Raw genomic sequence first — 72,089 nt, 5'->3', positions numbered from 1 at the left:
TCCGAAAGCACACTCCACCACCATTCTGCACTTGCTCAGCTGGTAGTTCAAGAGCTCCTTGTCACTGACCAGGGCGCCTGTATAGGCTTCATGAGGCAGGGCATTAGCGGGTAGGCTGGGTCCCCGAGGATCACTGTAGGCATCTGCACATCCCCAACAGTTATTTTGTGGTCTGGGAAGAAACTACCTTCCTGCAGGCGTCTAAACAGACCAGAGTTCCTGAAAACACGTGCGTCATGAACCTTGCCTGGCCACCCGACGTAGATGTTGGTAAAACGTCCCCTATGGTCCACCAGTGCTTGCAGCACCATTGAAAAGTAGCCCTTTTGGTTAATATACTGGCTGGCCTGGTGGGCCGGTCCCAGGATAGGGATGTGAGTGCCATCTATAGCCCCACCGCAGTTTGGGAATCCCATCGCGGCGAAGCCATCTATTAGGACCTGGACGTTTCCCAGGGTCACTACCTTTGAGAGCAGTAGGTCAACAATTGCGTGGGCTACTTGCATCACAGCAACCCCCACGGTAGATTTGCCCACGCCAAAGTGGTTCGCTGCTGACCAGTAGCTGTCTGGCGTGGCAAGTTTCCAGAGGGCTATGGCCACTCGCTTCTGCACAGTCAGGGCTGCTCGCATCCGGGTGTCCTGGTGCTTCAGGGCAGGGGCCAGCAAGTCACACAGTTCAAGGAAAGTGCCCTTACGCATCCTGAAGTTTCGCAGCCACTGTGATTCATCCCAGACCTGCAGCACTATGTGGTCCCACCAGTCCGTGCTTGTTTCCCAGGCCCAGAATCGCCGTCCCATAGCATGAACGTGACCCATTGCCACCATGATCTCCGAGGCGCGGTATCCCGTGCTTTGTGAGAGGTCTGTGCCACTCTGACACTTCATGTCCTCACCGTGCTGCCGGAGCCTCCTCGCCCGATTTCTCAGCAGTTGACTGTGGAAGAGGTGGACGATAAGGTGCGAGGAGTTGACAATGGCCATAAGTGCAGCGATGATCGCAGCGAGCTCCATGCTCGCAGTGCTGTGGCATCCGCGCTGTCACTGACCAGAAAAGTGCGGTAACAGATTTCCCGCCGGCGCTTTCAGGGAGTGAGGGCGGGAGTGACGGTTGAATGACGACAGTTACCCAAAACCACCCTCGACACATTTTTCCCCCAGCATTCCAATGGGAAGCGGGGACTGCGGGAACTGTGGGATAGCTGCCCAGAATGCACCGCTTCCAATGTCGACGCTTGCCCCATTAGTGTGGACTCACAAAGTCGAATTAGTGTCCTTAGTGTGGATACACAAATTCGAATTCATAAGGTCGAATCCACAAATTCGACCTAAGTTAAATCGAACTACTCTTGTAGTGTAGACATACCCATAGAGTCATAGAATATCAGGGTTGGAAGGGACCTCAGGAGGTCATCTAGTCCAACCCCCTGCTCAAAGCAGGACCAATACCCAACTAAATCATCCCAGCCAGGGCTTTGTCAAGCTGGGCCTTAAAAACCTCTAAGGAAGGAGATTCCACCACCTCCCTAGGTAACCCATTCCAGTGCTTCACCACCCTCCTAGTGGAATAGTGTTTCCTAATAGCCAACCTAAACCTCCCCCCCCCTGCAACTTGAGACCATTACTCCTTTTTCTGTTACCAGGTACCACTGAGAACAGTCCAGATCCATCACCTTTGGAACCCCCTTTCAGGTAGTTGAAAGCAGCCATCAAATCCCCCCTCATTCTTCTCTTCTGTAGACTAAACAACCCCAGTTCCCTCAGCCTCTCCTCATAAGTCATGTGCTACAGCCCCCTAATCATTTGTGTTGCCCTCTGCTGGACTCTTTCCAATATTTCCACAACCTTCTTGTAGTGTGGGGCCCAAAACTGGACAAAGTACTCCAGCTGAGGCCTCATCAATGCTGAATAGTGGGGAATGATCACGTCCCTTGATCTCCTGACAATGCCCCTACTTATACAGCCCAAAATGCTGTTAGCCTTCTTGGCAATGAGGGCACACTGTTGACTTATATCCAGCATCTCATCCACTGTAACCCCTAGGTCATTTTCTGCAGAAGTGCTGCCTAGCCATTTGGTCCCTAGTCTGTAGCAGTACATGGGATTCTTCCATCCTAAGTGCAGGATTCTGCACTTGTCCTTGTTGAACCTCATCAGATTTCTTTTGGCCCAATCCTCTAATTTGTCTACATTCTTCTGTATCCTATCCCTACCCTCCAGTGTATCTACCACTCCTCCCAGTTTAGTGTAATCTGCAAACTTGCTGAGAGTGCAGTCCACACCATCCTCTAGATCGTTAATGAAGATATTGAACAAAACCGGCCCCAGGACCGATCCTTGGGGCACTCCACTTGATACCGGCTGCAAACTAGACATCGAGCCATTGTTCACTATCTGTTGAGCCCGACGATCTAGCCAGCTTTCCAGCCACCTTATAGTCCATTCATCCAGACCATACTTCTTTAACTTGCTGGCAAGAATACTGTGGGAGACCATATCAAAAGTTTTGCTAAAGTCAAGGAATAACATGTCCACTGCTTTCCCCTCATCCACAGAACCAGTTATCTCATCACAGAAGGCAATTAGATTAGTCGGGCATGACTTGCCCTTGGTGAATCCATGCTGAATGTTCCTGATCACTTTCCTCTCCTCTAAGTGCTTCAGAAGGCAGTTGAGGCCTTCAGGCATTCCAAAACATCTCTGTTGGTCACATTGCCCATGACGGAAGATGGTACATTCAGTTCCACCATGACATTCATAAACACATCCCATCCTTTAGGTACATGTCTGCTAGGAATAGAGCACATCTGGGTGAAGGCCCTGACTAAGTCGAGCATGTTAGAACCATTAACCACAGAGCCTTTGTTCACAAAAGCCCCTTTATCATTCCACAAAGAGAGATTTTTATCCTGGCCCAGCTTATTTAGCAATACCAATGCATTTTTCTTATAACGCTTATTCATGTTATCCAGCATCTCCTAAGCAACAGAGTCTGAGGGCTTTGGTGTTTCTGGGGGTTTGGCAGTCATACTCTGTTCCGGTAGAAACAGACATTTCCCCTTTATCCGCATCGCACTGCTTCACACACATTCAGTACCTTTGAAGCTCAGTGCTATAAGGTTTAGCCTTTTCGTATTCGGCTAAGTCAGTTCTTTGAAGAACAGACTCATTTCAGCATCCAATAAGAGAGTTGCAGTCATTCTGATATTTTCTCCACTGGAGGGAAAGTCCTTAATTGCTCCAACTGGCATCTGGGAACCAGGTACTTTTTCTCTGCGTACTCCATTATCGATTAGTCAAAAGCCCCATTATCAGAGAGATAGCAAAACTTAACAGAGGTCCAATAAACCCCTCAGACTGCTTCACCAGATGCTTCTTTCTTTTAAGTGAAACCCTTTTATTACACTAAGTTTTTATAAGTGTGTGTCTCTTTTTCAGCATGCACACTTGATTTTGTGTCAAAGATACGTTTCCTTTTAAGGTATTGAGCACTATTTCTGAGATGGACACTACTATCAGAGGCCGAACACAGTATAGCCTTCCTTTGCTGTGGGGATGATTTGGTAAGAAATTTTCAAAGGCCCAGGTTTCTCTTCACGCAGCTAGACATGTTTTCGGTTAGCAACCCCGGCTGTTAAAAAAGAGGCCTGCCAATAATTCATCTCTTTTTATACCCGGCTGTTGTTCTTTTCAAAGTATAAACCGCCAGCCAGATTGGAGGGGAAAGACCAGTTCTAAGTCTAAAAGCTTCTGGTAGCACCAGGTAGCCATAAGGTCTTTTGGTAACATCCTGTAAACGGGCTACTCACCACCGCGGCGTCTCCTGCTGGTTTTCCCGGGGAATTGGCTCTTTTTCAGCCCGGAGCGCCCTCTGCAGGCCGGTGATCCCCCCTTTTACTATCGGCCCCATGTCCCTCCGAGAACCCGGTGCCCCTTTTACTATAATTGGGTCTCCCCCTCCCAGGGGAACCCCCACCCTACTATCCCCACTTTGCCTCAGTAGTGGCCACTGACAGTCATGGTCTAGCCCCACACCCTGGGGCAGACTGCAGTATCAGCCCACTCATCACAGGCAATAGGGGTTTGGACCTGCTGCTTTGTCCTACCCCTGGGCTGCCCTCTGCAACTCCCAGTACCTTTGGCCCTTTGCTAGGCCGCAGCCTGGGGCTTTCCAGGCTAGAGCTTCCCTAGCTCCTCAGCCTGTTCCCAGCCCTGCTTCACCCAGGTACTTTACCTCTGCTCATAAGCAGCCAGGCCCATTCCTCTCTGAAGCCAGAGAGAGACTGTCTGTGCTCTGGCTTCCCTGCCTCTTATAAGCCCCAAAGCTTCAGTCTGGGGCGTGGCCCCAGCTGCAGCCACTTCTTTAATCAGCCCAGCTTCCAGAGCCACCCCTCTCAAGCCCTGTCAGGCAGCATTTCAAGCCCCTCCGGGCAGGAGCAGGGTCCACCCTGCTACACATCCTCAAATGCTTCTAGAAAGAATGGAGCTTTACAGGGGTTCATTTGCTTAGCTAGCATAGCAATCTTTAATTTATCCCTGGGTTTTTTTTAACAGAACCATGTACTTTGTGCAACTCATTTTTTCCCCTCACAAAATACATTCTTAACTATATACATAATGTTCAGGTTCCTGTGATTAATGTACTTAGTAAAGGCTTTCTCGATTTCATCACTTTCACAAGCAGAGTCCATCAGATCATCTACTATAATCATATTTACTTTATTGGTAGGAAACAAACAATCATCGTCAAAAGCATCAGACAGCCCCTCCACAAAATGTATACAGGGATATTTACAGAGCAGTTCTTTATAGAGAGCTTGCCAACAACTGTAACACAACACAATATTCTCAGGCATAACAGAAAATGTTTGTTCAATATTATCCAACACATTTTTTATAAAGTAACTTTTTCCGCATTTGGTAGGCCCTACGAGAATTGCAGAAAATGGAAGTTTCCACCTTGTATCCATTTTCAAAAGCCATAGGGCAGGGTTTTCAACCGTTCTCCTAGGACACTCTTGTGGTAAACGACTTTCTATGTTTTCTTAAGGGTTTTTGTCTTTATTTGCCACTGATTTTTGTTCCTTACGATAGAGGGCTGCTGCACCTCTATTTTTTGGAGGTGTTTTCTCTCAGGACCGTGCAATAGTCCAGGACTAGATCTTTCAAACTGCCAAAGTTGATCTTTTCACAGTTTGCTATGTTCAGGGTAATCCTTTTGACTTTCATGCAAGCCTTTCCTCCCAACAGTTTATATCCATATGTTTTCGGGCCTGCCAACACAAACTCGGTGATGTGTTGATCTGGCAGGATCTCGCTCATGAGGTCCCCTAAATAATCCCCCAGAGGGGGATTCCAGTCACCCTCCATTTTCACAAATATCACCAAGTCAGTGTTGTGGTACAAACACTGCTCTTGCAGCCTGATTAGAAGGTTGTATAATTCTAAGCGGTGGTGAAATAGGTTGTCTGGGGATTGGTCCTACTTTGAGCAGGGGGTTGGACTAGATGACCTTCTGAGGTCCCTTCCAACCCTGATATTCTATGAAGACATTGTTATTGCCAGGACCGAGTATCGGTCTTTTGCATGCTTCCAAGACATGTACGCTGTTTCATCATTGATAAATTTACAGGATGAAACCTTGTAATTGGGGGAAAACAGCTACTGAAAGAGTTCGTCAGGGTCTCTCACGATGCTAATATTGGGTAGGTCTGTTCTTTGACTGAATTTGCCCCACAGAGAATTTAAAAACAGTTTAGCAATTTGGCGTTTAGCGGGGTTCAACCTGCTCTCGTGTTGGCGTAAACTCATGCCTTCTTTTGGTAGAAATCATTAACGTACTTATTTTGTTTTTCTTCAACTGTGCACCAGTTGGGATACCCTGAAGTCTCTTGTTTCTTGTGGAGGTGTAATTTTATGTACTCTGAAAAGAGTGTGTCAGATTTTTCATTAAAATACCAGATTTCATAGATTTTAGCCACCTCGTACCCCTTTGCTATGGCCGCGTTCAATTCCACCGTGCACCAAGTCTCCAGGATGGCCCTCTCCTCATCAGTATGGGTGCATGTCTCCCACTGCTCTGTTTCCGCAGAAGTTCAGCATAGCGGGAACATAAGCCTACTACCCATTCTGACAGGTAATAATGAGAAAAAGAGGCCTTGCAGGGGGATACACTTTAACTTTTGCAATTCCAAAATAATTTGTGAGGGGTCCAAATTTGCCATAAACTATATTGGGTTTTGTTTACAAAAGGGTACAGGTTGGTAAAATCATAATAGTGGATTTTTTCCCGGGGTTAGGTTTGTAATACAGGAGGATAGCATTTGTCCTCTCCTCAAAGAGAGCATCCCTAGGCACAAGAAGCTTGGACAAGTGGGCTTGGTTTAAAAACCAGCAAGCTCCCTGTCTGTTTCTTTCATCACCTCCTACTCGTGCTCCCAGAGAGTCCTCACTACAAAACCAAGTCTTTTCAGACAGTCAGTCTTGAGCTGCATCTTGTAATAAGGAAACCTCAAAGTTGTCTCTGTCATAGGGATCTGTGCTTTTTCACAACAATAGGTGACACAGCCATGGACAAAACACCCGTTCAACACAAAGGCCGTGTGTACCCCATCAACATTGGCGTAATTGTCTAAAAAGCAGGTGTGATGGGTTGGATCACAAAAACCCCTTGGGAGCTGCCAACTGATGTGCCAAGACTACTTTTGCCCCTGCTTTCCCTGCCAGCCTGGGAATCCAGCACCTTGTCTTGCTGAGCCAGACACTCCTGTCTGCTCCAACACAGACCCACGGTCTGAACCACATGCCCCAAAGTTGCAGACTTAACTGAAAGCAGCTAACAGAACTGTTCCTGTTTTCAACACTCTGATGTTCAACTCCCAATGGGTTTCAAACCCTAAATAAATCCATTTTACCCTGTATAAAGCTTATACAGGGTAAACTCAAATTGTTCACCTTCTATAACACTGATAGAGAGATCTGCACAGCTGCTCCCCCCCCACCCCGGTATTAATACATACTCTGGGTTAATTAATAAGTAAAAAGTGATTTTATTAATTACAGAAAGTAGGATTTGAATGGTTCCAAAGTCCCTGCCTTCCCTGCTAGCTTGGGACTCCAGCACCTATTCCTGATGACCATGAGCCCTGCTCTTCCTTTGGCTAAACTTCAAGGCAAACTTGCCTAAATCATTCACAGCCCACCTGCTAAGTGCTGGTGCAGACACCATTCACTGGCTTCCAGGCATTTAAGCCTGGATAAAGCGACTACAAACCTCAGCAGCCATTCCACCACCTCACACAGAGACTATTTTCCCAATCAGTAACCTGCAGGAATTCCCTTGCTCACTCATTTACAAGGTCTGTTAGCAAGCTCTTCTGTCAAACTCAAATTGTTACAATCCTTATAGCACCTTCCACTTATAGATTCAAAAGAATAAGTGTCTTCTAACAAAGGCTGTTCCCTTTAACATTGGGACACACTCTGATCACTGGGTGATACTTTCTTATTGAGAAACATCCATCATTTCATGCACACTCTGTATTATTTCTAGTGTACAACAGGGAGTGTTATTCAGTGTGTTTCCCATCGCTCCTGAGCCCAGGTTGTTCTGAGTCTCTCAGACTGCTGCATGGAGAGAGCCGGTGCGATGGGAGAGTTGAGATTTCCCTCCATCGTGTGTGGGGCAGAGTGCTGGATGACCAGTGGGACCTGAACGATGCCAGTGTGGTGTGCAGGCAGCTCCAGTGTGGAGTCGCTGAGAAAGCTTATAACCCCCCTGCATCTGAGTGAGGAACGGGCCCCACATCTGAGACAGCCCAGGCAGGAATTGCTGAGGACGTCGGTGTCGTTTGCTCAGGTGATTCATTTCTAAATCTCACAAACATTTTCTGTTTAGTTGGAAAATACATAGTAACAGCTGGGATCTATCCCTGCAGGAAGCAGGCGGATCAGACTGGTGAATGGGGCAGGTCGCTGTGCCGGGAGAGTGGAGATTTATTACAATGGCAGCTGGAGGACAGTCTGTGATGATTCCTGGGATCTGTCAGACTCCAATGTAATCTGCAAACAACTGGGATGTGGACACGCCATCAATGCAACTGTCGCTGCTCATTATGGGGAAGGATCCGGGCAGATCTGGCTGGATGATGTGAACTGCTCTGGGAATGAATCTGATCTCTGGGCGTGTCCTTCCAGGGGCTGGGGCCAGCACAACTGCTTTCAGGTAAACCTGCAGCTTTGGGGCAAGTGATTCAGACCCTGGGTCTTTGTTGGAGCAGACAGGAGTGTCTGTCTCAGCAAGACAGGGTGCTGGAGTCCTGAGCTGGCACGGAAAGCAGGGGTAGAAGTAGTCTGGGCACATCGGGTGGCAGCTTCCAGCGTTTTTTTTATCCAACCTGTCACACTCATAAATTGTTTGCCCTCTATAATACTGATAGAGAGATATGCACAGCTGTTTCTCCCCCCCCCTGAGGTATTAATACATACTCTGGGTTAATTAATAAGTAAAAAGTGATTTTATTAAATACAGAAAGTAGGATTTGAATGGTTCCTAGTAGTAACAGACAGAACAAAGTGAATTACCAAGTAAAATAAAATAAAACATGCAAATCTAAGCGTAATACAGTAATACAACTGAGTACAGATAAAATCTCACCCGAGAGATGTTTCAATAAGTTTCTTTCACAAACTGGACACCTTCCTAGTCTGGGCACCGTCCTTTCCCCTGGTACAGCCCTTGTTCCAGCTCAGGTGGTAGCTAGGGGATTATTCATGATGGCTCATCACTCTGTTCTCTACTACCCATTTATGTATCTTTTGCACAAGGCAGGAATCCTTTGTTCCTCTGGGTTCCCACCCCTCCTTCTCAATGGAAAAGCACCAGGTTAAAAATGGATTCCAGTTTAGGTGACATGATCACATGTCACTGTAAGATTTCATTACCCACTTGCCAGCACACACATATACAGGAAGACTCACAAGTAAAACAGAGCCATCTGCAGTCAATTGTCCTGGTTAATAGGAGTCATCAAGATTCCAAATCACCATTAATGGCCCACATGTTGCATAATTACAATAGGCCCTCAGAGTTATATTTCATATTTGTAGTTTCAGATACAAGAATGATACATACATACAAACAGGATGACCACACTGAGTACATTATAAGCTTTATATTGATACCTTACAAGAGACCTTTTCCATGAAGCATATTTCAGTTACATTATATTCAAACTGATTAGCATATTTTCATAAAATCATATAGAGTGCAGTGTCACAGTAGAGGCCTACCTGTAGTTCCTCACCTTGTAAATCATGCTGTCTCGTATACCTCTCACAAAGAAAATATACAAACAGTCACTGAATAGATGGGGTCGAATATCTTTTTCTGCCTGTGATAGTTGTCTGGAGGGAGAAGAGCTATCGTGTTAAGCTCCAAAAAGGTAAATCTGTACATAGCCATGCAGACAGATGCCAGTGTTAAGTACCGGAATGGATCTATACACAGTTTTATCTCGGTGAATTTACCAGGGCCTATAATATATTTCCCATCTCCATCATTCTCATAATCTCTTTTCTGTATAGGATACAAGTCTGTCTCAAAATTTTGACATCCTGCTGACAGTAATACGCCAGCTCTTTCTGCAAGTCAAACTTCTCATACCAGTGGTCAAGAAAACCAGTTGAGAAACTCTGCTTTCTCCCTAGGCATCATGCTTTCCACACCATAGTGCTCCACACTGGGCATAGGACCCACATAGTTTTGTTTTTCTAAAGAATTAAAAAAATGTGGAAAATGCCCTTTGCTCCCTTCAAACCCTGTGGGAAGTTGCTAAGCTTCATGGACAAGAAGTTTAAAGAGTCTATAAAACGAATGCCCAGGGCCTTAACTTCCACAAACATTAGTTTACTACCCTGAGTGATCAGTTCTATGCACATCTTTTCCTACAGTAACTGTCTAACGACGCAGTACACATCATAACCTTTGGAACTGTGTACTAGGAACATGTAGTCCCAGAACTCTTTGCCAATAAAGGTCTTAACAAAGGTAGAAAGACACTCACAGCCCTTAAATTCCCTGGATTTTTCCGGCTTTAGGGACATAGCAAAAATGTAATTGGACACATGCAATCCCGTCTCCTGCATGCATTCAAAATCATAAAAAATATATTTTTTCAATGATTCAGCTTTCCAATGCTGTCCATAAAACACAGGTGGCTGTCTACATCACTAGTGATCAAACCCTGACACTGCTTACAATGCCCCCCTTTACAACTGTGCCGCTTGTCCATGTAAGAGTGACACTTATCACACAAAGTTTTAGACCGGCATTCAACAGGTTTTTTCGATGCACAGTCAACGAGTCTGTCTAAACACTCTTTGGACCAACAATAAAGTCTATAGCTAGAACACCTCAGCTGCACGCCCATGCTGCCCGAGCACGTTATGCTCAAGCAGAAGCGGCAATGACACCTGTAAGAGTGGTCGTAGCTGTACACTGTGTGACAAAACTCACAATACTTTTTTGCACCAAACAACTTTTTCACATCCTGAACCCCATAGTAATGCTCATCATGCAACAGGATGAAAAAAGTCTTGGGGTATACTGGGACCCTCGTTTTAAGAAAGCCTCATCGGCCTTTCGCTACATAAAGCACCACCAGTATGTTGACTCCTAAATGCTGTTCAAACATCGCTACATCACTGAGCAGAACTTTTTTTTTTTAATCTGACCACCCCACCGCCAGTTTCTCATGCAACTTTCTCGCCCCCACTTACAATTATGTGTCTGTAGGTTTACGGTCAGACATGATGGCCCAGAGCCCACCTGCAAAACACAGGTTGGTACCAGTGTAAGTCAGGTCTACTAAACATTGTCTCTTTTTATGGATGATTTGACTACTGAGGATAGGATTTAAAACTTTATGAGTACTCCCATCCCTGTTTTTACCACTGTCACAATGAGGCGCAACGTCCCATTGACATGCAATTCTCTCATTCAGCTCATCCCTAGTTCTTCTGAACAAAAACAAGGGATTAGTTAAATTACGGCTCTCTAAACTTAACTGAACATAATCATCAGGACCTACCCTATCACTAATGTAATCGAGAACTAACTGTATCCCTCTGTGTATGGCTTCAACAACCTGCTGAGCTGAATTTATTCGCTCAAGATTGACAGAACGAAATTCCTCACAATACACCGACCTCCCAAATCTAGGAAATTCATATTGCCAGCTTCTCACTCTCTCCATATACACCTCTGCATTTTCAGGGTTACTTGGGGATTCCTCTACGGGATCATCATCAGCATCTTCTGTGTCAGATGCTATTTGAGAGTCAGACTTTGAGGGGCCTCCGTGAGGGTCATCAGGAGTAAACGGGGACCCATCTAGAGAGTCTTCTGGGGAATTTTCTAAAGCAGACTCTGCGTGAAAGTCACCACCACCCCACAGTCAGATTCCACCTCCCCATTTTCAGACAAGCCAGTCTGAGAGCCTCCAGTAGGGAGCATCTCTTTGGGGTGTTTTCACCTCATTACCGCTTTAGACTTTTTAAAAATTTGTACAGCGACCCTGGCCTGGAACTTTTTGGTAGCCATCTGTTTATTCCCCAAGCACTGTCCCCCATTTTGTTTACACCTTAGCTGATGTGTACCCTTGAGGGTGCCCCTTTTACCCAGGCCCCTTTCCACGAATAGTCAGGCCTGCTCAGAGCCACTCTTTGGAAAAATTGCAGTAGTTTTCAAAAAGTCACCCACAAGAGCTTATGTTTCCAGCCCTCCTTTCTTTTAGACCCCCTGAGGATACAGTGTCCATCAGTTTTCTGAATGAAGCACCCTACTTTTCCCAAATACTAGAATATGGGGCAGCTGTGATAAGCTTATGGTGTTGGGAGAATGGTTTATCAGTCCTTGTTTTTTTATTCACACCCTAGAGCGTGTGCTCCGGGTTTGTGACTGTGGGCATTTTTGCTCACAGTTTTTTCAGGGCTTGGTGTGGTGGTGGCTGCTGAGAAACTGGAGTTGTGTTTGCGTGGTTGCGTTTTACCAGTGTCTTTTGTTTTGTCCTTGGGTTTGACATATATGAGGTTTGGACTGCCCTGATGCTTCATCTGCACTCTTGTGCTGGTTTGTGTTGACATTGTTAAAGGTCTCAACAGGGCTGGTGCAAGGATGTTTCGCGCCCTAGGCGAAACTTCCATCTTGCGCCCTCCCCCATCCCCTAGCCCCCACCCTGAGTTGCCCCCCTCCCCCCCACGGCAGATCCCTTCCTCCGTCCTGAGGCATACCCCCCACGGCACCTCCCCTGCCCTGAGGCACCCTCCCGCGCCCCAGCTCACCCCTGCTCCACCTCCACCCCGAGCACGCCGTTGCTGCTTCACTTCTCCCACCTCCCAGGCTTGCGGTGCCTAAGCTGATTGGCAGGAGAAGTGAAGCAGCCATGGTGTGCTCGGGGAGGAGGTGGAGCGGGGGGAGCTGGGGCAGGGAGTTCCCCTGCGTGCCACCCCCCCGCCCATTCTTGCTGCAGGCAGCCCTCTCCTTGCCCCCCTGCCCCAGCTCCCTCCGCCTAAATGCTGGCGGCGACCAGGTCGGCCAAAGATCCGGCTGCTGCAGTCGCTGCCGAAGAAAACGCCACCCCCCAAATCCTAACACCCATGGCGACTGTCTAGGTCACCTAATAGGTTGCACCGGCCCTGGGTCTCAAAGTAGATTCCTGGTTCTTTGGCAGTTCTAGTGGAGGTGTACCTGTAGCTCCAACTGCAGCATTTTCAGGAGAGCTTCACGTGCCTAAAGAGGGGGGAAAACATTTTACAAAACTTAAGGTTACCATTTTTCTCATCCACACTTTGGTATTTACTTAAAATGCACAACCTCATAAAACAACCAAACCAATAAGCAAAATATATTTACTGGGCTTCATCCATCCATCAGTCACTGATGCTGGTGAATTTTCCTTTTCAGTTGTCTCTTTCCTTTTTCTTTTGAGCTTGTTTTCCCTCTGGTCTAAGTATCAGAGGGGTAGCCGTGTTAGTCTGGTTCTGTAGAAGCAGCAAAGAATCCTGTGGCACCTTATAGACTAACAGATGTTTTGCAGCATGAGCTTTCGTGGGTGAATACCCACTTCTTCGGATGCAAGCCAAGGAACTGGTCTAAGGAACTCTCATATTTTGACCATACTGTGAAGCAGCCCACATTATCATCATAAAACATCTGAAACTGTCTTGTAAACTTAAAAAAATAAAATACTCATTAGGGTGTTTTTCTATTTAAAAAGTCATAGATTTAAAACAAAATAATCAATTTCTGGCTGTACAACAAACACAGGTTTTGAATTTATTTCTACCATATTAAAAAAAAAAACACAATTTTTTTTTAAAAATACACCTCATTTTGCAGAATTTAAAACCAAACTGCTTTAAAAATCAACTTTTAAAATCTATTTTAAAAACACATTTTGCACAGAAACCCGTTAGTTTGAAACACACCAAACCAATAGTTTTCAGCCATATACTTTTTTAAAAAAAAAACAACCTATGTTTTGCACAAACTCAGACACACATACACACACACCAGCAGTTTAAAACACCAAACAATTTACAACAAAATGCTTTTTTTTTTAAAAACCTACACTTATCTCTAGCTTAGGCCCGTGAATCACTAACAATTTAAACATTAAAGCCAACTCTTTTAAGAAGACAAACAAACAACTTTTAAAAACCATTTTGAACAGAAAAACACTCTGTTAGTTTGAAACACACCATACCATCAGTTTGTAGCCAGAAAACCCCAGCAGTTTAAAACCAACACTTTGCAACAAAATACTTTTCAATAAACCCACATGCATTTAAAAGCCAATTGTAGAAAGTTACCTTCTACCACAGGATAAAGGGTTGCTGGCACATGGCTGTTCTGTTTCCCCCTGTGCGTTTGGGCCTTTGGGTTAAAGAAAAAGCAAAAATTTTAGATTTATTATTCCCTAAATGCATCAAACCCCTATACAATCTGTGTAATACCTGAAGTTTTTAAATTTAACAGTATTAAGCACAATTATAGTTAAAAACCAAAAACCTTTTTTACCACCTTGATCCAGAGTTGTGGTGATTGAATCAACCTGCTAACTACAGACTTTTGAAGTCTTTTTGAAACAAAGAATTAGGCCTTGGCTACACTTGCAAATTTGCAGCGCTGCAAATTTGCAAGTGTAGCCAAGGCCTAATTCTTTGTTTCAAAAAGACTTCAAAAGTCTGTAGTTAGCAGGTTGATTCAATCACCACAACTCTGGTGAAATGCAGCTTAAATTTATTGGTTCCATGCTAAACAGATCACCCTGCAATGAAGAGAGGTACCATTATTTAGTAAGGACAGCATAGCCAAAGAGTGACATTATATAATATATATTTTCAGACTTACAAATAGGGAGCCTATCTCCTCTTGCAGTCCAGCAGCAATTCAATTCAAGATTGTTTCTGTTGAAAGGGGACAGTCTTCAAAAAGCTGAGGTTTTAATATCTTCCTAAGGCTATGGCTACACTTGCACTTCAAAGCGCTGTGGGGAATAACATACAGCGCATGCTCCCAGCGCTGGGGCTTTGACCACACTAGCGCTTTGCAGCTCCACAATTTTCAGCTCTGGAGAGGGGGTGTTTTCACACCCTGCTGCAGCGCTGCAAATTTGCAAGTGTAGCCAAGGCCTAATTCTTTGTTTCAAAAAGACTTCAAAAGTCTGTAGTTAGCAGGTTGATTCAATCACCACAACTCTGAATTAATAGATACTTAAGGACTTTAGGCACCTCTCCCCTAACATTGCCTTTTGTGACCTGGGATGGGGGAATTAAGTTGTCTGCACAACTGGGGTGCTTTTGGCTATTTTTTTTTTTTTAGTTAAAATACATTTTCCTGTTTCAATGAAAAACCATTAAATCACCATATACAACCATCCTTAATGTTCCTGTACCGCATTCCCAAGTGAAGGCCCCTTGCAGATATAAATGAATGTCTTGGGGCATGTTTGTTTGTTTTTTAAACATGTTTCTTTCATGCTTAAAGTTTGGAGGTTATTTTTGAAATAAAATGGGTATGTCACAACCATAGTAAGCACCCTACAAAGACCCAGAGCTTTTAAATTTTTGATTGTCTTTAGAGAAATGCTTGTTCTAAAGTATGGTGGAGGTTTGTGAACCCTTGAAACATTTCAGTTTTGGGTTAGACATTTGTTTATTTTTGTAAATATATTATTTTAATGACTGAGTTGCTAGAAAAAATGACCCATAGTGTTCAACCAACTCCTGGGGTTCTATTTAAACTGTTATATATAATTGGAGATATACCTATCTCCTAGAACTGGAAGAAACCTTCGAAAGTCATTGAAGTCCAGCTCCCTGCCTTCACTAGCAGAACCAAGTACTAATTTTTGCCCCAGATCACTAAGTAATCCCCTTAAGGATTGAACTTACAACCTGGGCTTTAACAGACTAATGCACAAACCACTGAGCTATCCCTCCCCCTGTTCAATAGCACCTGAGAGCTCCTGAGGTTTTATTTCATTTCATATTAATGAGCCCTCACCATCCTCACCCACCTCCCTTACTGTGGGTGTACACCTGTCACATTTAATTACTAATCACAGATACAATTAACCCTGATGGCAACAAGGGTGGGTAATCTCAGTCGCCCTGGCTATTTAGTGGGGGTGTGGTAAAAACTATTCAGTTCAACACTGTGCATCAGCTCTATTGTACTCAAACACGTCTGAACCATCCCTGTTTATTTTTTTTTCAAGTGTAAACACATTTTTACGTTATTTTCCCCTCACAAGATTATACAAGATACATTTCATCTTTTTGCTGTAAATGGGTCTCTTTTACACAAAGACACAAGAGCTAGGTTCTTACAAACTATTTTTTAAAATTTAAAATACGTACAGCTCCTTGAAAACAAACCAAGATGCTCCATTAAAACTTTTAGCTCACTTTAGGGCCACAGAGACCTTCTAACAGAAACACAGATAGTCACAAAGCCCTTTTAATACATTTTTTTTATTTACAGCTACCAAGTTTCATATTACATATTTGTCCCTTCATCATCCTCTAACTTAATCCTTTTAGACTTCTTACAAATAGTCTTTTTCTTAAGCAGGGGTCGATAACTTTTTGTGTGGACCAGATGGTCAATATAACGCTGTAAGTAGCATTTTCTGGTTTGGTCATTTTCTTTAAAACATGGTCAGGGTCTCCACTGAATTGCACAGCATTTATCAAGGTCACTCCTTGCACTAAATGTTCTTGAGTTAAGCACAGAAATTGCATAGCATCACCTATTGCAAAAGCAGTGTTAAATAAGCTTTCCAAACACAGCTAAGCACACAGGCCCTGGAGCTTGCAGTTTATACCCGTTGAAGTCCAAGTTAAACAGTCATCATGTTACACGGTTACATGGTGCATCTATGACACAGCCCTCACAATCTTCGAAAAGCTTTCCCTAGGACAGTGATTAAGGACAGCATAAACAGCAATAAGCAATAGTCCACATGATTTTTTTACACTCACAACGTGGCACTGGCTCAGTTAGTTCCATGCCAAGCCTCCTCCTAAACGCCTCATAGCCGTCATCCTCAGAGTCCTCTTCAACAATTTGTATTGGCATTGAGCAAAAACAAGGTGGGCACAGTTCATCTTCACTGTTTGATGCAACATTGTCCAGGGCCTCCGGGTCCTCTAGAAAGGCATCGTCGAGCTGTCGAGAGATTTTCAGAAAAGAAACAAATGTAAATTCCAACTGCTTGTTTTTAGATTTACACAACCCCAGTTCCTCACCTCATTACACACACACACACACACACACACACCCTCTAACATTACTTCTAAATTGTTCATTTACCTGAGCAACGTCTTTTCTGCTCACCTTGTCCACCGGTGACTCCTCCGAGCTGCGTTTGCCTTCCTCCTCCACAGGGGTGGACAACGAGAGGCCATCACACTCATTGGGGTGTCTCACAGGCAGTTGGGTTTTGGAGTTGGGCATACCCATCAACGGCTGGGCCAAAGGACTCCCCTCGGCCACTCCATCCTCCTCCTCAGAACTGTTGATGATGTAGCACTTTCTCCGGGGATGGTCAAAGGCCCTCGGGGCTAAAACAAAGTTTGAAGTTTTCACAGGGGTGGTGAAGGAGTCCATGTTTCCTCTCAGAATCTCCACAAGTTCTAAAACATGCATTCTTGGGAAGAGATGGCCTCTTTTGCCTGGAGCTGGGACTAATGGGGTAGATGTGCTGTACTCTGATTAGCAGAGGGTGGTGGGAGGAGTTCTTAGAGGAGTCACATGACCCTCTTCTGGGTGGTTCATCCAGCCCCAGAACCTGCCCTATTTTAGTCAAATCTGTTCTAGGGGCAGTCCTCTGTGGCCAAAACCCATCCCAATTGGTAGAGGGCATTGGGGGAAGTTCTTAGAGGGGTCACATGGATCACTTGCGGACAGCTCATCCCGCCCCAGAACTCCCCCAGTTGGTCAAATATCCTCTTCGGAATGGGTCCCAGCAGCTGAAACCACTCCTGATTGGTAGACGACAGTGGGAGAAGTTCTAAGAGGGATCACATGACCCACTTCTGGACAGGTCACCCCACCCCAGAATTCCCCATTTGGTCAAATTGCCTCTCAGGGTGGTCCTAAGGGGGCAAAACCTATCCTGATTGGTACAGGAAGGTGGGCGGAGTTCTTAGAGGGGTCACATGACACACCTTGCTTCCAGTTATGTGTCGGGCTTGACCCCGGAAGTAATACACCCAGGGGCAGGACTTCCTGTGACAGGTGGACAGGGGTCAAGGGGCGGGGCTATCTTTTGATTGACGGTAGGGCCCTTACTCTATTTTGGTGCAATTTCCTGTTTTGTCATTACGATTTTTTTAAGTAGTGGGAGTGCAGAATGAGGGGGAATGGCAGGATTGAGGTGGGGAGTTTGGCAAAAATAAGGAGAGGGAAGGAAGGAGAAGAGGCACAGCCACACCTCCTCCCCTGCCAAGCAGTCACTCACTGTCAAGTGTTTTTCCAAAATCACAACAGAGCAGAGTCTCAAGGAGGGATTCGAAGGAGGATCAGGTGTTGGTTGCACAGATTTTCTCAGGGATTTTTCTCCATACAGAAAAGGCAGCATGGGAGAAAATGGAGAGGTAAAGAGTTAAAGACGTTCCCCTTAATCCAAGTATTTGTAACAGTTCTCTTGAGGAAGAGCAGAAGGTAGGTATGGTGCCAGCCAGACATTGTTCTGTGCTATATGCGCCTTGCCTTGTGCCTGTTCCTTGAATTGTCTGTGTCCCATGAATCAAGTAAACTTGTTTCCAAGGAGCCCTCCTCCTGCTGACAGCACTGATGGGCATGGTGTGTGCAGGACATCCTGCTACTGCAAGAGAGGGTCATGACCTACTCAGGAAGCCCTAAGCTCTGCCTCTACCACTAAGAATCATGGTCTAGACAGGAAACCGGAAGGCCAGGATGAAATTAACATTAAGCACTTAATTGTACAGAGTCTGGATCCGGGGCCCCAGAAGGGGCGGGGCCTTGGGTGGCAGGGGTGGGGCTGGAGGTCAGCCTCCCCCAGACATCCCATCTGCACTGCCTGGCCTGCGCCGCCCGGAGCTCCTGTGGTGATTTAAATTTTAAATCGCCAGCCCCAGGGCAGATGCCCCTTCCCCCCCTCCCCATGTTGGCGGCCTAGGGGCATAGGGGGAAAGGGGCAATGATGTTAAAGCGCTGCCGTGGCTGCATACGGGCTGGTACCAGTAGCCGCTTTTTAAGAGTACGTCGTACTGGCCCACTTTCACCCATGATCCAAGTTCTATTGGTAGAAGAACTGTCAATATTTCAGATGCTGCTGAGTAATTCTTCTATAAAGCTGATCTGAGTGACACAACCTGGTTCTAGTGAGTTGTCCTTGTCTACAATTGGGCACGTCCAATACTGGGAGTTTGTCTTGTAACGATCACCTTTGGCACAAGGGATTTCTTTCCTAGTTTATAAAATAACCTACCTCTAATGTCTCCCAATTCATGTTCAATATGATATAGAATCTACTGGGGCGAGAAACAGCACGAATACAGTTTGTACAGAACTTTTCCTTCCAGCTCCAGAGATTGGGGGTTACCCAATGATCTGAGGCTGTGGTAAACCTGACGTCAGGAAGGGGCTCATCACTCATATATGGTGATGTTTGTTGCTTTTGAGTTTTATTGGATGTTTTAGCTGCATAAAGTCACAGATAAAACCACAGATAATAACTAAAAAGGCAGGTGGGTTTGCTATTGGTTCCTTCGTGCAGCTGATGCCAGCCTCTGAATCTATATATTTCCCTTCCACTGCTTTGTTATCACTTGTCAGACACAGAGGAGCCCTGGCAGGTGCAAGGTGCAGCCAGTGCAGTGAGAGAGAGGGGACATTGCAAGTCAGGCTGGCAATGAAGGGACATCTCTCCACTTTGGTGCTGTGGCTCCTTCTCCTCACAGTTCAGGACGTAGCAGGTAAGTCTCCTCTGTGTTTCACCAGGGGAGCTGGGTTAACTGGAACTAGGGTGATAACTTTTAAAGTCAGCTTTTTAACACCAGAGGTTGTGACTTTTCCTTTCGGGACTGGACCTTACCACTGTTATTGAGGCTTTTGTTACCTGGAGATTGGACTATTCCAATGACCCTAATGTGGGGCTGCACCTTAGAACCATTCAGAGTACGAAGCTGGTGCAACTGGCAGTGACTCACTGATCAGCACATCTCACTGGGAGCATGTTACAGCCGTGCTCCAGGATCTGCACTGGCTGCCCAGCTCTGGGTGGAGGTTAAGGTGTCGGTTAGGATTTATAAAGTCCTTAATGGCCTGGGACTGGCCTCCCTGAGGGATCACCTTTCTCCCTGTGTCGTACTGCCACCGCTATGGTTAGCAGGGGCACCTGAGCTGGTTCCCCTTCTTATAAAGGAGAGGGGTGGCTGACAGGATGTTCTCTGTGAGGCCTCCAGGACTCTGAAACTTGCTCAAATTTGGTGACCTTTTGGGCACACTGCAAAAGACACTTGTTTGGGGGTAGGAAGGACCCAGGTCATACGTCACATAATGATAAATGGGTAGGAAGGAGTTTATGTAGGTGCCTGGCTGGCTGAGTTCCTGTTGAAATAGTCACTTCATGCTGCAGGGATTTGAGTGTGTTATCAATGCTATCCGGGTGCCAACAGTCTTGGCTGGGCATCGCTTTAGTATTTTAAATCCCAATAAATACATCAATAATTTGGGATCCAACAGAAATGTCTGTTTGGTCCTGAATCCAACAGCTCCAAGGGCCAAGTCCTGGCTCCTTACTCCCCTATTCACTCACTGAAGCCAGTAAAAGTTTTGTCATTTTGAAGTGAGCAGGATTTATCCAAATAAACCCAGAGCTGATTCCTCCCAGAGAAGGGGTGTGTGCATGTGTTGGGATGCAGTTTGCAATGCCTTGTGCCCATAGGGGTACTGGAAGCTCTGCCAGCAGGAAGATTTATCCTGCAGGAGCCCTGCCTCCCTCCCCCAGAGTTTCTGCTGAAGCAGAGAAGCTTTAATCCTAGTTGGAGCCTAGAGAAGCCCGACCAGCACAAGCTGCATGGCAGACGTTCTGTATCAGGGCCTCACTGGTTTCATTCCCTCAAGGCCACCCCTGCCCAGTTTCAGGGCTGCTCTCATTCCTCCAGCACAGAGGGGCTGCAGGCCCCTTGCCATGCAGTGTCCAAGCTCAAGGCAGACTCAACAGCAATGGGGGGTAGCGGGGAGTCAGACCATTGGGTACATCAGAATGAGCTGGTGCATTTTAGGACATGAATCTGGCCCAGAGACTCCAAAACTGATTAGCGCTAGGATTAAAATCGTATGTGGGACCCAGATATAATTAAAATAATACAGTGACTGGAACCTGTTGGGCTGGTGTTAACAGCATGAGAGTGATCCATGTGACTGGCAGGGCAAAGAACTGCTGAGCTGTAGCTGGTTCATGGGACCCCGATGTGCTGCTGCGCTAGCCTGAAGTTGATAATTAGAAATGTCAGTCTAAATTATTGTGTTAGAGGAAAACCTGCCCTAATGTTTATTTCACAGACAGCTCAGTAACTGTGTGGTAATTAGGGGCCTGATTCCCAGAAAATCCTGAGCAAACCAAACCGTCTAGCAGGTTACTTGGAGTTTATATTTCAGATTCCCAAGAAGGTCAGATATAATGTGCTGGGATTAGAGCCATAGGTGGCAGGTTATATATGTTTGCGGTGCTCAAGCACCAGGGATATTCAGGGCTGGGTGCCCTGCTCCAGCAATATTTGGACCTGGGTCTCTCCCCCGGCCCTGCCTGGATCGAGCCCCGGCCCTCGCGGGTCTCCCCGCGCCCCGCCGCGTCCCTGCCTGACAGAAAGCAGCACAGCGCCTCTCCCCTGCCTGCTTCTGCTGCCAGAGTAGAATGGCTCCTGGCAGAACTGCTGTCTGCTGCCCCAGGGTCCTAGTGCCTGCCACCCTCACTGGCAGGGCAGCCTGCCCTTACCCTGCCCTTCGGCCCTAGCCCTGAGCCTCTCCAACACCCCAAACCCCTCATTCCCCCACACCCTAATCCTCTGCCTCAGTTCTGAGCCTCCCCACATCATGAATCCCTCATCCTCAGCCCCAACCCTCATCCCCCTGAACCCTAATTCTCTTCCCTATCCCTGAGCCCCCCCTCATCATGAACCCCTCCACCACCGCCCCACAGCCCGCACTCCTGCACTCCCTCCTATCCCCAAACTCCCTCCCAGAGCATGCACCCCTCCTTTCCCACACCCCTTCCCACCCCAAACTCCCTCCCATAGCCTGCACCCCTCACCCCGTCCTACACCCCCACCCCCAGCCCAGAGCCTGCACCCAAACTCCATTTCAAAGCCTGCACCCCTCACACCCTCCTGCACACCCACCCCCTGCCCCAGCCCGGAGCCTGCACCCAGCACCCAAACTCCATCCCAAAGCCTGCACCCTGCACCCCTCCTGCACCCTTATCCCCAGCCCAGGACCTGCACCCCAGACCTCCCCCCCCAAACCGCTCCCAGAGCCTTAGGCAGGTGGGGGCGGAGTTTGGTAGGGTGGAGTTGGGGGCGGGTTCTGGGAACCACCAAAATTTCTACAAACTTGCCACCCATGATTAGAGCCCATGACACAGCTGTGCATGACCTAAAAGCAGAGAATTCTATGGTGACTTCTGGTGATCAGGCTGACATTGCAGGGGATGGACAAGTATTACCATGTGAGGGATAAATTACTGCACGATTGTGGGATGGGGTCATATAGTGATGCCAAGCACATGTTTAGCTCAGTGCATTTTTGTTGGATTTATGAGCAAATGTTTATATCCCCTGAATATTTCTTATTTTCTATGAGAAATTTGACTGCTTCACATGATGCAGACACAGTGACGTGGGGGAGCATAAAATACTCTCCAGTTACTTGTGGGATAGCGTCATATAGTGATGCCAAGCACATGCTCAGCTCAATGTATTTTTGTTGGATTGATGTGGAAATGTGCATCATCCCTTTGATAGTTTTTATTTTCTATGGGAAATCTGAGTTTGCTTCACATGTCACAGACACAGTGACACGGGGGAGTTTACAATATAGGGAATATCACCATGTAGCTACTTTTCCCAGTATATGATAGGTGCAGTATGTAAATGTGATTGATAGCTGAAAGGTGCTGATGGCTGCCATTGGGGAGTCTTCGATCCTAAGACAATCACAGACCTCATGAAGCCAATGGCAGGGTGAGCACTCTCTTTTAGGCTCAACAGATGGAGCAATCAAAATCCTTTATGGAGTAAAAACAGCTGCAGACAGTGGGGGCTACTGCCAAAGGCACTGGGCTCATGGGCAGTGCAGAACTAAGCCAGGGGTTTCCTCTGTTGCCAATGCAGAGTCCAGGATACTGGCATCAGACTATGTCTGTTGGAGGGAGAAGCTAGTAGAAGGAGTTGTAACCGGGATCCTGGAAGCAGAAAAGAAACAAAGCCAGTTGGAGCTCGCTGGAGGGGCAGGCTGGGGATTTCTGAGCAAGGAAACTGCCGACTGTTCTTAGTTTCTACTGTGTGTAGGGAAATAGAACTGTGTGTGCACTTAGCTAGAGCAAAAAGAACAGGAGTACTAGTGGCACCTTAGAGACTTAAATTTATCTGAGCATAAGCTTTCATGGGCTACAGCCCACTTCATTGGATGCATAGAATGGAACACACAGAAAGAAGATATTTATACATACAGAGAACATGAAAAGGTGGAAGTAGCCATACCAACTCTAAGAGGCCAATCAATTGAGATGAGCTATCATCAGCAGGAGAAAAAAAAACCTTTGAAGTGATAATCGAGATGACCCATAGAAAGTGTGAGGATACTTAACATGGGGAAATAGATTCAATTAGTGAAATGACCCAACCATTCCCAGTCTCTGTTTAGACCTAAGTTAATTGTATCTGATTTGCATATTAATTCGAGTTCAGCAGTCTCTCTTTGGAGTCTGTTTTTGAATTTTTTTTGTTGCAAAATTGCCACCTTCAAGTCTGTCACAGAGTGGTTAGAGAGGTTGAAGTGTTCTCCCACTCGTTTTTGAATGTTATGATTCCTGATATCAGATTTGTGTCCATTTATTCTTTTGCGTAGAGACTGTCTGGTTTGGCCAATGTATATGGCAGAGGGGCATTGCTGGCACATGATGGCATATATCACGTTGGTAGATGTACAGGTGAACGAGCCTCTGATATTGTGGCTAATGTGATTAGGTCCTATGATGGTGTCACTTGAATAGATATGTGGACAGAGCTGGCATCGGGCTTTGTTACAAGGATAAGTTCCTGGGCTAGTGTTTGTGTTGTATGGTGTGCGGTTGCTGGTGAGTATTTGCATCAGGTTGGGGGGCTGTCTGTAAGCGAAGACTGGTCTGTCTCACAAGATCTGTGAGAGTGATGGATTGTCCTTCAGGATAGGTTGTAGATGATGTGCTGGAGAGGCCTGTCCTGTAGTAGGTGACTTCTGGGTACTCTTCTGGGTACTCTTCTTAGCTAGAGCAGCATTACAGCCTTGGGTCCTGCCGTGAGTGAACATCACTGAGTTAACTCCATTGAAAAAAAGTCCCTTTTTTCTTAGTGCAGATTGGGCCCCATGGGTTGCCTGTGGGACAGCACTGAAGGGAGCCGTACCTGAATAAATGCCCCTGGGGATTGCAGCAAAGTGGCGTTTTATATTTGCTTGGCATTAAAGGTGCAGGATGGTCTGGGCACATACTGGTGTGAACTGCACTGTTCTCTGAGCTCCATGGAGGCTTCAGAAACATACTGTCCCCAGCTCAGTCATCCACTGCTGCAGCCAGCCTGTTCCAGGGGTCACAGTGGAATACAGTGAACAGATGTCCTGATTTTATAGGGACAGTCCCGATATTTGGGGCTTTTTTTTTTATATGGGATCCTATTACCCCCAACCCCTTGTCCCAATTTTTCACACTTGCTGTCTGATCACCCTACAGTGGAACTGTCTATGGAGCTGTAACTCATGGGCATTGTAATGATGCCCGTACTTGCTCCCAGTCACAGGGACAGTCCTGGCTCTTCACACACTACCCTGGGGGCCAGTTCTACCAGCCAATATCCCAGGACTGTGTGTCAGGCAGTGGCCCCTCCTCACATTCCCTGTGAACTACCTCTCTCCCAGAATCCAGATTTGCCTCTCCACATCCCCCAGAGATACAAAAAGCACTAGAGACAACTGTGGGCAGAGGGTGGAACTCAGAGCTACTGGGAGAAAAGCCAATGGCAGGGAGTGGGGGCAGAGTCTGCTGCTCATCTGGGGAAGGAGCAGCCTGTACATGCAGGGCAGAGAGGCCAGGTAGAAAGGGGAGAAGAGGAGGGTGAAGAGCCCAGGGGAGGCAGGTGGGAAGAGACCAGTGGAAGAGAGAAATTTGTGGGGCAGGTGGGGAGAGGAAGCTCCAGTAGGGAGCACAAGGCTGTAATGCCAAGCACCACAGAACAAAAATTGCAAAGTTATAAAAAACATCCAGTGATGTTATTCAGTCTGTCTATGGACTTTAGAACCCCCCTCTACTCCTCTGCCAGAGTGGGGGTGAGAATCGCAGGCTGAAAAGTCACCGTTTAATGCACCCAAACTGCACAACTCCCCTGAAGGATCAGTGGGAGACTGCGCTTACCCTCCCCTCACCCCTGAGACAGGAACTGCCGCCCATTGCCCAGCACTGCCTTCGCTCCCCAGTTCCTCTGAGAGATGAAGGGGTGACTGGGAAATAGCTTGACAGGCACTGAGCTAATTCATGCAGCATGGTTCACACTCACACACAGAACGTCTGTTATTGTTCAGGGGTGAGTTACAGATAGAGACACTGGAGACTTTCATTCTGACCTGACAGTAACCATTCACAGAAATTATGTCACCGTAACACGACAGGATTGGTTTAGCCTTTTGAAAACAGTGACATTTTCCTGGCTTCCTCCACTCCACCCCACCCCTGCAACTTCTCTGTGTGAGACGGAAAAGAACTGCCCCCGTTCTAAAATCCCCCTTTGTCTTCCTCCCCATCTCTCCTTCCCTCCTGCCCCTTCTTACTGCTTTCCCCCTCCTCCTCCCCAATAGTTCCTCCTGTCTCCCTGCTCCAGAATCCCTTCCCTACCTCCTGTCCACCAGCACCAGACCCCCCCGCACTCCATCCCAATCCCTCCATCCTCCTCAATCCTCTCTCATCTCCCCCTGCTCCAGGCTACCTCCCCTCCCTCCCATACTCTGCTCCACACTCCTCCTCACCCTCTTGCTGCCCTGCTTCAGACCCCCTCCCTCCTGCCCCTACACAAGATCACCATTCCCCACCCTCCCTCCTCCTGCACCCCTTTTTAGAGGCCTGTCTTTTCCTCATGTCTCCTTCTGCCCCCTCTCTGCTCTCTCCCTTCCCCTCTCTCTCTCCTGTCCAATTCCTCACCCCCTCCTCACTTCTCACTGTCCCCCACTCCAGACCCCCTCCTCTCTTCACCTCTCCATGCAGACCCCCTTCTCTAAACCCCCTTCTTCTCCCTCCTGCCCCCTGCTCAATAACCCCCTCCAGCCCCATGCTCCCTGCTCTTCCTCCAGACCACCCTGTGCTCCATCTCCACTGCTCCCTCCCGCCGCAATTTCAGATCCCTGTCCCCACCCCTCCCTTCTGACTCTCTCTCCTGTCTCCCTGTTACCCCACTGCAGATCCTCTCCCTGCCATCTCACTGGCTTCAGCCCCAGTGACAGTGACAGGAGACGGCACCATTTGGAATAAGGGAAAATCCATGAGTTGGTGCCTTTCATCGTGTTCTCTTGGGACAGGTAAAAACAACCCAAACCACCAGAGTGGGAATAAAATGGCGAGAGCTGCAGCACTGACAGCCCCAAGTGTGAGGCCCTGAGACGTGAGAAGATGGCGCCATGAGGCAGCTCTGGGCGTGTCCCTTCCTTCTGGCTCTGGGCTCAGATCCCCTGCTGCTGGGCGCGGACTCAGTTGTGATAACACTGGGGAGGGGGCTCCCTGCTCGCTCTGACCCTGCTCTGTGTCTCTCTTTGCAGGTGCTGAGGAGCTGAGGCTGGCAGATGGAGGCAGCCCCTGTGCCGGGAGAGTGGAGGTTAAACACCAGGATCGGTGGGGGACGGTGTGTAGTGATCGCTGGGACATGGCAGATGCTGGGGTTGTCTGTAAGCAGTTGGGATGTGGAGCTGCTGCCAGTGCCCCTCAGCGGGCTCATTTTGGAGCAGGATCTGGACCAATTTGGCTGGATGATGTTGCTTGTGATGGTACCGAGTCTGCTCTCTGGCACTGCAGGAACAGGGGATGGGAAGTGCATGACTGCGGTCATGGAGAGGATGCTGGAGTGATCTGTTCAGGTAAGAATCAGCCAGCTCAGTCCTGAAAGGCAAAGCCCCTGAGACAAAAGGGCTTGAACCCAGAGGGCATCGTGTGCCTGTGACCTTAATGAGAAACGATCAAAACCAGAGCAAGTTCTGTAATATTTGTTATTACTGAGCTGTAGTTATTACTGTTCATGTCTCTGGTCACTAAGGAGGCCCCTGTGTGACTGTGAAGTGTTTTCATTATCTCATTTCCAGTTGTTTCAGTGCCACGTCTTTCCTTTCCCTTTTCCTCTGAATGGGTCTAAAAATAAAGACAGGAGAGAAAATGAAAAAGGAAAATTTCACTTAGGCTCCTAAGTCACTGAGGCACTTTTGAAAATGTTACACTCATGCCAAAATCCAGACCCAGACACCCAACTGCAGAGGTCCAGAGGGTGGGGTATTTATGTAACCCCTTTGCCACCCTCATAAGGTGACCAAGGAATGGGGAGATTCTCCCAGCTTGGCCAGAATTAGATTTAGCCAAGAGCACTCCCCATCTGCTCTGTTACTTCTCACAATTTGGACCAACTAGTAATAGAAAATTTCAAAACCTCTGATACACAGTGGATCCAGCATAGCATAGAGAGCTCAGCCAAAAATATACCTCAACCCTGCACAGCACAGGAATATCATATTATGGAGACGTTTATTGTGACTCAGTAGTTAACATTACAGCTACAGACCCATTATACATTTTAGTTTTAACTTCTCTTTTCTTAACATTTAGTAGGAATAATATCTTCCTCTGAGTATAGCACAAGGAAGAGAGAATATTTTCCCATAGTTCCAAAAGTTTTAGCAGCTCCCCAGGCAATGGGAGCTCAGGGCAGTGTTTAATCTCAACCCTTTCCTGGATTTTGAGTGTTTCAATGACAAACATCAATACACTCTTCACATGGGGGGAGGGGTTGTATGCAATTTCTTAGTATTTTTAAAAAATAAAATATCTGGGGTGGGCGGGAACTTTACAAAGATTCATTGTCAGGACTTTGAAACACTCAAGAAAACAGATTGACCTTCACCAATGTAAATTCCCTAACCTGGTAATAACAACTGCAATGCCTTGTGCTGCACACCTAGCAAGTGCACAGCAGGGAGTCCCTCTCCTCTGAGCCTCACCAGGAAGAGGGAGCTGCTCACAAACAAAGGGGTATCAGAGCAAAAGTCCTTTATGTGCATCTTTCTGTAAAACTGCTGCTGCATCTCAGCTGGAGCTGCATGTTTGCAGTGGGAAAAAGGTTCAGGTTTGTAACAGGGCGCTTGAAGGGCCGGGCTGCCTAGTGGTTGGTGCCCCTGACCTCCAGCCCCTTGTTTTCCAGGTTAAGTTGCCTCAGTATTTTAGGCAGTGGGGAAGGGAAACCCAGGCCCTCCCTCTCCACCGGGTCCCAGGCCAGGGTCCTGCCTGCATCTACCCCTGAATAGAAGTGATGTGGTGTATCCTATTTGCCTTCATAAACTTTTGAAACTCCTGAGAGACGAACTGTGGTCCGTTGTCACTCACAAGTTGTTCTGGCAGACCGAAACGACTAAAGAGTCCTCGTAGTTTTTGGATAGTACTCTCTGCAGTAGTGGACTGCATTATAGAGACTTCTGGCCATTTAGAATGGGCATCTATTGCCACCAAGAACATGCTTCCTTCAAGGGGGCCAGCAAAGTCAATGTGAATACGTTGCCACGGCTTTTCAGGCCAGTCCCATGGATGTAGGGGTGCCCACTGGGGTGCATTCCTCACACCCTGACATGACATACAAGCTTTTGCCTTCTCTTCAATAGCACTGTCCAATCCAGGCCACCAAAAATAGCTTCGTGCAATTTCCTTCATGCGCACTATTCCACAGTGACCGGAATGTAGCTGTTCTAACATCTGTGATCTCAGTGGTGGTGGAATAATGACACGTCTTCCCCACAACAAACAACCAGATTGGATCGATAACTCCGTCCTCCTGGACATGTAGGTAACAAGGTCGGGTGAGACCGGAGAGGTTTGTCAAGATTTTCCATGCATCACCAGGTCCATAACTTGGGACAATACTGGCACACCGTGAGTTGCCTTCTTTATCTGAGTAGCAGTGATGGGTGTATTCTCTACTTGTTCAAAGTAAAAGATTTCCTTCTGGGCAGCCTTGAGAGACCATCCGCATTGCCGTGCAGAGTGGATTTCCTATATTTGATTTCATATGTGTGTGCTGAAAGCAACAATGCCCACCATTGCATGCGACTAGCGGCTAATGGAGGAATGCCTGTGTGGGGTCCAAAAATTGAAGTCAGGGGTTGATGGTCAGTGAGAAGAGTAAACTTCCGTCCAAACAGGTACTGATGAAACTTCCGAATTCCGAAAACAATTCCCAATGCCTCACGTTCGATTTGGGCATAGTTGGTTTCCGCTTTGCTTAGAGTGCGTGAAGCAAAAGCAATAGGTCTCTCTTCTCCCGAAGGCATAATGTGTGACATGACTGATCCCACTCCATAAGGGGACGCATCGCAGGCCAACTGTAGGGGTAAGGATGGATCAAAGTACGTCAGAACATCAGAATTTAGCAATGCATCCTTAGCTTTGTTAAATGCAACATCACAGGCTTCAGTCCACTTCCAGGCCTTGTTCTGCCCAAGGAGTTCATGAAGTGGTTTTAGCAATGTGGCTAATTGTGAGATAAACTTTCCATAATAGTTCAATAGTCCTAGAAATGAGCGAAGTTGGCTAACATTTCGAGGAGGGGGAGCCTCCACAATAGCCTTAATTTTGGCAGGGGCCTTATGAAGATCTGAAGCATCAATGATGTGTCTCAAATATTCATAGAATCATAGAATCATAGAATCTCAGGATTGGAAGGGACCTCAGGAGGTCATCTAGTACAACCCCCTGCTCAAAGCAGAACCAAACCCAACTAAATAAGAGGGCTTGAAGAATTCACACTTCTCTTTGCAGACTCGCAGTCCATACTCTTCCAGTCTTTGCAGGGTAGCCTCTAAATTCCTTAGGTGATCCTCCTCATTCCTTCCAGTCACCAGGATATCATCCAGATAGCACTGGACTCCTGGCAAGCCACACAAGATCTGGTCCATAGCCCTCTGGAACAGGGCAGGAGCAGGTGTTATTCCAAAGTGTAGGTAACAGTATCGATAAAGCCTCTTATGCGTCACAATAGTCAACAGCTCTTGGGACTTTTCATCGACGTGCATCTGTAAATATGCTTGACTCAGATCAGTCTTACTGAACTTTTGTCCTCCAGCCAGGCCTGCGAAGAGGTCATCGATGTGGGGAAGCGGGTATTGCTCTGCACACAACACTGGGTTGACAGTGACTTTAAAATCACCGCAAATCCGGAGAGAGCCATCTTTCTTCACTATTGGAACGATAGGAGTGGCCCATGAGCTATGGGTAACTGGTATTAGGACTTCATTTGTGACCAGGTGCTCCAGGTCCGCTTCAACTTTCGGCCTGATGGCATATGGCACAGTTCTGGCTTTCAGATATTTTGGTTGACTGCCAGGTTTAATGTTCAATGTCACAGTGATTCCCTTCATACTTCCCAGAGCCTCTCCAAAAACAGCAGCATGTTTCCTTAGTATTGTGGTCAGACTGGTTTCTTCTTTTGTCACTCGGTGCACTTCTGCCCAATTCAGCTGGATCTTCCTAAGCCAAGACCTACCCATTAAGGCTGGGTAATTACCTCTCAGCACAAACAGTGGCAATTTAGCGGTCTGTCCATTGCGCTCCACCTTAACATCAGTAGTGCCCAACATGGGCACAGTTTCTCCCGTATATGTCTTCAGCACTGTTTTTGTTGCTTTAAGTGGAAGATGCTGTAGCTTTTCTTTATACACAGTCTCTGAGACCAGTGAGACCACTGCACCGGTATCCAGTTCCATGCGTATAGGTTTTCCATCCAACAACGGGGTTACCCAGTATTCATGTGAGCCCACTGCCAAAGACAAAACGTGGAGTGGCTCTTCTTCTTGTGAGGAGGTATCTCCTTGGTCATCCTGGGTCTGCTCTAGGGTATGCAGATTTCCTGTTTTGGTCGGCCAGACCACAGGCCTCTTTTTCTTTTGTTTATAGGCACACTCAATGTGTCCCTTTTTGCCACAGTGTCGACACACCAGGTCCTTACACCAGCATTCTGATGCACGATGACCCAGCTTACCACAGCGATAACATTCCTGACTCCTCACAGTTTTGTGGGTAGGTTCTTGTGACACCTTATGTACCCTAGGGGATGCATTGATGGATTGTACCTCCTTTGTAGCCAGTTCCATGGAGACAGCAATATCAATGGCCTTCTGTAAGGTAATCTGAGCATCTGTCAATAGGCGCTTCCGTATAGCTTCACTGTGCAGGCCACACATTAACCTGTCACGTAGGACCTCATTTAATATCTCCTTAAATTCACAGTGTTCTGCCAGCTTTCTCAAAGTTGCTACAAATTATACAACTGTTTCATCTCCTTTCTGGTCTCTTTTGTGGAACCTGTATCTTTCAGCAATTACCAGTGGTTTGGGATTGAAATGGGACCCCAGGATTTCCATAATGTCACTGTAAGATTTGGTCCCTGGCTTAACAGGATGTAATAAGCTGTGTAGCAGGGAGTAGGTCTTAGCCCCTACAACACTTAAGAATATTGGCACCTTCTTTGCTTCTGTAATATCATTTGCAATAACAAAAAGCTCAAAACGCCCAGTATACACATGCCATTGCACTATAGTCTTCTCAAAAGGTCCCAGTGGCCCTGTAAGTGTAGCCATGGTTTTAGTTTCAGTTTCACAGTCAGTGCAAACAAGCCAGTTCTCACCCCCTTCCAGCAGCAAACAAGGTTTGTTTGTTTGTTTTTGTACCTTAACTTCTACTTCCTTCTGTTGCTGGGGCAGCACAGAGATCCCATCCTCGTCGCCACATTGTTATATCCTTGGGGGCAGCAGCTTTAGGAAGAAATCACTGGAGACACAGAGAGCTGTAAACCTTGGAGCAGCCATTTATTGCTACACACAGAACTAAAAACAGCCAGCCAAACAGGCTGGGCTATCCCCTAATAATCCGACTCAGTTGCCATAGCAACACAAGATTCTATTACCATGACAACCAAATACACAACATATATGTTTACAGCATGACCTTCTGTAGCTTCACATGCTGCAACTAACATCTGTAGTTCTGTTACTCGTGCTGATGCTCCAGGTAAACTGCCATGTGCCACCAGCTGCCCATCTTGAGTACAAACGGCCCATCCTGTGTGTCGCTTGCCGTCCACATAGAAGGAAGAACCATCCACGTATAGGCAAGGGGCACCAGGTATTTCAGTTTCTTTTACCAGTGGAAGGTCCACGGGCTCTTCCTTAAGGCAACAATGATGCGGGTGTCCCTTATCTGGGGTAGGCATGAGGGTGGCAGGGTTTAACGATGACGTTCCTTGCAGGTGTACCGAAGGCATTAGCAAGCTCATTTCCCATTGAGTCAATCTTGCCACATGGACTGCCGAAGATTTCTTTCCTGATAAAATAGTAAGGACAGCGTGAGGCACGACAATATTTACATCCTGCACACCAATTAGTGGTGAGGCCTGACTTAGGGCCATAGAAGCTCCTTCCACCGCCTGGAGGCATGGTGGCATTGTTTGAGTGACAGCATCTAGTTTAGAAGAGTAGTATGCTACTGGGCACTGTTTGTCCCCATGTTTTTGCATTAACACTGCTGTTATATGTCCCTCACTGACATGCGTGTACAATGTAAAAGGCATTAATGGATTAGGAAGTCCCAACCCTGGGGCAGGACATAGCCTTTGTTTCAATGTGGTAAATGGCTGTTCACATTCGTGTGTCCATTCAATTGCATCATGTGGTCCACCGGCACCCTTCAGGAGATTATTAAGGGGCTGGACAATCCTTGAATAATTTGGGATTTGAGTTGGGGAGAAATTAAATAGCCCCAAAACTTTCCTAACTCCCCTGACCGTAACTGGTCATGAGCATGCATTCATAGCCTCAATGCGGTCAACAGTTAAATGCTTGAACCCCTTGGATATTAGATACCCCAGATATGATAGTTCCTCCTTTGCAATCTGAGCCTTTCTAGCATTACATTTTACCCCACTGTCTGCCAAGTGCTGCAGGATCACTTTTAAGTCTTTCATGTGCGTTTGGCAATCTGGTGAGGAGACAAGAAGATTGTCAACATACTGTACAACACAAGAAGCCATGTCTGGCAGCTTTACCAGCACATCAGCTAACACTGTATGAAACAAAGTAGGTGAGTAATAGAAACCCTGGCTTAGGCGAGTAAAGGTATATTGCTTCCCTTTAACAGTGAATACAAACCAAAATTGATTGTAAGGGTGCACAGGAACAGACCAAAAGCCACTGCTAATGTCCAAGGCTGAAAACACTATGTGATCATCAAAAGCCTGTAAGCCTCCCTCTACCATCCACTCCTATGCCTTTTCCCAGAAGTTTGGGTTATTAAGCTGCAAATATGGCAAATCTTTTAACATGCTCCGCAAGTCAGATGGACTCATATGAGTGTGCTCTAGGTGACTAACAGTAGCAGGGTCCCCTTCCCCTTGATTAGGATTAGGGACAGTGTGCACTCTCACCGGAGCCATGAAACTAGACTGGTATCCCCATGTTACACATGTAGGGTCCAAAGGTGCTGAGGGACAAGATCTCTTTCCCTGCAAGTCTGCTTCTTTATACTTTTTTGCTTCTGCTTGCAGTTTTTCTACTTCTGCTTCTAACTCTCCCGCCCTTCCTTTTAGCACATCACTCTTTCTAAATAGCTGTTCATAATCAACAATTAAACACATACCAGACATTTGATTCTTCTTTATTCCAGTCATACAGCCAAAATATCTCCACAAGAAAACTAATAAACTTACTGCTACAATAGTTATAAAAGCACTAATTATACACTCCTCATACTGTGGATCACTATATCCCTTCATCTTTCCCTTTTTTTTAACCTAAATATTCTCCGATCTCCAAATTTTTAAATACAATTCTGTTTACAGACTAACAACAATTTATTCCAATCAAACACCCCAGACTGAAATGCCCAATCAGCAGATTAATCCTTTTTCCAATTTATTTGATTTGCATAATTACAATGTCCAATAAGGAGATCTGGGACAGCCAACACATTAGATAGAGGTACTTATGGCTATACCTGCCCCTACACTAACTGTTGGTCCTTACAGCCTCTTTGATTTCCCACTTCAACAACACTTAGGCCTGGTCTACACTAAAAAGGGGGTTCGAATTAGGGTACGCAAATTCAGCTACGGGAATAGTGTAGCTGAATTCGAAGTACCCTAATTCGAACTACTCACCCGTCCAGACGCGGCGGGGTCGAACTCCACGGCTCCCCCGTTGACTCCACCACCGCCGTTTGCAGTGGTGGAGTACCGGAGTCAACCGCGGTGCTTCCAGAGTTCGAACTATCACATCTAGATCAGATGCGATATTTCGAACTCCGAGAAGTCGAACTCACCGCGTCAACCAGGACGGTAAGTGTAGACTAGCCCTTAGTCAGAGAAACTTACAGCTTATCCAGCCCCCACACTAAGTAGAATGTCTTAAGACTGCAACAAACCACCTGAATTCCCCAATACCAAGACTTGCTTGCTACAAAAGGTCTGAGAGTCACCAGTCAGGTCAGAGACACACAACCAAATAAAAAATGAATGAACTTACCCTCTAATTTGATTGTAAGTAGTGATCCTGAAGGATATTTTTCATCCTGCTCGCTGCGCCAAGAAACTGTTGGGATTTTGTGGTTCCCAATGAGTCAGAAGCTGGGCAAAATGAAGGGACTTTGATTCAATGCGATGCGATTCAATGTGGTTCGATTCAATTCGACAAAGCTTTATTCAATGTGCACAAAGGGACAACCCCTGGTACAAAGATCAGGCAGAGTCCCTCCAGCAAGGAGACCCTCCCCTTGCTATTTTATAGCACATGGCACTTACATAACAAGTTACATAACACAAACCTCTAACCAATCAGATTTAACCTTTCCATATATGGATTTGTTTATCACATGCTCATAGTTCTCCATGCCACATGCTGAATTCACCCCCACCCCCTGGCCTTCTCTAGAATGTTCCTAGGCTGGTGAGCCACAGCCTGCTTCCCTATGCATAAGCACCCTGCAAACCACATTTTATCCAAAATGAACACTGTAGTAAGATGAGGCCCTGAAACATAAACCCTTGGTATCAGAGGCCCGGTATGAGGCCTAAGGCCTGAACTAAAGTAATGGTCAAGACTTTGCTAACAAAGCAAAGTTAAGCTGTGAGCCAGAGGCAGGCCCTGCTCACAGAACCTGGCAAGGAAAGGGCTGATGTTGTATAATCATATATCTATATAGTGTATTGGATACCAGAAGTATAAACACGGTAGCAGGACACACTGATACTGAAACATTCCACACATAACAAGGAACAAGCTGACCCATCCCAATGACAGGGCCAAAAGGGGAATATGATGGATAGAGTTGTTTTGTTCAAACCAACATGTACAAGGTGAGAGGCGGCACCTTGCTGCATAGAGGGGTTGCACCTCAATACGTAAGGAGTGATATGTAACTTGTTTGTACCTCTGTATACAAATGCATCCCTAGGGCGGTGTCTTTGTCCAGCCTAGGGGGCAGTGGAAAGTCCTGCCACTGACTGAGCTGAGTCTATTGCCAGGGGGCACATATTCATAGTATGTCCTCTAGAGCAAAGTCTAGAGGGAACTATCATTGTGCTTCATTTGACAATAAACCTGGCCGAAGTGCCTTCGTACCCAGGGGTGGCTTCAGGCACCAGCATGCCAAGCACGTGCCTGGGGAGGCAAGCCACAGGGGGCTCTCTGCCGGTCACCACGAGGGCGGCAGGCAGGCTGCCTTAGGCGGCATGCCTGCAGAGGGTCCACTGGTCCCGCGGCTTCAGCGGACCTCCCGCAGGCTGCTGCCAAATTCGCGGGATCAGGGACCTCCCACAGGCAAGCCACCAAAGGCAGCCTGCCTGCCGTGCTTGGAGTGACAAAATACCTAGAGCACCCCTGTTTGTACCTCACTAGAGTCTGTGGTCATTGGGGGTTCTCTCGGGGTCTGCTGTGTCAGCTATCTGCACAGAGCTGGGACAGCACACAGAGGGAGCACACGCACGCAGCCGATTGATATCAACATTGAACAGAGCAAAGCACCACATGGGGAGCATCTGACAACAAACACAAGCATACCCTTCAGCAGAAACAGAAAGGAGGGTCTCTTGTTAGGGCAATTGGATGCTGTCCTGGGGAATTAGAGTCTATCCCTGCCTCTGCAACAGGTGGTCACTAACTGTGTGTTCCTCATTTTATGGGTGGCCCCCTTGAGACTGTGAGTGTCTGATTTGCAGAAGTGCTGAGCACTCACAGCTCTAAACTGAAGTCAGTGGGAGCTGTGCTGCACAAGCTTAAGTACTCTCAAAAAACAGGATGTGGGTATCTCAAGTTGGGCATCCAAAATCAGTGGATGCTTTTGATAATTTTGGCCATAGAGTGTCTCTGGGCTTTGGTTCCCCATGTTTAAAATGGAGATAACAACACTTCCCTGCCTCCCAGGTGTTGTCAGCTGTTGGCTGTGTGTGTCTTCTCTCTGTGCGTTGCACCAGCTCTGTGCAGATAGCAGACGCAGCAGGCCTCAATCAAACTGCCCAAGAAGACCATAGATTTGGTTCAATGGTGAAGGCGCTCGTTCAGGTTTATTGCTGACAAAGCACGGTACTAGCTCCCCGGATCAATGTCTACAGTTACACTGGCACATCTATGCCCCTTACAATGAACTTGGCTCAGTGAGTGGCGAGACTTTCCACCCCCACCTCCCCACTCCGAGGCCAGAAGAAGACTCCCTCTGCGACTTGTCTTTTATACTCCGATAGAAACCAGTTATGTCTTGCCCCTCAGATGTGGTTAATTACCACCCTTTACCTGGTACATTTTGGTTGGATCAAAACATCTCTATCCATCACCTTGTCATCCTGACCTTACCATTAGGAGGGGTTAGTGTGTCCCTGTATCATCACTGGGAAGTGTGTTTACACCATAACCCTGTATCAAGGTGCTCTGGTATTACCCTTCTGGAATGTGTTTATGCACGTGCCAGTGCCTAGCACTTCTCATGAGTGTTTGTGTTTTTTCAAAACCAACCACGCTTTTGCCAGGTTCATGTTCTGGACAATGAACCTACACCCATAGTCACAAAGGGACTAATGAAGGTTTCACAGGCAGGTACAAGTCTGGCGTTCTGAATGTTTGAATGCTTCTCTTTGCAAATTTTAACTTTCTTTTTGATTCAGAGCTGTATAGATTTTGGGGCCAGAAGGGAGCTTTAGATCTAGTCTGACCTCCTGGGTAACAAAGACTAAAGAATTTAAACCAATTACTTCTGTACTTCATCTCAACTTGTGTTTGGCTAAAGCGTATCTTCCAGAAAGGCATTCAATTTTGTTCTGAATACTTCAGGAGGTGGAGAATCTTCTGCTTCCCTGGTAGTTTGTTCCAATGTTTAATCAGTATCACTGTGAAAAATGTCTGCCTTACCTCTAATAGGAACTTATCTGACTTTAACTTCCATCCATTGGTTCTTGTTATGATTTTCTCCACTCGATTAAGAGGCCTTTAGTATGCAGTGTTTTGTACATGGGAAGGTATTTATACACTGCGATCAAGACACATCTAGGTCATCTTTTTGACAAGCTAAACAGATTGACCTCCTTAAATCTCTCACTGCAGGGCACATTTTCAAGCCCTGGAATCATTATTGTGGATCTTCTCTGTGCCCTTTCCCATTTTTTAACATCCTTCTTACAATGTGGACGCTAAAAGCAGATGCAGTATTTGTCTCCCCAGTGCTGTACACACAGGAAAAATCAACATCCTACTAGAGCTGGTTGGAAATTTTTTGGCAAACCAGAGTTTAAATGGAAAACTCCAGGTTGTTGAATTCAATATTTGTCATGATAATGAATCAAGTTCAAAGAACTTTCTCAAAACCACAAGCAGGATCTGGTGGAAATGTCCATGGTTCCCTGCCCGGTTCCCTGGTGGCTCCTGTTATTCCTGCCATGCAGATTGTCCCAGCGCTGGGTACCCCAGTCTTCTAGGAGCTGCAGCACTGGGGCAGCCCCACCATACAGATTGCCCCAGAATTGGAGACCCTGGGCTTTCTAGGGTCTGTACGTCCAGGGCAGCCCTGCCAACGCTTTCAGGCTCTCTGCCATGCGATAGGAACCTGCAAGCCCTGGGAGCCCCAGCTCTAACCAAGGATCAGCCCCAGGGTCTGCATCAGGGATCCTGGAAGTCCTGGGGTGGGTTCCGGTGCCCCAGGGTCTGTGGCTTTGGGGCAGCCCTGCCTTGCAGAATGCCCCAGACTGGGCTATTTGCCTATTTAGATTACCAGCTGGCCAAGGAGTCTGGGAGCCGGGGGGGGTCTCCGGTCCAGGGCAGGCCACATGAGGAGGCTGCCCCAGAGCCCCAGCAGTGGCTGTGAGAAATTGACATGCTTGTCCTGATGCTAACAGTGGTGAAACTGACAAGGAGTCAGTGTCACTCCGCATCTATCGGGGTTCCTAGAAGCAAATTTCATGTTGGATACACCATGGACTGGAGTTTCCAAAACAAAATTTTAGCCGGATTTCCAATTCACAGGACATTTTAAAAGAGTGAAATTTCCTGTACACTGGAAATCCTGCGTTTCAGCCCTCTTTATACATCCAGGGATCACCTTCGCCGTTTCTGCAGCAGCATCACACTGGGAGCTCACATTCAGTTCTTTGCCCACTATAACCCTGCATAGAACATGGGAAATATCTGTATCTCTGTGACTATTATGTGCACCTCAGTCTCTTTTACTGCTATTTTCACATTTCCTACTAGGGCTCAAAGGGCAACCCCCATCTGAGCTCCTCACATGTCCCAGGATGGCAGACAATGGTTTCATAGAACCCAGTTACTGGTACTTAACTGACAAAACAGGTGTAAGGGGTTTTGAACTTTTGCATCTGGCCAAGCTGAGCACAAGCCCCCTTCCTTGGGATGGGCCAATGAGGTGGGAAATCTTAACCAGAGAGCTTGGGAATTGTTAACAGGGGAGCCCTGATGAACAGAGTGGGTGAGGCAGAGTCTGCAGGGAAGGAGACTGAAACACAATCCCCAGAAGCAGGGGTTCCTGGGATAAGCTCAGTCAGCCCAGATTTTGAGGGGAAAGCTGAGCTTTAGGTAAGACATAGGCCTGCGGGCCTTCAGTCACTTTATCCCTTTTCTCTGTGATTGCTGTGTTCCTATGGATAAATAAAAAATAACACTGTCCTGGGTCTGGTACTGTTCAATATTTCCGTAAATGACTTGGGTGATAGAGTAGAGATACACTTACACAATTTGTGGATGACATGAAGTTGAGAGGGGTCGCAAACTCTTTGGAAGGCAGAGTTAAAATTCAAAATCAGAGAATCATAGATTCATAGAATATTAGGGTTGGAAGGGACCTCAGGAGGTCATCTAGTCGAACCTCCTGCTCAAAGCAAAACCAATCCCCAACTAAATCTAAAACTAAAACTGGAGAATTAGTCTGAAATCAGTAAATTGAAATTCAGTAAAGATAAGTGCAAATAATTAGACTTAAAAAGGACAAATCAAATGCAAAAAACCCCCAAAATAAGGAATAACTGAGTAGGCAGCAGTTCTACAGAAAATTATCTCACAGTTATAGTGGATCACAACCTGAAAAATCGTGATGCTGTTGTGGAAAAGGGAAATGTCATTCTGAATTGTATTAAAAAGAATGTAATATGTAAGACACAGGAGATAATTATCCTGCTGTACTTAGCACTGGTGTGGCCTCAGCTGGAGTCCTGTGTTCAGTTTTGCTCATCACTGTTTAAGAAAGATAAGGACAAATTGGAGATTGTCCAGACGAGAGCAACAAACAGAGTAAGAGATTTAGAAAACATGATCTATGAGGAAATGTTGAAAGAATTGGACATTTTTAGTTTAGAGAAGAGAAGACTGAGGAGTGAACTGATAACAGTCTTCAAATAATTGAAATATTGTTTGTCAGTTGTTGTCCATATCCACCAAGAGTAGGACTAGACATAATCATCTTAGAGTGCAGCGAATGAGATTCAGATTAGATATTAGGAAAAACTTTCTAACTATACCGATAATTAAGTACTGGAACAGGGTACGTAGGGAGGTTGTGTAATCCCCATCATTGGTGACTTTGCAGAACAAGTTAGACAAACATATGCTGGGGTGGCCTAGGTATAGTTAAACCTCCCTTGATGGGAGGAAATGGACTAGATGATCCCTTGAGGTTTCTTCCAACCCTACATTTCTATTGTTCTGTGGTTTTATCAGCTATTCAGGCCTTCTGATGTAATTTTTTTTTGATCCCTGATAAATGCTATTTGACATGCTCCCTAGGTACCAATAGATTGGAGAGCGATTCATCCTCTTTACAGGATATGAATAGACATCCTGCTGCTGTCCAAAACCAGAAATGTGTATTGAACACCACTGCCATTTCTACCTCATTATTAACAATTTTACCATGTCCATTTCTAATGGCCCCACAGCATTGTTAGGATTTGTTTGTTAGCTTGTTCCTAAGCTAACAGTATGGGGAGGAGGTGACCAGCTCTCTGTGGAGAAAGAAGTAGTTCGGGGCTATTTAGGAAAGCTGGACGAGCACAAGTCCATGGGGCCGGATGCGCTGCATCCGAGGGTGCTAAAGGAGTTGGCCGATGAGATTGCAGAGCCATTGGCCATTATCTTTGAAAAATCATGGCGATCGGGGGAAGTCCTGGATGACTGGAAAAAAGCTAATGTAGTGCCCATCTTTAAAAAAGGGAAGAAGGAAGATCCAGGGAACTACAGGCCAGTCAGTCTCACCTCAGTCCCTGGAAAAATCATAGAACAGGTCCTCAAGGAATCAATCCTGAACCACTTAAAGGAGGGGAAAGTGATCAGGAACAGTCAGCATGGATTTACCAAGGGCAAGTCATGCCTGACTAACCTAATTGCCTTCTATGACGAGATAACCGGCTCTGTGGATGAGGGGAAAGCAGTGGATGTACTATTTCTGGATTTTAGCAAAGCTTTTGATACAGTCTCCCACAGTATTCTTGCCAGCAAGTTAAAGAAGTCTGGGCTGGATGAATGGACGGTAAGGTGGATAGAAAACTGGCTAGATGGTCGGGCTCAACGGGTAGTGATCAATGGTTCCATGTCTAGTTGGCAGCCGGTATCAAGTGGAGTGCCCCAAGGGTCGGTGCTGGGGCCGGTTTTGTTCAATATCTTCATTAACGATCTGGAGGATGGTGTGGACTGCACCCTTAGCAAGTTTGCAGATGACACTAAACTGGGAGGAGTGGTTGATACGCTGGAGGGTAGGGCTAGGATACAAAGGGACCTAGACAAATTAGAGGATTGGGCCAAAAGAAATATGATGAGGTTCAACAAGGACAAGTGCAGAGTCCTGCACTTAGGACGGAAGAATCCCATGCACTGTTACAGACTAGGGACCAAATGGCTGGGTAGCAGTTCTGCAGAAAAGGACCTAGGGGTTACGGTGGACGAAAAGCTGAATATGAGTCAACAGTGTGCCCTTGTTGCCATGAAGGCTAATGGCATTTTGGGTTGTATAAGTAGGGGCATTTCCAGCAGATCAAGGGATGTGATCATTCCCCTCTACTCAGCACTGGTGAGGCCTCATTTGGAGTACTGTGTCCAGTTTTGGGCCCCACACTACAAGAAGGATGTGGATAAATTGGAGAGAGTCCAGCGGAGGGCAACAAAAATGATTAGGGGGCTGGAGCACATGACGTATGAGGAGAGGCTGAGGGAACTGGGATTGTTTAGCCTGCAGAAGAGAAGAATGAGGGGGGATTTGATAGCTGCTTTCAACTACCTGAAAGGGGGTTCCAAAGAGGATGGATCTAGACTGTTCTCAGTGGTAGAAGATGACAGAACAAGGAGTAATGGTCTCAAGTTGCAGAGGGGGAGGTTTAGGTTGGATATTAGGAAAAACTTTTTCACTAGTAGGGTGGTGAAGAACTGGAATGGGTTACCTAGGGAGGTAGTGGAATCTCCTTCCTTAGAGGTTTTTAAGGTCAGGCTTGACAAAGCCCTGGCTGGGATGATTTAGTTGGGTTTGGTCCTGCTTTGAGCAGGGGGTTGGACTAGATGACCTCCTGAGGTCCCTTCCAACCCTGAGATTCTATGATTCTATGATTCTATGAATATACTTTAAAAATGACTTATTTTTCATAGTCCTCCCTGTCACAGATTTTATCCTGATGTCTTTAGCTTCCTTTGTCAGTTTTCTTCATATCATAACTTCTAATGTATAGTGATTTCCTCTAATTCCCACTTTTTCCATTTTTGTAATATATTGCCTTTTTATTTCTATTGCTGCATTCACTTTGCCACTGACCCAGAATGAGATTTTAGGAATTGTTTTATACCAGGGGAGCACCCCAACTCCCAAAGCCCCTTTTATAATTTTCAGCCTTCATTGACTTTCTAGGACACATTAAGCCCCGTCTTGTTGGAAGAGATGGTGCCTGCTCAGGACGTGTGGAGATAATACATGGAAACACGTGGACCACAGTCTGTGATGCACACTTTGATCTCAAAGTTGCCAATGTTATCTGTAATGAACTACAGTGTGGAACAGCTGTATCTGTCCCAGGAGGAGGTCATTTTGGAGAAGGACAAGGCGAGATCTTGACTGAAGAATTCCAATGTGTGGGGAATGAGTCTCTCCTGTTCTCCTGTCCCAGGAAATCGCAAGTGAATCAGATGTGCTCACACATAAATGATGCTGGTGTCATATGCTCACGTAAGAATTCAGCACAATGTCTTTAAAATCCCAATGATGTATTCTAGATTAGGGTGAAGCAATGTACTGTTCTCACTGTGTAGGGAGCTGGGTTTAATAGAGTTGGATCAAACCCCAAACAAGCCAAGATAATGAGAAAGGGATCAAATGCCACCTGACTTTCCTTTCTTTAACTATTTGCTATAAAATAGCCCCAAGGCTCCCTCTCTAAACCCCTTCTCCCTTCTCCCCTGGGCACACAGGGTTCCGGATGGTGAACGGCAGCACAACATGCTCAGGGAGGGTGGAGATCCAGGTTCTTGGTGCCTGGGGAACCCTCTGTGACTCACGCTGGGATTTACCAGACGCCAACGTTCTCTGCCATCAGCTCGACTGCGGGTTTGCTGTATCGACTCCAGGAGAAGCGTATTTTGGGAAGGGAACTGGCTCTGTCTGGACAGACACATTTCACTGTAAAGGGACTGAAACCCATTTGAGCCATTGCCCTGTTACTGCTCTGGGGGCCTCTCAGTGCTCACACGACAATGATGCCAGTGTGATTTGTTCAGGTAAGTGCAGGAGGGTTGCTGGATTAAGGACACCTGCCCCTCAGTGTGTGACACTGCCCCTAGAGCAAGGGAACCTCAGGGCACAGCAAGGAGAGGGGGAGCTAGATCCTAAACCATGTAGAATAATGGTAAATGTATTAAAGATAAAATTAAAGTAAATAATATCATGACAAAAGGATAGTTGTGACCTGGGAAAGCCCTGGATTCTCCAGTAAAAACATCAGCTCTGTCCTTACGCAGGGCAGAGGAGCAGGGGCAGCACTTTGTCCTTCGGGTTACATAAATGTCACCAACTCATTGTCCTCAGCCTTCTCCAATAGTAATTAGAGGGGGAGCTGGTAGTGACTCCCAATATGGAGGTTGCTTCACACTTTCTATTATAAAATACTCTCGGCATGTTCTTGAGACGTTCTTGCACTTTCCTTGATTGCTAGAGCTTTTGTGATTTGGGAAGGGGTCAGTGCTGGGGCCAGGAAGGTGTCTTCTCCTAGTGCAATGAGATTCCTTCGGGGTTGGGCTGAATTATAAACTGCTGAAAATCACCATTTCCCTTCTCTCACGTGAGTTCCTGCAGATATTTTTGGTAGCACACCACAGAGAAAGTAGTGCTTTCACTCACTTAGTTTTCTCTACTTTCACATCTTTCCAATTGAAAAAACTCAAAAGATGTTTTCCCCTGCTTTCTTATACTTTTTTACTTTTTGCTAACTTTTTACATTGGAAGAAAAGATGAAAAAATTGAAAGGGGGAGTGTAGAGGACCGGACTCACCCCTGTGGTGCCCCCTGCTGGTGACTTCTCAGAATTAGGTCCTTCCAGCTCCAGAGTGCCCTCTGCAGGCCAGGGATCCACCTGTCCTCTGGCCCCTGTGTCCCTCCCTGGACCCTGTTGCCCTTGTAACTGGGGTGCTGCCCCCTAACCATAACCCTTCAGTTTTAGGGTCTTCCCTCCCCAGGGACCCTCCACCCACTATTCCCACCTCACCTCAGTATAAGGCTACTGCTGGTCATCATCTAGCTCCACACCCTGGGGCAGACTGCAGTATCAGCCTACTCATCACTGGCAAGGTTGGTTTTGGACCTGCTGCCTTGGCCTATCACTGGGCTGCCCTTCTGCTAGGCCACAGCCTGGGGCTTTCCAGGCTGGAGCTCCCCAGCTCCTCTGCCTTTCCTCAGCCCTGCTCCACTCATGTACCCAGTCTCTAACTTCCTGAAGCCAGGCCCTTTGCTCTCTGAATGCAGAGAGAGACTGAGTCCTTGCTCCTGGCTCCCAGCCTTTATAGGGCCAGCTGGGCCCTGATTAGGGCATGGCCCAGCTGCGGCTGCTTCTCCAATCAGCCCAGGTCTTTCTTTCACAGCCTGCCAGCCCTCTCCTAGGGCTGGTTCCAACCCTATCAGGACTGGAGCGGGTCACCATCCTGCTACAGGGAGGAAGTGACAAACCTGTAAATCCAAAAACTGGAAAGGAAAATTGAATGTTTAATTTTCCAAAAGTTGAAATGAATCAACATTTTAGTTAGAATCTAAACAAAAATTCTCATTCCATTTGCAGTATCTCAGATCTGTTTAAAAATTGAAATACTGCATTAGAAATACTTCACGGGAAAAATGTTGGGTTGTTGACCCGCTCTAATATTTACCCTTTTTATTAAAAAAAAAAAGAAATTAAACACCATTAGTTAATTTAGTCAAATCCAAAGGCACAAGATTTAACAAGATAAGGTTACCTATGTAATGTTAATTCAGCCTCCCACCCTCCTTTGTGCATATACACTATGATACATTCTTATTGCATGCACACATCCTATTATTCTCACCTACCCCCAGCTCCTGCCTTCTTCAGCGTACTGGGAGGATGGTGCTCAGGGGATGGGGGAAGCAGTTGAATATTTCTTTTTATCCTCATCATTCAACATGTGATCCAGGGTCTTATTTACTATAGAATATATGGAGAACTGGAAGGGACCTTGAAAGGTCATTGAGTCCAGTCCCCTGCCTTCATTAGCAGGACAAAGTGCTGTCCCTGACAGATTTTTTTTCCCCTAGGTCCCTAAATGGCCCCCTCAAGGATTGAATTCACAAGCCTGGCTTTAGCAGGCCAATGCTCAAACCACTGAACTATCCCCCATACCATACAAACACTGCACTGAATACAGAATTATTAATTTCTTCATGGGCTTTTCTATGGTGCTCGTCACCATAGTATCAGAGTGCACCACGAGCATGAATGAATTCATCTTCATAACACCCCAGGAGATAGCAGACTTTTATGATGCTCATTTCAAAAGTGACTTAAGCACTTAGTAGACCAAGAATAACATAGTCCAAAATGCCAATGTGACTTAGAGACTTAAATCCTATTTCCTCCAGTAACGTAGGAGCCCAAGAACCATGCAGACTTCTCCCTCTTGCTGCCTAAGTCACTTCTGAAAATGGCACTTAGGCTCCTACATCATTTAGCTGCTTTTGCAAATTTTACATGCAATGATTAAAGACAAAATTCCAAACTTGGGATGATTGGGCAGCAACCTGAGACCCTCAGGGCCTGATTCTTCAGAGTACTCACCATTTCTGCAGAGCTTTGTGTGTTCAAAGTACTCTCCAGACATTAAAAAATCCTCACCAAACTCCAGGGAAGCAGGTGGGTAAGTATTATTGTTAGCTCCATTTTACAAATGGTGAAACTGAGAGAGAAAAGCAAAGTGACTTGCCCAAGGCCACCCAGTGAGTCAGCTGCGAAGACAGGGTACAACAATGTGTTTTGCGTCACAGCCCTGTGCTGGTTCCACCCAGTGCCACTGCCTGGCTGCAGAAAAGCTGAGCACATCTTGTCTTGACCCTATTGGCAGTTGTGAGTGCTCAGTATTTCTGCAAATCACACCCCGTAAAAATTGGCTTAAGAGACCTGCTCAGCATCACCTGTGAAATCTGTGGCAGAGGCAGGAACAGAACTGAGCTCTACTGAATGAGGGTCACTGCTTTTAACAAGATCATCCTAGTTCTTCCTTCACAGCCCTGCTCATTCTCTACAGGCCTTCCACATTCTAAAGTGAATGAGGCAGAAGCCCTGGATTTCAACCTTCTTCCTAATAATGTACACGTAGCTTCCAGTTCCAGGACTGTCTCCCGCAGAGCCCAGTGTCACTGGTGCCGTTACACACCATGACTAAGCCTATAAGTCCCTGTCCAGCACTCTCAACAGAGGTCTACTCTCCTCTTTACAGCAAATACCTTTGTACCTTGGGGGCAATTCACCTCATAGCTCTCTTGCTTCTCACAGAGGCTGCTACCACCATTCCTAACTGATTTCCCTGCAGCCCTGCCCTGTCTCTGCTAACTACCTACCCAGCCCATACCCTGGTTCTCCGAGGGAACTCTTCAGCACATGGGGATGCCGATTTCTCCCTACAGTTGCTGGAAGGAGAATCCCTTCTAAGAAAAAACACATGGATCCTTCAGTATGAGCTCCATCTGCTGTGACCCCTTCTGCCATTCCTGAGGGGCTGTGGTACCCAGTTATATCCATGAGCCTCATCGGAAAGCCCCAAATCTACTGTCTACCCTCACACTACACTACATGGCGTAGCTAGGACAGGAAATCTGGCTTTCGAGGGGTGGGCAGTGATGGGAGGGGCAAAGGGAGGGGTGCAAGAGGGATCCGGTGCCATGATTTGGGGGCAGGAGAGACGGGGAGCTTGCATCCCTCCACCCCTTCCAGTTGACCCCCAAAGCTGAGGCTTCCCAGGGCACACAGGCTGCGGGGCTTGCCAAGGGTAACCAGACAGCAAATGTGAAATATTGGCCAGGTGGTGGGAGGTAATAGGTGCCTATATAAGAAAAATCCCCAAAAGTCAGGACATCTCATCATCTAGGCGTGCCCTTTGGGTGAAGGGGAGTCCCTCTGGGGCTCGAGCTGCACCCACCATTCCCGACCCTGGCTCAGTGTCCATCACGTCCCTTTCCTGCCAGCACTGGGAGCTGCTGTCCCAGTCTCCAGCCCCAGCACTAGCCCCGCCCAGACCTGCTCCCACAAGGCACACCCTCCATGGGGCTAGAGCTGGGGTCAGAGACCAGGGAAGAATCACACAGCGCCGGCAAGAGAGAGACGCGTCCAGGCTGATGGACACCGAGCCGAGTTTGGGAGTCCCACCCTGTGAATTCGGGGGGCTTCGGCCCTGATTTGGGTGGGCCTGTATGCTAACTGAGTGGGCCACAGCCAACTCATGACTACACCCCTGCACTACACTTGGATGGCCCATTTCAAACAGGGGCCCTGAATTTTGGGGAGTGGACAATGACGGGAGGGGCAGAGAGAGGGGTGTAGGAGGGATCCAGTGCCCTGGTGAGGGAGCAGGAGGGGGGCTCTTTTCCCTCCACCCCTTCCAGCCGGCCCTTACCACTCAGCAGGCACCCAAAGCTGAGGCTGGCCAGGGCACACAGGCTGCGGGACGTGCCTAGGGTAACCAGATAGCAAATGTGAAAAATTGGACAGGTGGTGGGAGGTAATAGGCGCCTATGTAAGATTTGGGGGGCTCCAGCCCTGATTTGGGTGGGTCTGGATGCTAACTGGGTGGGCCACAGCCCACCCATGGCTACACCCCTGCACTACACTTGCTGCACACAGGCATTCTCCTGCTTCAGTCTTAGGGCAAACTCCTGGCTGTGTTGAAGTCAATGGAGGTTTTACCACTGCCATCAGTGGGGCCAGGATTTCACTCTTAGCCTTGAAATGTTATTTGGCTACCAAGATCCTTGAGCTGTTTGGGTCCAGTGAACACACACTGCACCCATCAGGTTGCCATACTAGTACAGACTGTACCTGACACAGCCAGTGGGTGTGCCCTGCTCTGACTCTTCTGTTGTCTTTTAACTTTGTCAGTCTCTCCTGGCTGCAGCTGTGTTTGAACTCGGTGAGTAATTCCTAACTTACCACCTTGCTGTAGGACTCACTGATTCTGAGACACACGCAAAGATTGACATTCGCATCCCCAGGGAGTCACAATATTCACCAACAGAGAACATCCCCTTCCCCGCCCCACACACAACCTGCTTAGTGTGGTGTGAATTGATCAGCTGGAATCTCATGTTGGGCTCAGAGATGACACCACACTTCAGGGGACAGCTCCAGTCAGAACCACCAGTGCCGGGAACTATCTCACACTAGGAGCTCCTGCAATGGACTCAGGTGAACCAAGAAAGTTGCCACCGACTGAGCAAAGATGAGAGGGAACTAAGGAATTTTACCAACAATAATCTGTTCCTGACCACAGTGAGCCCTGCTCTTCCATTGGCCAAACTCCCTCAAGGCAAACTTGCCTATGTCATTCACAACCCACCTGCTAAGTGCTTGTGCAGACACCACTCACTGGCTTCCAGGCATTTAAGCCTGGATAAAGTGACTACAAACCTCAGCAGCCATTCTACCACCACACACAGAGACTATTTTCCCAATCAGTATCCTGCAGGAATTCCCTCGCTCACTCATTTACAGGGGCTGCTAGCAAGCCCTTCTGTCAAGCTCAGAGTGTTACAATCCTTATAGCACCTTCCACTTATAGAGTGAAAAGAATAAGTGTCTTCTGACAGAGGCTGTTCCCTTTAACACTATGACACACTCTGATCACTGGCTTATATCTTCTTATTGAGAAACAGTCCATAATTTCATGCACACTCTGTACTATTTCTAGTGTATAACAGGGAGTGTTATTCAGTGTATTTCCCCTCTCTCCTGATCCCAGGTCGCTCTGAATCACTCAGACTGCTGAATGGAGAGAGCCGCTGTGATGGGAGAGTTGAGATTTCCCTCCATGGTGTGTGGGGCAGAGTGCTGGATGACCAGTGGGACATGAACGATGCCAGCGTGGTGTGCAGGGAGCTCCGGTGTGGAGTCGCTGAGAAAGCTTATAACCCCCTTAAGTTTGAGAGAGGAACAGGCCCCGTGGGGCTGAGAAGGGTCCAGTGTGCAGGAAATGAGACTCGTCTGACTCTCTGTGACAACTCCACATCTGAGACAACCCAGGCAGGAATTGCTGAGGACGTCGGTGTCGTTTGCTCAGGTGATTCATTTCCAAATCTCACAAATATTCTCTGTTCAGTAGGAAAAAAGCATATTAACAGCTGGGATCTATCCCTGCAGGGAGCAGGAAGATCAGACTGGTGAATGGGACAGGTCGCTGTGCCGGGAGATTGGAGATTTATTACAATGGCAGCTGGGGGACAGTCTGTGATGATTCCTGGGATCTGCCAGACTCCAATGTCGTCTGCAAACAACTGGGATGTGGACATGCCATCAGGGCAACTGTATCTGCTCATTATGGGCAAGGATCCGGGCACATCTGGCTGGATGATGTGAACTGCTCTGGGAATGAATCTGATCTCTGGTCGTGTCCTTCCAGGGGCTGGGGCCAGCACAACTGCAGACACAAAGAGGATGCAGGAGTTCTCTGCTCAGGTCTGTTCTGGGAATGCTCTGGTGAGCCGTGTTACCAGGGGATTTAATGGAGGGGGCAGATGTTTAAGGATATTGGTGAGAATGATACTTTCCCTGACAGTCTCTTCCTCTCTTTCCCCTGTGTAACTACCTACCAGAGTCACCATTAGAAAGTCTTCAGCTCCCACCCAGAGATACTGGAGCTATTGGAAGATTTCCCTAATGTTAGAATGCTGCATCTCAGGTGTCTGAAGGAGACAGTATCATGGAAAGCAGTGACTGAAAAGGATGTAGGGTCCTAGTGGAGAAATAACTGAACATGAGCTCCCAGTGCTGTGTGTAACAGAATGGGCTAATGCAAACCTTGGATGTATACACAGGGGAGCAGAGAGTAGGAGGGAGGATTAAACGTTACTATTGTATATGGCACTGGTGAAACAGATACTGGAATATTGTGTCCAGTTGTGATGTCCACAAAAATTGGAGAGGGAGCAGAGAAGAGCCACAAAAGTGATCTGATGGCTTGAATAAAAGCCTTACTGTGAGAGATTTAAGATGCTGAATCTGTTCAGCTTAACAGAAAGATGAAGGGGAAACTTGATGACGGTCACAAGGAGAACATACCACTTACTAAAGGGCTCTTTAATCTAATGGAGAAAGGCAGAACAAGAGTCGATGGCTGGAAGCTGAAACCAGACAAATTCGCCTCAGAAATAAGGCCCAGGTTTTTAACAGGGAGGGTGATTAACTTATCAGAACAAACTGCCAGGGAAATGGTGCATTCTGCATCTCTTGAAATCTTGGTGTCTAGACTGGATGCCTTTCTGGAAGCTCTGCTTAAGTCAGACTCAACTTATTAGGCTCTAAGCAGCTGTTTTACAGAAGGTCAGACTGTTTGATCCCTGCCATGCTGTCTGGGGTGGCTCACAGCTCTGAGTGCTCACCTCTGGGCAAACTGTGAAAAACAGGGCAACTCCCCAACTGGTGGTATATTTTATAATTAGATTTCAGCAAGTCAGAAACAGATGTGAACTCCAGGATCACTATATCAAGCTTACCATTGAGTCACAGACAGTCGCCTTAGACTCTCCAGTCTATCTGGCCACCCAGACACAAACTGGGCTTACACACAAAAATCACTTGACATTCAGGTTGTTTCCAGTCCCAAGAGACCAGTCACTTACCCCAGACCAGTTGGTAACCTAGATCTTACACCAAAGACAATGCCTGCAGCCCATCCTGTAATAAACTATATACAGGTTTATTAACTAGGGAAAAAGAAATAAAAGGAATAAAAAAAGAAATACATGTTAAAGCAAGCAAACATCTACACACAAATGAGTTACCATTTACATCCTAGGAGGGACAGAATTGTAGTGATCTGTCAATTCCAAATGTCCTTCAGCGCTGACTCAAGGGTAACCCCCCTTGGGGTCTGTGGCTTCAGTTTGGTGTCTCTAGCCCTGTCACAGTTCAAACAGCCCAAAAGATGAAAAATCTTCACATCTACTATTTTTATTTCCCTCTTCCAGCCTTCAAAGTGATGGGACGAGGCCTTCTGCATCTCAATGGGTGTGATAAGGCCATTAACCAATCCTTTATATTGTGATGATCCTTGATGGGCCATCTGATTTTGATAGTCCTCGGGGATGGTGGTGGGGAGGGGAGATGATTCCTGTGCCTGAGTTCACTGGTTCAGAGCAAACATTTTCAGTTATAAAGCAAAACTTACATATTTTCTTGTAGCAAGGACCACAGACATTACAAGTGAGATTAATGCCTGCAGCAACCAACCACCATTTCATAGAGTCTAAACACTAAATATATTCCTACAAGACTAATACCTGTTCTGAGCAAAACTAACACACAGGTGACCTGGTCTGGTCTCCAGCTATAAGATTGTCAGGTCTTAGCTAATGCCTGCAGCCTGGGCAAGAGCTGGCATCTGGTCTGCCAATGTCACAATCCTTCCCGTCCTTTATCTGTTACAGTCTGTATGTAGCTGCTGGTAAATGGTGGCTTTCCAGAGATGCCCAGTGTATTTCTAAGGGGCCTGTGGTGTCTAAAAGAGTCTCTTATTCTTGGAGTGGTTCTCTAGCAGTTGCTCCTGCAGAATGATGTGCAGGATCATTAGCAATCTCTGGGATTTCACTTTTCACACCCCAGTTCATTTCAGAATCAGACGATTTAAATTCTCTTTTTGTGCATTTCCTTCTAGAATTCACAGATCTGAGGCTGGTGAGCGACAGTGACTGTGCTGGGCGACTGGAGGTTTTCTACAATGGGACGTGGGGCAGTGTTTGCTCCAATCAGCTGTCTGAAGTCACCACAGTAATTGTCTGCAAACAGCTGAGCTGTGGGGATGGAGGGAATATTGCAGGAGTCTCAGAATATGGAAAGGGTCCCACATGGCTGGACCACGTTAGATGCAGTGAGCAGCACAGCTCCCTCTGGCAGTGCCCATCAGACCAATGGAATCCAAAATCATGTGATAACCGAGCAGAAGAGACCCATATTTCTTGTGTTGGTAATTCTGAAACTACCTGCATGCGCGCGTGCACACACACATGTATGCGATGTGTTCAATTAATTGAATGGTTAGGATAGAACTTCTTGTTCTTCACATCTCAGTGTAGGCCGATGTAAATTCTCAACACAAGTTACAAACATATTTTCATGATGTTTTATAAGTATAAGCATTTGTCTGATTTACAACAAACAGGGAAGTTAATCAATTAATTATACAATGTGCTAAGGTAGTGTGAGAGCGAAGAAAAGCCTCTCCCTAGAGACCGTCATTAGGCAGCTCTGTGGTTATTAATCCTTTTGGGATGAACAATCAGAGATGGGCCCAGGCTGTGCAGTTTGGCTCAAGACTGTGTGCATGTCGGCCTGTGTGTCTCAGTAACAGCTGAATAGCAAATTAATTAGGTATTAAATGACCCAGAGTTCACATTTCAGTTCATACAGTGCTGAAATTAGGGGTTTAAAATACAGATAAATTCTACCCCCACATCACACACAAAATCCAGTGCATTCACCTCGGCTTTTTCTCTTCATAGGAAAAAGAGCAAAACCAGCTCGAAACCCGTTCACCGAGTGCCCGAACTCTCCAAGCTGCACAGGTATCTCTGCTTCTCTGTGTCTCACCCTTAGTCCCTAAGGACTTTCCCAGCTGTCCCAATAACATGTGAGATTTCTGCATTTCCAGACCAGGAGAAGTTACGTGTCGTGGGAAGAAAGGACAGATGCTCGGGCAGAGTGGAGGTTTGGTACCGTGGCTCCTGGGGAACAGTTTGTGATGATTCCTGGGACATGGCGGATGCTAACGTTGTGTGTAAACAACTGGGCTGTGGATCTGCTGTATCTGCCCCGCGCGAGGCTGCATTCGGTGAGGGGACTGGTCCCATCTGGGTAGAGATGCTGAATTGCCGAGGGACAGAGTCATCTCTCTGGGACTGTCCTGCCAAGCCCTGGGGCGAGAGTAACTGTGACCATAAGGAAGATGCTGCTGTGAATTGCTTAGGTGAGTGACAGGAGATGTTTCTGCTACATGCTGTAATTTTCAGGGAGGAGGATTGATCAACCCACCCCCGCCCCCCTTGGTCCCAGACCAGGCCCTCCCATCTCCTGTGTGCAGGAGCATCATGGATGTTGTTGGGTGGAACCTTTCTGGGGTCAGACAGGCTCAGGCATCAGCCCACACAGCCCCTGCATCCATCACAGGCCCCAGTGTGCTGGTTTGTTATTAGAGTCCTCATTGCTGCACAGAGCACAAGGGACTTGGGCCCTAAATAACTAAGAAACAGGCCCTGTGCTGCTGTGAAGGAGTTTGTGGAGGTGACAGCTGGAGACAACCAGGGACTCTCAGTGGCGAGGTTCCCCCTGGTAACAAACACGTCACTTCCCCCTCACTCCAGACTCCAACTCTCCTCCCTTTCCCTTTGCAGGTGTGACAGAGAGAACAGATTCTCCAAATACCCCAGGTAAATCATCCCTCTCCTCTCATCAAGGGTTAAATTTCCCTGGTGCTGGGTCACAGAGGAGGAGCTGCAAGCTGCAGCCTGAGGGAAGGAGCTCCTTTCCATGGCCTGGGAAATCTGAGGGTGAATGACACCTGGGTGGGAGCTGCAGGCCCTGCTGAGCAGGATGGTTCCTGTTTGCTGGCTCCAGCTAACCAGGCAGGGCCTATGATTTAAACAGCAGCCTGTGAGCTGCCCCCATGGTGCATAGACTGTGTCCCAGCCCATTACCCTGCTGTCCTGGGCCATGCAATGAGTGACTGGGGAGCTCCCTGCCTCTGCCCCCGACTCTCACACAATAAACTCTCCCTTTTGCATGTTCATTTCCATCCAGCTCCCCCACGCCGTCCTCCCACTGACAGTGGGAGAGTCACGGTGCCCGTGGTCGTCTGCATTATCCTGGGGGCCCTGCTCTGCCTGGTCTTAATCATCCTGGGGGCGCAGGTGCGAAGTGCCAGGGCACAGCGCAGAGGTGGGTGCTGATTGATGTCACTGTGTGAAATGCCTCTGCAAGAGCAGGGGGGCTGCAGGGTGTCAGGGTGAGGGGTGGTACCAGTCTGGGTAGGGTGGACGGGGTGCCTGGCAACTCCTCTCTCATTTACTATTTTATTAACTGTTTGGCAATTGAACAGTCCAGTCATGAAATCTGGAGATGATACTAGCTAGGGACAGCTTCAGAGAAGCTTCATCTCTATCCCCCCCCACCTTCCAGTGATCCACTCCAGGAGTTCCTACTCAGGTCTCCAGCCATCACCTGTCTCTGGGTGGGAACCCCCTGTCCCACCTCCTTGTGGCCAGAGGTTTTTAATGCTGCATAGCCCCCTGCCTTCCACTGTGATACCTCCAGCAAACCAATCTGCCTACAGGCCAGCCCCAATGCTGTGCGTTCTCCCCAAAGGCTCTGAGCAGTGCATTGCCAGCAGTCACAAGTTACGAGCCAGCTCTCTCTCAGCAGCCTGGTAGACCACCGTCCGTCCAATGATTCAGTGCTGGGATCCCCATGGTTAGAAGGTCCTGCCCATTCGATCAATCAAAATGAAGGCCCTGAGCCTGTTTAAACAGCCTTTCATACCAGAAGTTTTCTTTGTCTCTTGACTCTGGTAACCCAGTTTGAACCAGTCTGTATAAACCACCTTGAAGGCTGTTACCTTTCTGGAGTTGTTACAATCTCAGTGATTCACCTTAATCACGCCTCCCCCACCCACCCACCCACCCTGTTTTTTCTTCCCAAAGGAGCTGTGGTAACCCTCCCAAATGCAGTAGAACGTAAACTATTCATAGATTTAATACAGTGGTTCCCAAAGATACTACCTGGGGTTGCAGTATCTGTCACAGGGAGGGGTTCTGAATATCATGAGGAGAGACATCGTGGAAAAAGAACCTAGAGAAATTGGAAATATTGTCAGGGGAAAAAAAGGTGTATTAAAATCAAGCTATGGTAAATAGTTGTGAAGAGAGTGATCCAGTAGAAAAGACAATCTTAGGAAGGAGATGTGTGGGAAAGGAGCATTATACTGTATTGTATTGAAAACTGGCACTTGTAGGGGATTTTACTTCTATAAAACACTGTACAAACATTAGATAACAGCTCATTGGAAAGAAGATGGAGAACGGGGTGGCCATCAACATACACGTAACATTCACAACTTTGCAGTAAGACAATGACTATAATCAGGGGTGAAAGTAACTTACAGGACTTACCAGTACTGCCGGAGTCCTGAGGGGTGTGTGGCCTCATCTGGAAGAGGCGTGGCCTCAACTGGAAGAGGCGTGGCCTCAACCAGAAGAGGCGGGGCATCTCAAGATTTAAAGGCCCTGGGGCACTGGTTGTGGCTGGGAGCCCCAGGCCCTTTAATTCAACCCGGGGCTCCCAGCTGCAGAGGTGGCTGAGAGCCCCTGGGGCTCAGGGGCAAATTAAAGGGCCCGGGCCTTAGCCACCGTGGAGCTCTGGGCCCTTTAAATCCCGGCCCCGGCCCAGCCGCCAGAGCTGAGAGGGGGATTTAAAGGGCTCGGGGCTCCCCGCAGCCACAGGAGCTCTGAGCCCTTTAAATCCCGGCCCCAGCCTGGGCGCCGAGCTGCGGGCAAGATTTAAAGGACTCTGTGAGGAGCCCAGAGCCCTTGAAATCTCCGCCGCGGAAGCCGGTGCGGTCCAGCACAGCGTATTGGCTCTTGCCGGTACGCCGGACCAGACCGGCTTACTTTCACCTCTGACTATAATCAGACTTCATGCTTCAGGGCTTCAGCCAGTTACCTGCCGGGGTCAGGAAAGAATTCTGGGAAGCCCCCATATTTTTGCTTTGTTTTGCATTGTTTTGTTTCTTGCCCTCTTCTGAAGCATCAGACATTAGCTATAGACGGAGCTGTGACACTGGATGGGCTGGACCAGTCCTCTGAGGTGGTTCAGAGAAACCTCTTGCTAAGATATCTGGCTGGTGTCTTTTCCACATGCTCAGGTTTAACCTGATTGTCAGATTTGGGGTCAGGAAGAAATTTTCCCCCAGGGAAGATTGGCAAAAAGGGACCCTGGAGGATTTTCCTCTTCCTCTGAAGCATGGAGCATGGATCACCTGCCAGGATTATCTAGGCATCTCTCATCTAGTCAGTTCCCTGCCATTGCAGGGGCCTTGGGCATTGGTGGTACCTTTGTCGATTCTGCTTTCTGCCTGTGGCACACACGAGCTTATTCTCCTGAGGACTGAAATGCTTTAGTCTAAATGCATCTTTTGGCTCAAACCTAGGGGTATCTGGGTGAAATGCAGTGGCCTGTGTTATACAGGAGGTCAGACTAGATGTTCTAATGATCCCTTCTGGTCTTAAACTCAATTAAAAAAAAAAGGTGTTATCACCATTTTGCCGATAAACAGCATCATGGGGGAATAATTATTTAAGATGCTCCAAAGGGGAATAGCCCAGAATAATGGGATGAGATTAAAAAGGGAACATTTAAGATGAATGTGAGGAAGCTCCCTGACAGCGAACTAGCCCTGGGAACCATTATCAAAGGGCTTTTGTGGAAATAAACCCTGTCCCCGGGCTCATTTCAATTCCAGCAGTGGGAATGTGTTGTAGGCTCACATTGGGCCCCGGGGGGAGGGGCTGAATGATCCCATAGTGTTTCCCATCTCTGGTGTCAGTGACCCTGTGCAAACCCTGCCCTTTGTTTTCAGGTTCCAGAAGACCCTTGGATCCCTTCTCTGAGGCCGTGTATGAGGAGATTGATTATAACCTGATGAGAGAGAAGCAGGAGATGTTCAGTCGCTCAGGTCTGTGTGTCTCACTCTTGACAGGAAGCAGCTATCTAATGCCCTTTTGATCTGAGCCAGAAGCATAGCTAGAGGGGTGCAGGGGAAGCAGCCACTTCCCCTCAGCACATTTTCCAAAAGTGACGCCTTAGTTAGGGGTTACCATGATTACAGCAGGCGGGGCCCATGCTCAGCTCTGAAGCTTGGCCTGCGGGGCTGGCACTGGGCTCCTGCAGGCAAGGAGGAGCAACACGGCAAGAGGAGCCATGGGGGGGGCGGTGGAGGAGTGAGGGGGACAGCTCCTCGGCCATCGTGCCCCATGCTCAGCGCGGCTCCAACATCACCGCGGCCGCCTCTTGCAGTGGCTCAGGGCTCGGCGGCCGAGCGCTTCCCGCCCCTTTCTAATGCGGCAGCAGCAGCATCTCCCGGCAGTGGCTTGCGGCCCATGTGCAGGAAGGGGGGTAGGGTAAGGACCAACCATCCACTCCCTGCTCATGTCACGTCCAAGACTCCAGGCCGCCACCTGCGGGGATTGCCCGGGGCAGGAGTGTTAAGCAGTTAGAGCGCAGCCCCATCCTTCGGGCCGCCCCCGTGACCCCACCCCCCTGCACCACGCCCCTCCCCACCCATTTGCTTGGCCCCACAGCCCCGCGTGGACCATCTAGTTTCTGGTTACATTCCAACCGCCTGGAGCTTCCTGCGCGCTTCTCACTTCCCACTGCCGTGGCGGCTGCCCGGCGCGGTGTCATGGCTTCCTCCGAGCCGAGGTCACTCGGCAGCTGGTGAGTCCCACCCGGGGACACGTGAAACTTTGTCACCTCTTCTCCCCCTCCCCTCCTAAAAACTTCCTCGGCCAGGCTGGGCCGCACTGTGCCCGGCCCCCTCCCCCCAGACTGAGCACCTTTGAGGGGTGGCGCAGCATGGCCGCAGCGCAGTGTGGCCGAAGAAGTCGGGGGGGGGCCGCGGCACGGCTGAAGGAGCCAGCCAAGGGGGGGGGACACACAACGGCCAGAGGAGGAGCCAAGGGGGGGCACCTTTTTTATGTTTGCTCCCCCTGCACTTAGAACCTGGCTACGCCACTGATCTGAAGCCCTGACCCAGAATTATATCACTGCAGCTTCAGTCCTGTGAGCTTGTCATTGGAACTGGGCACAAGTCTTCATTGCAAAATGTTTTGGTGAAAAATGCAGATTCAGAGACACTGAAACATTTCACAAATTCCTGACGATTCCACCCAATTGTTCCAAATACACACAGAACAATTCATTTCATTTCAACACTTTCTAAAGAAAACATTTTGTTTTTTTTCAGTTTTATATTACTTTTCCATTAGAAATTTCCTTTAATTTTATCTATAAAAAAACAAATAAAACAAACAAATATTAACTAATGTCCAAATGATTTCAGTCAACATTGAACTTTTTTTTTACTTTTTCATTTGCCAAAAATTTCCCCAAAAAGTCATTTTTGGATCAACTCAAAACAATCTTGGAATTATTTTGCTTTTCTTCCACAATGGCCAGAGAACCAAACCATCTATTATTTTTATTTATTTATTTATTTTGCCAAGCTGTACCTCTGGTAGTTGGTTCTGTGTTGAGACCAGCAGTTACTCTTGTAGACTGAGGGAGATGGAATTCCTTCCCAACATACACTGTGAGTCCCAATTCTAGGGACAATTAATATCCTATCTGCCCATCCTGCAGCCTTGGAGTGTAACCAGTGAGGGGTCAGGAAAGCGACTGTCTGGGGCAAGGCTAAACTATCATTTGAAAACTGCTCTGGAGCATTGGAGCAGGGAATGTTCTGTGCCCCCCTCCCACCGCAGTCACTGGTCTGTTGAGCGAGCTCTCTCCTGCCCCCTGAGCAGCAGGGTTGACCTTACTATGAGGTGAACTCAGGCGGCCACCTCAGGTGCCAGACTATAGGGGGTTGCACTAGGACCCAGAGTGTAGAAAATTGTGTCTGCTGCTGGTGCATATGTATCTCTCTGCTCTAGATGCACAGAGATTGTGGAGTGATGTGCTGGAGGAAGGAGGGCACAAGAGACATAACAGACAGGCAGGAGAAAAGGTGAGAGGGAATAACAGAAAGCAGCAGGAGATGCAGGGAGAGAGAGGAGGAGGAGCCTCTTATGTATACCTCTCGAGCACCCCCAGGAGCCTGGACTGATTAATACCAGCTTCTCAGGGAGCTTCCTGTTTCCTGCTGCTTCCCTGAACCCACCTGGGGAGAACAGGCAGTCAGGCCCTGCTACCAACCTGCTTATTTGTCCCCTTCCATTGAGTGTTGAGAGCCACTCTAGCTGGCACAGAACAGCAGTCATGAGTGAAAGAAGAAAACGCCCCTCTGGGGCAGCATTCAGAAAAAGAAAGAAAGCAAAGGAAGCTTTTCTAGCTAAGCAGGAAGGAGCTCTCCTGAGATACATAGACTTCCAGCCCCAGTGAGTATGTGAGTGGTGAGGAGATGCCTGATCTTCCAGTTAGTCAGAGTGCAGGTGACCTGGCAGCTACTGCAGCATCCATATCTCCATCTCAAATGGATGTAACCATGCACATTCCTGAAGAAAAGTGTAGATCAGAGAAGAGTGTGGTGGAGGTGCTAGAAACAGCTGCTGCTGAGTTTAGTTCCTTAAGTCTAGGTGATCCAGGACTATGGACCGACTTGAGCAGTAGTCTGAGGGACTTCCTTGTACTGCATGGACCACAGCAAGTGAAAAACTTCATGTTCCCCAAAGACAATGAAAATAGAAGTTTCCATCTAACACATTACTAGTGTGAAATCCACAATGGTGACAAAGTGGAGAGGCCATGGCTTATGTACTCAAAAACCCAGAATACTGCATACTGTTTTTGTTGCAGACTCTTCCAGTATAATGTTCCAGACACATTGGGTTCTACAGGAACAAAGAACTGGAAAAATCTGACTAGAAATGGGGCATGCCATGGGAAGGCAGCAAATCACCAGAGAGCTTTCCATAGGTGGAAAGAGCTTGGGATGAGACTAAGGTTAAAGGCCACCATAGATGATCAGCATCAAGACAAGATTGCAGCAGAGTCTCTTTACTGGCAAAAGGTTCCTAAAAGGCTCATTGCCATTGTGAGAATGCTTGCTACCCAAAACCTAGCACTGTGTGGCACTTCAGATCAGTTGTATGTGCCAAACAATGGAAACTTTCTTAAAATTGTGGAGCTGATGGCTGAGTTTGATGCTGTACTCTAGAATTTATTGTCATTGATGATATGACAGGAGCTAGTATAACAAATGTGCTTAAAAAGCTGGAAGATACAAGAATTGCGATAACTGACATGAGAGGTCAGGTCTACGATAATGGTGCCAAATGAGAGGAAAGAATAGAGGAGTACAGACACGGATCCGAGAGTTAAACCCTCGAACTCTTTTTGTCCCATACAGTTCAATGTCCCATACATTGAACTTGGTGATCAGTGATGCAGCATCAGCTTCTAGTGAGGCTGCTGAATTTTTTAATGTAATTCAAAGCATCTATGTATTTTTCTCTGCATCAACACATTGATGGCAAATTTTGAAGCAACATCTGGGAACATTCTCTCTGACACTGAAACCACTGAGTACCACAAGATGGGAAAGGCGACTGGAGGCATTAAACCCTATCAAACACCAAATTGGGAAGATAGATGATGCCATAGTTGCCATTATGGAGGATAATGCTATGACAGGAATGTGGGAGAACAGTGGCAGAGGGAAATGGAATCCCCAGAAACATACATAACTTCAAATTTCTGTGTGGCTTAGTGTTGTGGCAGGACATACTGTTTGAAATAAATGTTGTAAGCAAGAGACTCCAAGGTGTTGACCTTGATATATCTGGAGCAATGGAACAACTGGACAAAGCAAAGTCATACCTACAGTCTTACCGGACAGATGAGGGATTTCAAAATGTTCTGAAGAGTGCATAGAAGTTGGCAGAGGAACTTCACACTGAAGCTATTTTCTCATCCATTCAAGAATACAAGAATCACCGAAGAAGAAGATATTTTGATTACGAGGCACGGGATAATCCCATAAGAGACCCCAAAGAACAATTCAAAGTTGAATTTTTTAACCAGGTGTTAGATTGTGCAATACAGTCAGCTGAAGAACGTTTCATGCAGCTCAAGGGACACAGCAGTATATTTGGGATGTTGTATGATATTCCAAAACTCCTCACTATGCCTGAAGAAGACCTACACCAGTAATGCAGAGCACCAGAGACAGTGTTGACACATGACGGCATGCGCAATATTGATGCGAGTTATTTAGGTGACAAACTGAAAGCCCTTTCAAGATACATTTCAGCAGGATCAACTCCAAAGGCTGTTCTGGAATATATGTGCACAAATAAGATGGCCACACTCTTTCCAAATACTTTTGTTGCTCTGCGCATACTTCTAACACTTCCTGTAACAGTTGCCAGTGGAGAATGCAACTTCTCCAAGCTGAAGTTAATAAAAAAACACCTGTGCTCCACAATGACACAGGAGAGGCTGGTCGGCCTTGCAACCATCTCAATAGAGCATGAGCTGGCCAAGACTGTGGACCTTCAGCAGGAAGCAGTTCAAATCTTTGCAACAAAGAAGGCACAGAAAGCACCACTTTGATTATTCAAACAGATAAAAATGCCAGTGTTTACTATGCAGACAAGAAAAGTTACATTTGCTGTTTAGGTATTTGAAAGTTAAGTGTTACTTAAAATTTTTGAACAAGGCATTTTAAGTTGTTAGTTCTTCTTTATTGGGGTAGGTCGTAGAGCAGTACCATGAGAGGAGTAGAACAGGAAGAAGGCAGAATTGAGACCTTTCAAAGTTTTGGCCCAAGCAAGGGGGTATGGGGGCATCATTTGAGCTCCCCGCGTCAGGTGCCAAAATGTTGTGAGCTAGTCCTGCGGAGCAGAGAGATCAGCGCAGGAGAGCCTCATGACTTTGAGTCACAGCCCTGTTATCCTTTGTGCCATTTTGTCTCAATGTCTGATGGGAACATCCTGCCCAAGGGCTGTGCTGTGGTGGGGCTCAGGGAACATGCTCAGGGCATCTCCCAGCACCACTGCTAAAATGGTTACAGGGAATCACAGATTCTGCTCTGGGCCTGTCTTGGCCTAATCTGGAAACACTATGGAGAGCTGATCGACTGATTCATGGGGGAGGAGGAGTCCCCTCTGTGGCTGAGGAGGCCAGGACCATTGTGGAACTTCCCTGGAACAGCAGCCAGAGACGTGCCCTTCACTCGCCCCAGTATATTTCAGGTCAGATTGTAGCATCCCCTCAGTCACATTTACCACAATAACATGGAGATTTCTCTTGGGGAGTGTGTCTCAGCCTCTCACCACTCAAGAGTCACCATCTCCAGTAGAAGAAGGAATAGACTGAAACTGGAAATCCTGCTCCTGGCCCCGGGTGTGTTCCCAGTCCCACAGTTCTGCTGTTCTCACTGTGATGAATTTCTGGTTCTCGTCTCTCCAGTCTCCTATTCAGATGACTCAGTGACAAAGCTGCAGTATTACGCTGGGGACAGTGAGGGGGAAAATGATCCTGGATCAGAACAAGGTAATGAGGAAGGGGCAGACTCAGGCCAAGAGACCCAAATCTAGGCAGAGAACAGAATTTCTATGACACTTCTGCAATGGCAGCCATTTCCCCTCACACGGGTCCCATTTTACACTGCTGGGTCTAATCCCATTGAACAGGATTTCTGCCAAAATCTCAGGATGGGAACATGTGACCATCTCCTTAGCACACACCCCTGGGAGTGATTTGCAGTGACCTCCCCAGGTGAGGAGCTGGAGGAGATGGGTCAGTCTCTTTGGGTGGAAGGCGTCAGTGCCCAGCAGGGCTCGTCTCTCACTCCTGAGAAGAGGAATATTGTCCTATGTTAGAGAGAGGGAAGATTGTCTTGTGTTATAATTACAGATGGGCTCAGCCCAACTCACTGATCCGAACCCACCAGAACTTTGGGGGATGGGGGATTTGCAGATTCTGGCCCTAGCTCCAGATGTCAGTTTTGCAGCTGACACCTGTTGCTATAACAAGCTGAAGCAAAACCCTGGATCTGAACTTTCTGGCCTGGACCCATCTCTAAGTATAAACAGGGCAGCATTTCTATCCCAGCTGCTCTCAAGGGAGTCCATGAATTTGGGCCCTTTGGGAGTTTAGCCTGTGGTTGAGGGAGGAGACACTGAGCAGATGAGCCAGTTCTGCTAAGAAGCTGGAGCACTGCCAAGCTGAGTCCTGGGCTGCCTGAGAGGCTAGTGGAGAGCAGGAGCTCACAAGGGATCAGGCCAGTGACCTCCCAGTGGGAGCTTTAATTCCTACAGAGGGGAGGTTCCCCCTCCCCAGGGTAACAGGAAAATTCAAACCTGTCTGCAGAGATCAGCTGGATTCACACAGGCCAGCTCTGGCCTGGCAGTGCCCGTGTCCCAACCTGTTATCTCAGCACAAGCCCAGATCCTGCTCCCACTGAAACACATACAAGAGCTGCTGTTGGATTCTGCAGGGACAGGATTGGCCCCAAGTTATTTCTGGGACTCCTGTTTTACTGTCGTTCTCTGACTTGTGCCCTCTCAACATGGGCCCCCTGTGACTTCCCCTCTGAAGTGCCATGATAAACAGCTCTAGTTATAAGGGCCACCTGTGCTGAAGAGATGCTGCTGGTGCTAGGAGCTGACTGTGGCATTTGCTGTTTCAGAGGGAGCTTCCCCAGGGGGGTCTCAGTTGGATTATGATAATGTGGAGGAGTCTGCCTTGAACGACGTCTCCCAGACTCCAGATGGCCAAGGTGAGAAATGAATCCGCCTCCTGGAAGCAACATCACCCTGACAAAAAGCTAACTGTATTTCCCAGTAGGAACAATAGTGGTTTGTTAAGAAAACCACAAAGTTCACCCACCAGTATTGTCTATTGGTGTAACACTGGGGGCGCTGACCAGGTGCATTACAAGAGCTGTGTGGAGGCCCAGGGGTAGGGAAGCGTGTGATGTCCTAGGTCATGACAGAGGCCCATTGCAGGGAATGAAGGAGCAGTTTGCTCATGAGCTGCCCACGCGGTACTTGGCTCAGATCACTGCCCTGTGACCCTCATTGCCATGAACACTAAGGTTACTCACTATTTGTAAAGCGGGCACATTGAAGCAGAGACCTTTACAAAGGAGCAATGTTCCCTTCCAGCCTTACCTGACATGCAGCTATGGCAGCTTATATACATCTGTGTCAGACACGCTGTGACAGGGGTGGAGAGGGGAACATAGAGATTTTACACCCAAAATCCCATTTCTGACCCTTATTAGCTGGCTCAGCTCCCAGTGGTGTCAGTGCATTGGAGACTGATGGCAGTTTATGGGGTAAAACGTATCAGGAGAAAGCATTGAAAAGACATTTTAAAATATTATCAAATTTAGGAAACCAGGAACAAACTCTGGAGAATTCCAAGTCATTCACATTTGTAATTATTGTAACCAAATGCCTTGTGGAGCAATCCCTCTGGACTAGATCCCAGTCACATCTTTCAACAACTCCCCGTCCCCCTTGTCATCTGGGAGCTCTAGGATCCTCTGAACCAGCTATTGAAATGTATCAAATCAATGTGATCTGTAAATCCCTTCAATCTGAGGGTTCCAGAGTGGGCTCCTCTTACCACCCTGAGGGTGGAAGAGCTGAGAGATCCCTAGGGACCAGTGAGGCTGCTGCATCTGCAGCTTGTAGTTTAATTGTGTCTTCACTGTGAATATTCTCTTAATTACTTCACATCTTCATGTCAGATGCCCCTGCCCTGCCTGGAGATGTCCCAGGGGATGGTTATGATGATGCCAGAGAAGTGTCTGAGCCTGAAGATGACCCTGGTTTGGGGCAGAATGATGAGAAAGGCACTGGGGCGAGTGACAGGAACAGGGATTCACAGACAGGTGAGTTTGCACTTCAGAGTGTCTCTACAGAATGAGATGAGTGGAAATATGCATTATACAGCAAAGGAACAAACCTGGCCAACCCAACGCCTGTGGGGAAAAAACGCATCTCTCCTTCTTCCTTCTCTTCTTTCCCTCAAAGCAGAGGCTTCAGTGCTTGCAGTGGGGACAGGAAAAGCAGCAAGGTCCCTCAATCTCTAGGTTCAAATCCTTGTGTGGCTGCCACACCCTGGATTACTGGATTCCCAGCAGTTTTCTGTGCATGTATCTTTTGGACAGAATCTTATAAACCAAAATCCTGTTACCGATGCACATTTTTAAAGAGCCCATGAAACTTCCTGTAAAAGTCAGGCTTTGCCCATTATCCTTGGCCATTATCTCCCCTCCCCTCCCTTCCCCATTGTGTCATGAGCAGAAACACCACCAGCTACCTCAGAGGAATTGGAGTGGCAATCAAATGTGCATTACTTAGTACTTGATAAGAATAACAGGTTTATGTGTTAGTGCAGAGTGAATTATACAATGCCATTAAGTAAGAGCTACTTCCTGGAAGTACATGGGTTTTGTACATGCAGTGACAAGTGAATACAGTTCTCACTTGGCAACTGCAAATGGCCTGGAAACCAAGGATTTTACTTCCAGAATATGTACAGAGATGATAGAGTAAAATTTGTCATGGACCCAATGAGAAGAACGAAGAGGGAACATTTTCTAACTCATACCAGAGAGTGCCCTCCACCATTGCTATGTAGCCATAAAATGTATCCACTGACTGTATGTGTCTCTCTTTGTATTTTAGGTTGGAGTCTGCACTCTCTAAGGAATGAAGGTGTCTCTGCGACAGAGAAAGAAACCCTGTTCCCGCCTCCTGGAGACACAAGTTATGATGATGTGGGACATGGTGACTCTGGGGGATCAGTATCAGAGAAATGTGATTGGGCCAAATAACCTTGGGATAATGTAAAAGCTTTCCCTCTTTCTCTCAGAAATGCTCCCTCTGGCATGATGCCCAGAGACAGTCCCTGCCTGGTAGATAGACAAAGCAGATGTTTCTTTAGGGTTTGTGTGAAGTTGCAGGAAATACAAGTGTGATTGGGAAAAAGTTCAGAGATTTCCTCTGTGTAACTTCCCATTGATTGACCAGGATGGAAGTTTCCTGCTTTTTTATCCCTGTAATTTCTTCAGGTTCAATTTGTGCCTTTTTTATTAAAACCTTTCTGAAAGTCTTCCCCATAGTGGAAGCTTGTCTTGCCAGATGAATTGTGCAGTTTCCACAGCTCATCACAGGGAGAGGCTGAGACTGAACAAACCAAGAGACAAGGATGGGCTACCTCTGGGTCTGGCCAGCTGTTTGAAGCAGGTGGGATGGTTTACACTGAATGTTCTATCAGGCATGTGGTAAAAGTGAGACACCAGCAAGAGAACATTCTGCAATGAGCAACATGGTTGTTCCTAAAGCAAACTCAGATTTGAAACATTCATTGAATCCAAGGAGATAAATGGGAAATTCCCCTTGGGTAATTCACACCTGAAATTAAACAAATGGAGAAAAGAATTCCCCATTAGCGATAAATATACAAAGGAAGAATATTTCTGCTAGGATAATAAATACTTTATAGACAATAGTGACAAGGGGAAGGTTAATCAGAGTCTAGATTTCCACTGAACCAATAAAGCTACAACAAGTAACAAGTCACTGAGTTGTTACTAGAAACCCTAGTAAAACTGATCATGTTCACACAGTGGAATATTTATTTCCAATGCCATCTACAAATATAGTTTAATGTCGATGCTGAGCTGAGTACTGACCAGTGGAGAAGCCAGAAGTGTTCTCTGGATGAACCCTCAATGAAATCAGTAGCAGAACGCATGCCGAGTACATTGCTATTTAACTGAAATGTCTTTCTTTCCTTTAACACAAATCCTGCATTCGGTTTGGTCACTTCATCTGTACACAGATACAATGGAGATAGAAAAGGTTGACAGAAGGTGAAAGCAGATGATTGGAAGCAGGAAGTTTGGGGGTGGGACGGTCATACGAAGAGACTAGGAATAAAACAATTTACTTTTGAAAGGGAAAAACAGAAGACAACATTATTGAGACATGTAATAGAGTGTACTGACCCTTGGAGACTGAGAAGGGAAATCTCAGGGGCTGTGCTAATCCATTCCAGGGGTTGTATCTTCAAGACAGATGTGCGGGACAAAGGAAATGACCAGAGAGAGGAGGTGGCTCCAGGGTGGATATTTGTGCTTTAGCGGCCAACCCAGGCTTCTGACTATGCCTAGGGCCTGGGAATGGAGCCTTAAAGAGGAAGCAGGTCAACTCTCCTGTCTTCTTTCAGGCTGAAGGAATCCTGGGTTTGGTCAGTCCATCCAGGGGTGTCACGTTGCTCACAGGCAAAGAGAGGAGGAGAACTCCCCCCAAAATGGTACACGCAGATCCTGGAGAAAAGGAAAGAGAAAAGGGACAGCAGTAGGTGAAGGTGACTGAGTATGGAATTCCCTTGTATAAGTGAGCTTTGATAAAATGCAAGGTCATACATATGTGACTCTAAGAAGGATTTATGTGTCATAATGGACAAACAACTCAGCATGAAATCCCAGGGTGATGCTGTGGCCAAAATGGCCAACACAATTCTTGAATGTATATACAAGAGAATAATGACTAGAAATAGGGTGCTGATTTTATCTCTCTATTCAACATTGGTAAGACGAATACCAAAACCTTGCATCCAGTTGTGTTCACATTTTAAGAGGAACAGTGAAAAATTGGACAGGGGGCAGAGAAGAGCTATTGGAAAAAGAGCTGAAAAGATGCCTTACAGTGAGAGACAAGAGCTCAATCTGTTCAATTTATCAAAAAGAAGATCAAGAGGTGACTTGATTACGGTGCATAAATACCCTCACAAAGAGAAAATACTGGATACTAAAGGTCTCTGTCATCTAGCAGACAAAGGCATAATAAAGAAGTTAATGCCAGAGAAATTAAAATTAGAAATAAGGGACAAATTTGAAATAGGTGATTAAACATTGGAACAAAGTTCCAAAGGAAATGATGGATTCTCCACCTCACATGGAGTTGGTGGGAGGGGCAGGGGCTACTTAAGCAAGTGCTCTCAGGTGATATAGAAAACTATTTCTCTCAGGTGCTTGGCGGGTGGGCCTCGCTCACATGCTCAGGGTCTATCTGATCTCCATTTTGGGGTTCAGAAAGGAAATTTTCCCCAGGTCAGATTGGTAGGGACACTGGAAGTTTTTTCCATCCTCTGCAACATGGGACACAAGTCACTTGCTAGGATCATTTGGGTACATCTCACCAAATCAATTCCCTGCCATTAAAGGGGCCTCATGTGTGGGCGCCCCTCAGTCCCTCCTAGTCTCTGTCTGTGGCACTCAATAGTTTAGTCTCCTGAGGGCTGTAACAGTTTGGTCTAATCCAGGCTGTTGGGCTCAATGCAGGGGTGACTTTGATGGTCTGTCATGTGTATGGGGGTTAGACTGGATTATTTTATTGTCCCTACAGGCCTTAAAATCTACACATCTATGTTATGGCTACAATGTTGCTGTGTCTAACCTGTGGCCACTTCAACTCACAGGTGCCCCCTCTTTCCAACCCAGTCACCTCCTAGCACTCAGGGAATGGCAGCAGCAACAAACGGCAATAGGGCGCTGGTAGGAGTAACTTTAGGGACAGTTACTAGCCACAGAAAACAAAACCTCTCCCAGCACCCCTGACTGCTGCACATTAGGGTCTCCGGCCGTACAGAAGATGGTCCAGCACTCACAGTGGAAAGGAATGAGAGAGGGACAGAAACACCCAAGAGGGGGAGTTGCATGTTTCAGCCATTTTGGTATGTGGGTACCAGCTCAAACACATGCATTGTACCCACAAGCAGAGCAAGTTCACACTGTAAAAACACCAAACCCAAAAGGAACATGTTAGTCTCAGCACAAGTTCTGCTTTAACCCATTAGAAACAATCCTATAATTATTGGGGCAATTCAGGGCTGGAGTACACCAAACCCATGAAGTGCCAGTAGTGTGCCCGGTACACCGTCACTGGGACACAAGCACTGTAGGTGCTTCGGCAACTAGGTCTGATTGGTTCCACTAACTGCTCAGACACGTGGCTAAGGGAATGGGAAAGGTTATACACACACTAGGTCCAGAGGCTTAAACAGTTACAGTTCATAGGGAAAAATACTGATAAATGTTTGGGTCTCTGGGGCTGTCCAGTTGAGAGTCAGGGTTCTTCAGGTCGAGTGCCTGGAGTGCCCTCTCCAGTCCAATCTCTGTTCAAGCAAATGGGACTTTGCAGGTTTCTAGGTCGGGCTGACTTAGTGTCTCTCTTTGGGGCTGCTCTCCACTGGCTCCCTGCCCAGCTGCTGTTGTTCCTCCATAAACCTCTCACAGACCTGCAGCCAGCAGTTAGCTCTGGCAGTCACAGTCTGTTCCATGTGCAGCTCTGCATGTGGTTCCTGGGGATTGCCCTCTGCATCCAGCTCTCTGCAGCTCCTCACTTGCCATGCGGCCACTGCTCCCCACAATATCCTGGCCCTTTCCTGGTTCAGGACCATTCCCCTTACCTGTTCAAAGGAAAGGGAAGTGCCGTGGGGAAGGGTCTGATGGGGGTTGTAGTCCCATTCTTAGCAGATCCATCACAGTCTCAAACATAAGATGAAAGATTCTGCAAACAAAGAAGGTTCCTCTCTGCCATATCATTCCCAAAGAGTTTTGATTGCCTCTTTTGTTTAACGAAATAATCATAAAGTCTGCATCCACTTTTTCAGCTCCTTTCTGTACCTTTAACTGGCAACTTTAAATAATACAGTTTGGAAACATACTGATTGCCTGTATTGTTTTACCCATAAAAGACCCATGACATTTTATCAAATAACAGAAACTTGAGAAATTCAAAGTGTTTATGAAAAAATTACATTTTTTAAAGATATCTCTGGGGTCAGTGGACCCTGATCCACAAATGTTCAGGACAGACTGAAGACGGCAACTGAAGGGAACATTCAGCTGATAGACAAAGTTTCCCTCTCACTCCCCCAGCAGCAGGTTCAGCAAAGCCAGCATCACATAAGCTGGCAGGCACCACTGTTGCGTCTCGGTGCCTCTCAAGCGGGCATGAACAAAGCTCTTCAGTCAGTATGATTGGCAGCTAAGTCCTTTATTTCTCTCCAGCATATTTCATTTATACAATTAATGCAGGCAATCAAGCAATTGCTAATTGGTTAATAAGGTACAGACAAGCACAGCTATAACTTCATTGGCTATTTAACATCCTGGCCAACCCTCTAATTTATTATCCTGTTATTGTCTCCCAGCAGATAAGAACGAGCCTCATCCTTGAGACTTGCATGTCAGTTTCCCACACTCTTATGCAAAACAATCCGACACTTCCCCCCTTTTCTCATAATAAAAAAAAAAGGAAGGCACAGCAAAACTAAAAGCAAATCTAAACACCAGCTGCCTAACTAAACCGTAACAATATCTTCCGCAATGCCCTATTTTTACCTATACATCCCTCCTCCAGGTAACGCAAGTGGCCCAAGGGGCCAGGAGGGTTCTGCCAATATGCAAACACCCACAAAGCAGGTTTCCAATAAGGGCTTTCACTGCAGCAACATGGGGCAGCAGGCAGAAGGCCATTGTATTTATGGCACTCTGCGCCAAAATCAGCCAAGGCCGGACCCACTTCTCCGGAATCCACCTGGCTTACTGTCTTCCCATTTCCCATGCACCGTATCTGATCCAGTTAGGCCACCTGGCCTTTGCCTCGCTCTGGCAGTTCCCTACTTTCTCATAACAACATTATCTCATCCCTCTATTCTCGTAACCACGCAGCTGTGATTTTCCACCAAGGCAGCATAGGGAAATTCTCCCCTCTATTCCAAAAACACATAAAAAAATTAACAATAACCCATTAAGCAAAACAAAACTAAAAACCAAAGAATACTTCCTCAATCTATAAGACTTATCCATAACAATGCAATTCATAACATACAACACCAACAACATCAAACAAAACAAACATAAATACACAACAAATAAATGGTGTAAATTCTACAGGATTCCCCCCTTCTCTATAGCACACCAGCTTGTGGCAAACTTCTATTACCAAATCATCCCTCAGATGTCAGGCGATCAAACTGACACTGAGGGAGTGGGGGGGTCCTAGAAAAAACACAACATAAACCACATAAAACGCAAAAAACAATTCTGGCCAGAAAAACAAACAAATAAACACCACAAAACAAAACATAAGACACATAACATAAATTTAACTCCATAAATAAATGCATGGTACATAAAAATACTATACAACTAACACCAATTTTCTTAATATCTAAAAAACAAAACAAAACTACCCCTACTGGGCAAGCAATCATCACATACAATATACAAATACCCTTAATACCATCAGGCAAAAAAAAAAAATTACATCATCAATTAAATCATTTACAGTAATACAATTGCATCCTAACTTACTTCTGAATTCAAAGCTATTCACAGCTTAAGGATTCTTACTATTAACTTCTACTTTTAAACACAAAAAAAAATCACCACTTATATGCCCGTAGCCTAATACAATTACAATTACATAGCACAATATACATTCTTCAGCTAATGCAACAAAATTATTCATAGCCAAACAGTTACAAACTAATTTCTTTACCTACATGTATTTACAAAAATTTCAAAACACCAAAAACTTTTCTCTCTCAGCATTTTTACAAAATTCAGCTATTATTCCCTTTAGCAACCACAGAGTTAACTTTTTACTCTGCCTAACATTACTCGCTAGTAGTTAATTACCTTTTCTATCAACTACACCCTCAAGGTTATCAACCAGTTTTCCAAGCTTGTTGTCTGTTGCCCGCCGCCTGGGCCCGATCCTTTTTTCCTCTTCAAGTTCTCTATCTATTGCGTGCCTGCCTGGGCCCGATCCAAAGCACTTTACATAAAGGTATTTTGGGTCACATAAATTCAAAGCCATTCTCCCAAATTACCTAAATTTATGCCTAAACAATCCACAATTCCCCCCTTTGAGAATACTCAACAAACCCGTTGGCTGAGTTTTCTCAAACTTGAAAAACAACAAACAATTAAACTCTAAAAAGCTGGGGTAAATAATTTCACATTCATCCTCCCCATGAACC

At 46.9% G+C, this 72,089-nt stretch overlaps 1 protein-coding gene across 1 annotated transcript; it reads left to right on the top strand.

Annotated features, from left to right (window-relative positions):
- Positions 1-19,371: 19,371 nt before the first annotated feature.
- On the top strand, positions 19,372-66,041 carry LOC120392555 (scavenger receptor cysteine-rich type 1 protein M130-like). Its single transcript, XM_039517369.1, has 16 exons — positions 19,372-19,508; positions 26,590-26,904; positions 42,452-42,766; positions 43,009-43,314; positions 49,051-49,368; positions 49,449-49,763; positions 51,961-52,269; positions 52,805-52,867; positions 52,954-53,268; positions 53,693-53,728; positions 54,099-54,236; positions 56,932-57,027; positions 62,484-62,567; positions 63,706-63,795; positions 64,774-64,917; positions 65,717-66,041. The coding sequence occupies exons 1-16, from the start codon at positions 19,445-19,447 to the stop codon at positions 65,863-65,865; spliced, it is 3,057 nt and encodes a 1,018-aa protein (XP_039373303.1). The 5' UTR covers positions 19,372-19,444; the 3' UTR covers positions 65,866-66,041.
- Positions 66,042-72,089: the final 6,048 nt, after the last annotated feature.

The sequence above is a fragment of the Mauremys reevesii genome, unplaced genomic scaffold (genome assembly GCF_016161935.1).
Source record: "Mauremys reevesii isolate NIE-2019 unplaced genomic scaffold, ASM1616193v1 Contig10, whole genome shotgun sequence".
NCBI lineage: Eukaryota > Metazoa > Chordata > Testudines > Geoemydidae > Mauremys > Mauremys reevesii.
This window is presented reverse-complemented; position numbering and strand designations above follow the sequence as displayed.

What these genes read in the sequence shown, in the direction of transcription:
- LOC120392555 (XM_039517369.1), top strand. Translation starts at nt 19,445, where the DNA reads ATGAAGGGACATCTCTCCACTTTGGTGCTGTGGCTCCTTCTCCTCACA. An exon ending in CCAGACTCCAGATGGCCAAG is followed by an intron (nt 63,796 to 64,773) that starts GTGAGAAATGAA and finishes TCTTCATGTCAG; the next exon opens with ATGCCCCTGCCCTGCCTGGA. An exon ending in GAACAGGGATTCACAGACAG is followed by an intron (nt 64,918 to 65,716) that starts GTGAGTTTGCAC and finishes TTTGTATTTTAG; the next exon opens with GTTGGAGTCTGCACTCTCTA.